General features: G+C 36.8%; 1 protein-coding gene across 1 annotated transcript; it reads right to left on the reverse strand.

The window, feature by feature from the left end:
* Nucleotides 1-39,537: 39,537 nt before the first annotated feature.
* LOC141674442 (uncharacterized) lies at nucleotides 39,538-40,581 on the reverse strand. Its single transcript, XM_074481150.1, has one exon. It carries the CDS (start codon nucleotides 40,579-40,581, stop codon nucleotides 39,538-39,540), a length of 1,044 nt encoding a protein of 347 aa, XP_074337251.1.
* Between the last annotated feature and the right edge of the window lie 31,508 nt (nucleotides 40,582-72,089).

Genomic DNA, 72,089 nt, shown 5'->3' on the forward strand with positions numbered 1-72,089 from the left:
CTATGTGGATGTTAACTGAAGTAGTGGCTGCTAAAAGGAACAATAGAACTTGAGTAAAAATGTAACTAGAAAGTGTACTATTTCCAAGGACGCGCCCAAGTAATATTGGTTGATGCTCTTAATTTAAAAATAAAAGCAAGTCCCTACCATAAAATATTTCTAAGAGAACATTAAGGCATGACAAACAGTTAGGACGCGCCCCATCGTGCCTTGTGCATTGGTTAAACACACAAGTACAATGTATTGTCGTTCCCATGCACTTTACAAAACAAACAAAGACGCGTCCAACTAGAGAGGACGCGCCCACAATGGATATTTGCTTGACAGGAGTAAAAATGATAACAAATTAGTCAAAGGCGACGCGCCCTAAACACCAGGTGCGCCCATGTAAATGATTGAAAAAAAAGTGCAAGTGAATGTTCAAAAATAGTCTTTACAACTTGCAAGGCTTCAAGGGGCCCGCACCCTTAAATAGTTCAAATACATAAAAGATAAAGGACGCGTCCTAAGTAGGAGGCACGTCCTGTGTCTTGTCTTGGCCTTCTGCAGGGGGAGGCTGAGTCTGAAGTGGGGCAGGATCAGGGGACGCGTCCTCTGCTTCTAAGCCCAGAAAAATCCTCTTGTTCTTGATGGATTCTGCGGCCCTGACCCTGAAATCATTTACCCATATCTGGGTATCTGCATCAAACTTTGAGAATGTATACTCTGGATCGTTGGCAATGAACCCAGAGCACCATTCTTCAAATCCAGCCTGGAAGCCGTGCTGATAAACCAGTTTTTTCTCCTCCGTCCATCCATGCAGCCTATCATCATTCAGGGTGTCAAGCTCCAGTTGCATGATGGAATTCAGGGCGATGACGCTGTCCATTTGCTTCTCCATTGCGGAGACATTGCCTTCTAACACAGCTTTTTCCATCTCCAGGCGCGTCCTCTCCCCCTCCAGGCGTCTGATTTCAGCATCTTTTTCTTGGGTAAGCAGGGCAATGTGTTTTTCCAGAGATTTGATCTTGTCTTCGGCCTGGCTCTTTGCAGTGTCCGTAACAGCAAGACGCGCCCTAAGCCTGGCAGCCATGTTAGCGCTCTGCCTGGCATGCAGGTGAAGCTCGACTGCAGCCTTGACCATGGCCTCCTCCGTTTGCTGCTCCGTTCTGAAAGTCCAACCTCTGACTTCATCCTCTGTGAAATTTCCAACAGAGGACGCGCCTAGGTATCTGAGAACGAAAGACTGGTCATCAGGGACAGTCTTTTGACGCTTTGAGGGCGCGTCCTCCATGCTTTCAAGAATGTCTAGCACAGTGGTGTCGATTATCTTGGGAGGAGGAGAAGGAGTTGCAATAGGAGTTGGGCTTTTTGCCTTTGGATCGACCTTTGTAGGAGTCTGTTTCCTTGTCCTTAGTTTTTTGGAGGCCCCAATTGCGAATCCTTTGGGGAGTGAGGCCATATCTGTAATAGAAACATGAAAAGATATTAGTTAAAGGCTTTAAGATGCGTCCAGAGAGCAAGACGCGCCTATGTTGTAATATAGAATTCTACATGCATGGCAGATTAAAAGTAAGAAGGTACATAAAAAGATGGTAACCAAAATGAGTAAATGCATAAAGGTATAATCAGGAAAATGAAAGACATGAGTAATACATATATGCAAAGAATGACGCGCCCTACATATATGGCGCGCCCTTCCTAGAGACATGTTGGTTGTGACAGGTTATGGAAAAACTTGAGCTGTAGGAATATAAAACAAGAAGGACGCGTCCTGTGGAAAAACGCGCCCTTAGCAGATGTATGTGCATAAAACACCTTCGATTCTTATGTAAGTTAACATTTTTTGAATGGGGAGCTAATTTTTGTAGCTGTGGACGCGTCCAAAATTTATGACGCGTCCTCCCTCACTTAAACTTACCTTGTTCTAAGTTGAATTGCTTACTAATGTCAATCTTGACCACTTCTGCGGCACTGAGGCCCCTGGTTTTTTCTGAAGTTGTGAGAACAGGTTTGTCGTTATGAAATTCACGGAACTTGCAAATAGAGCCAACCCGGGGTGATAACGCGCCCACTAGCTTGAGGTTGTTTTCTGTACTCATGTCTTTGAGGTTAAAATGCTTCTCTGCATACTGGAGAACCTTGTCTGCCCTCTTTTTCTTTTTCCCTGATAGTTCTTTCTGGACTCTTTTGTCTAGAGATAAAGGATGGTAAGAATTTGTTAAAGAAAGAAGGGAGGACGCGCCATACCAAGAGGGCGCGACCTGTATATGAAAACATGTTTTTGAGTTACTTACTTGGTTCTAGGTTGAAACGAACACGAGATCTCTTGATGTCATAGATATAAAAGAAGGGTTCTTTCCAATCCCTTTCATGGCTGATCTTGCCTTCATTAAATCCCTTGTTGTTCAGCCACTTATTGACAACGAAGAAGTGATAACCAGGAATTGATTTTCTTATGCTGAAAAAGAAGCTGAATTTCTTCATAGAGGGTGCGCCCAGCCTGAGGTTGTGATACATCATGTACAAAACCCAAGCCAGTTTGTATGAGTTTGGAGATAACTGGATCGGAGCGATGTCATACCACTTCAGGATCTTCTTAATGTATGGGTGCAAGGGCGCGCCCACGCCTAAGGAAATCAGTTTTGGAGTAAGCACCATTCGGGGAATCCTTTGATTTCCAATGTTAAAAACATGTGGCCTCATGGTTCGAAGAGGGCGCGCCCAGATGCCTTCCATGTCGTAGTATTTCATGTGCCACTGGATTTCCAGGTCAGATGCAGTAGAATCAAGAGCTACACATGCCAGCTTACCCTCTCTTTTCCTTCTGGAATTCTTTTCTGCTTCAGTAAGGGTACCGAACCTTGCCCAGTCACAATCTATTTCTATGTCTAAAGGTTCCCAATGCTCTAGGGGAGGATCAGACTTTTGAGGAGATACGGGATACGTCTCAGGGTCAGGAATCCTTCTTTCGAATTCACTTACAATGTGTGGGGACGCGTCCTCAGAAGGAGCCGCGCCCTGGGAAGATGACGCGTCCTGCGTATTTGACGCGTCCATATCAGAAATGGCCATTCCTTGAGGTTTTTGGCTTGTAGAAGGGATAATTTCGTCGTCCGTCCAATCTTCGATGGCGGCCCTTGTATGGAGAGTTGGAGTTCTTTGCCTTTTGACTCCCTTCTTTTCCATTCTTGAAATTATGGGAACATGGTCCATGGAGTCGAAGCTGGAATCAGACATTATAGAGTTTTTTGATTTAAGGGAACGAAAGACGCGTCTTTCTGCTCTAAGGAAGGAGTTTGTCCTATGGATGTTGGGAAAGTCGGGTTTAAAAGCTATCAGATGTGGGGAGTAGATTCCGAGGCGTTTGTTGAGGGCTTTGAATGGATGAAATGGTGAGAAGGAGGACGCGTCCTCCAACTGCAAAAGAATGAGTAAAAATTTGAGGACGCGTCCATTTATGAAAAAAAAGAGAAAAGAAAAAGAAAGATGGAAAAAAGGATATTGGAAGGGCGCGTCCTGAAAATCTACCGCAGGGGGTGTGCTACAATGACGCGTCCTAATAAACCTTTGGCCCTATATTACCTTTGTTTGGGACAGCTTAAACATGTCTTAAATTAGGAGATACAGGACGCGCCCTATCGGGAAGACACGTCCAACATGATTACAATCGTGGAAGGTTAATCGACTGTTAACAATTTGGGGGAAATATGATGAATCCTAGAAACATGTAGTTGGGAGATCAGGGAAGCAAAACATGTTATAGTTACAGATATATACACATATACATACAAGGAGAGCTAAGAATTGTGCATGGAAACTCGAAGCATATGAACGGGTTTTTGCTCATTAAACTCGATTTACTTAATTAAATAAGAAAGTAAAGGAAGATTTGTATACCTTATGAGTTGGCAGTTGGATTGAGCTAAAGAAATAGGGAAATGGCTGGATAGATCACCGGAATTTGGACCTCGAAACTCCTGCTATAAAAGGCGGCAATGGCGGTTGTGTGAGAGAGAAAAAGAGATGGTGGTGGTGGTATGGTGCAACTAGGGTATTTATAGAAGAAGGACGACTCTAAGGACGACAGCTGTACACCACATGCAGAAGTTGAAAGTAAGACGGGTCTTCCTGTCATGACGCGTCCACATATTTTGAGCTAAATTTCGCTTGGAAAGAAATTCCAATTTTGTTTTTAACTGCAAATGGAATTTGGGGGGTAGTTGTTATATCCAAAATTTGGCATTAAATTGACTCGGGTAAAACACGGTCTAGTTACAGTCACACTCGGCATTGCGTTGTGGGAGTTAGGACGCGTCCAAGCCTACAGGACGCGCCTACTTGAGAAGGGATATGTTACGAGGTAGGGATAGTGCATGGTCAAGGAAGGACGCGTCCAGGCGTTATGGACGCGTCAATGTTTATGAAAGTGCTTGGCAGATGAAATCTATGGTGATGGACGCTCTAGGACGCGCCTTATGTTCTAGGACGTGTCCTGTGACTTTACATATTATAAGAAACGATTAAAGCAGAGTTGGATTTATGGAGGTTAGGACGCGCCCACTTGGTTAGGACGCATCCTGTGTTTGATCTATATACTTTTGATGTTGAATTCAGGGCAAAGCTTGTATGGAGAGGAGCAATGGAGGTTATTTTTACTAATGTATTTGTTGCAGGTACTCTTTGAAGAATTCCCTCCTTGAGACGGTCAAGGAGGGGGATGTCCGTGAAAAGCTTGAAGGCCTCCACGGGTATGCCTGATGATTGAAGGCCTCCTCCTGTATTCAACGGGTGTCCTCGTTGGGGATGTGGGGTTTACTTTGGTGTGTGCTTTGGGAGCTCTGTTCTTGTATTCAACGGGTGTCCTCGTTGGAGAACTTTGGAGTCATCCTGCACTTTGCACCCAAGAGCTTGGGATCACCTGTCCTGTTATCTGGTGGGTTATCCTCATTCGGGGGACAGGGACGCGTCTGGCACTTGGGGTGAACCGTGGCTATACCTGCGTTCGTAAATCAAGGGAGATAGTTGTAGCGGAGTGTTATCCTTACGCAGGGAGATGCACTATCCGTGAAGTCCTGCGATTACGGACGAGCCTTGGGCCTTCACGGTTGGGCCTCATAGTTGGACATTCCTAAAGCTAGCGGAAGATGGATATCGGATGGGCTTCTACTGGGCTTAGGAGTAAGAAGTCTAAATTCATTAGACTTCCTGTCCTACGAGAACTACGTCAGGCTTGATCCCTATATAAAGGGTACGTAGGCACATTGAGAGGGTAAAAAGTTGAGAGCTGATAAGAGAGCCACCACTTACTCTGATCAATCTCAGCCTAAAACAACCACAATCAATTACACACCGCTTAAGTTTCCGGCAAAGAACCATCGTCACAGATCTTAGTTCCAGCGAGAAACCTCAATCTTTGTTGTTACCAGATTCCTCCGTCAACAGTAGGGTAGAAGGAGTTTATTGTACGGTAACTATTCACTGAATAGGTTCTTGGTATTCTAAGCAGTGAATTCGTATTATCCGATAGTCGCAATATGCTGAGAAGTATCCCTCACGATGTAGAATAAATGTGATTAATTAATTAATCATATTTAATAAATTAGAGAATTTATATAAATAATGATAAAATAGTTTTATTATTATTTATTTCTACTACCGGCTTAATATTGAACCTACAGGGTCAAACCATAAAAAGAGAATGATTTAATGGTGGAGGAATTAATTAATAATGCCTAATAATTATTTATTTATGAAATAAATAATTAATTGATAAATTTTATAATTGATTAAATGAGATTTAATTGATTATAAATTAATTAAGAAAAGTTCTTAATATTATTAATTAAAGGATTTAATTTTTGGAAATTAAATCAAGAGAGAGAATTATTTCTAAAGTATTTAGAAAAAGGATTAATAATTAAAAGGTGTTTTAATTATTAATGAGAATAATAAATGGGATAATAATAATAATATTTATGGGAAAATTTCAGCTGAAAATTTTGCCTATAAATATACTATTATAAACCCTATTTTTATGCTAACCCCAAAATTTTATAAAACCTAATTCTCTCCACCTCCTCCTCCTTAACGTCGTTTTCTTGGTGGATACCGGTGGAGTGCTTCACGTTTGAGGAGCAGCTACTAAGGATCTCCGATCGTTGCTTTTGGATCGCATATTAAAGGTTAGTAATCGATCCTTATGTTTTTACCACGATTTATATGCTTTTATTTGGATTTTATATGTGTAAAAGTCTTTTACCATGCCTCCGCTGCGATTAAAATCCAACAGGTTTCCCATTTCCGTGCAAGTCCGAAAGTCAATGGTCACAGAGACCATATAACTGTATACTGCGCCACTCCGCGCTTGGTCACTACCCGATACCTCTCCGTGCCGGGCAGGCCACATTCCAGTCCCAAAACAATTATATTATTTATACAAAATCCTTTATCGAAGGAATAGATCGTTCTGAGTTGACCTTTAAATATGATGATTTATTCATCACTTTTAATTCAATTGATCCTTGGGAGTTGTCGGAGTTTTGAATTTAAAATCATTTTCAAACCCTTAACTGTAGTAAAGTTTTACATATATTGTTCACTTGTTTTTCATTGAGCAAGGAAGCAAAACCCTTATTCTCCTAGACTAAGTTCCCTAAGGTTTTGATAAGTTTCAGATGATTGATCTCTTCCGAGAAATTTTGAATAATTTAGAAAGTATCATTGGGAACTATGTCTATTTTTAAATGATTTTTAGAGGTACGGAATATTAAATATTTACGGTCTCATAATATTTTTAAGAAGGGTTCAATGAATTGATAAAACCTTAAGTACAAAATGTTTCTCAATAAGGTTCAATGAATTGATAAAAATCTTTATTAAATACTTAAGACAGGTTTTGACATCTTATAATTATCATTCGAATGGTTACATGCGTTTTAGACAGAGTGAATTGATTTAAAAACTTTTCAATATCTCTTTAAGTATTTTACGGATATTTTAGTAACTCTTTAGGTATTACTTATAAATAAATAATCAAATAGGATATCCCTTGAGTGAATATTCGATTATCTCTTATAGTTATAAATCAAATCTCAATCGTTCACTTAATATGTATGTTACGTGAAAGTACTTTGTTTATTGAAATAGAAATCTTCCGCGTCCGGCTCTTTCCGGAATTAAATCGATTTAAAATATCTCTGAATCCCACTATCTTGTATTATAATAAAATTACGTTTCAATTTCTCATACTCGAATAAAATGAAGTTTGTTTTCGTAAACAATCGCATAGTTTGAATGTATTGATATCACAGACTAGCATATATTTTCAAACTATAAATCATGGCATCAATATCACAACAGTATATATAGCATGGATAATTTGTGATAGGGTTTCGTAAACTTGCCTGATGTCCAAGATCTACCTTGATGTATCCCTCTCGGTCCTGGAACCTCTACCAAGACATAATATAACCTCGGTTGGCCGGGTTAACCAATGATCGACTTATTCTAAGTAGACTCACTCTACCCGATCTTCACTCTCTCGGGTTCATTTAACTTACGACATCTCACACCTCGTTACTGTCCATTTAAAATCTCGTTCGACACACATATTTGTTCTTCTTACAATCCTTAACAACTCTCGTGTTTTGATTATCTCCAAATTATATTATTAACTTGGCCAAAACGGGCGGTCAAAGTAGTACTTCTATAGTTGACTTTTCATTGAATTACTATTACGCGACTTGCACGCTAGCATTTTTAATAAATCGAAAAAAATTAAGATCTAAATGTGAAACCACCTCAAGGACTTCTTGAGTGTTTTTTGATAATTATCATAAAAGTTTTGATTTGAAAATATGAATTTAAATAGGTAAAAATATCTCCAAAGTTCGATCGACTATGGAGTTCTACTATTCGCGCTAGTTTTACTAAAACGCTCATAACACACAAACTATTAAATCAATCGACACGCCGTCTTCACATGTATGATCTAGATAACTTCTAATTTTTAATCAAATACAAACTCTGTCCTTTTTAGAAAGCAAATTTCTCAGATTTAATCAAAACAGGGCAGTAGCTAGGCAGTGGCTACGCGTCGTGTAGCATTACCGCGCGACTTTGGTTCCAACATTTTTATAAAATTGGAAAATTAATATTTTAATGAAATTATTTTTTGGTCTTCTTCCTTACTGTAATATCCAGTTACCATGATTTTTCCATAGTCAAATTATAATTTGTAGGGTTCCAAAATCATTACAAAACTCCACAATTCGTAACTGTGTTCTCACAGAAATGCTTTTCACTAAATCGGCCATAACTCCTAAACCGTAAATTGCCTCGCGACGTTGTTTATATGTACCGAAACTAAAAAACAATATCTAGATTTGAATGTCTAGTGGTTCACACTTTACAGATTATTTCATGGCCGAATTCTCTGCACAAAGCAGAACATGTGCAACAAGTCCACTACTTAACAACCACAACAAGATCTTGCCATTTCCACTACTTGTAACCAACATTAACACATATAATCTTCAAGATTCACTCATCTACTCATTCTTTACATCATCTAGTGTAACATCCAAGAAACACATCTCATAATCTTTAAAACTTAACAAGATTTAAACATATAAATCTTAAGCATTCACAATCTCTTAAATCTTGAAACCATATAACAATAATCCTTAAAATCCAACCATAAAATCTTTAAGGGTGAAGATTTATACCTTCTTGGATCCTTAGAACACCTAGGAGGAGTGTATTAACCTTGTAGAAGATTGATCTATCCCTAACAAGCCTTAGACTAACAAGAGAAATCAAGAAAACGAGTTAGTAAAATTCGGAGTTACTATCCAGCATCTCCTTCAAACATTTTTATAAAATTGAAAAACAATTATTTGAGTCTGAAATTTGGTATGAAGCTTACCTATGATATGGAGCAGCTACGGTTAAAATTTCATGATATTTGAGTGGGTAGATCTTAAGTTATGAATTTTTATTTCTTGGGGATTCTTGGAAATTCGGAAATGGAGAAGGATGGAGAGAATGGCTTTCTTTTGCTTGGCTCTTGAAAGTGTGTTAGGTTATAAGTATACATATGTGGATATATGTATAAGAGCTAAACTTGGACCAGAAATAATAGAAGTATGGCTTGTGATTGTGTGTTGAATGAGAGAAATATGGAGGTATGGTGCATGTACTCCTTGTCTCCCCCTTTACTATTCACAACATTATTCTAGTTTGATTGACTAACTACTAGTTACACTTCTAACTACTAGTTGGGTGTAGTATTGTACAGGGCCAACTTGCATGGCTTCCAATTACTTCCTCATTTAATTATCGTTCATGCACTTGTCGTTTTATTCGGATAATTTTCCCATAGAACGTTTCATTTCGCAAGGATTTCGTTTATCGTCTATAATCCTTTAATCACTTCCATTCCTTTCTCTTAAACTTAATAACATTTTGATGAGATGTTTATTTAACGTAGTATTTCCGGTTCTACACCATTCTTTATGGATTATAAAACACGTAGTATGGGTGGGAATCTTCGAATTTCGACGGCTTTTGCATCCACTTATTTCACTCGTTAAACCAGAATTCGTTATCGGATTCTCAAGATTCCATTATTCATTTATGGTGAACTCAAAATTTTTGCATAATCACATCCAATTATTATTCACTGAAGTTTTAAAATATTACAAAATTTAGGGTTCTTACAACTATGACCTTACTGAAACTACTCTTGATGAAATTTATGGTATGTTCAAGACTTATGAACTTAAGATGGATCAAAGGAGCAAGAGGCATGGAAGAAAGTCAAGGACAATTGCTCTTAAGGCTGAGGAGGAATCTCCTAAAGTGGCTGCCTCAAAAAGGGGCAAAGGAAAGGCTCTCATCATAAAGTCTGATTCAGAGTCATCATATTCTGATAATGATGATTCAGAAACTGAAAGCTTATCTGAAATGGATGTTGATGAAGAGATGATGAAATTGTGTGCTCTTATGGTGAAGGGTATCACAAAGATAGCCTACAGGAAATTCAGAAAGGGAAAGAAGTTTTCCAGGAAATGTGTAAGTTCTGATAAGAAAGGGTTCAGAAAGTCTGAAGGCAATGGAGGAAAGTCTGACAGAGGAGACAACTCAAATGTCAAATACTACAATTGTGGTGAAAGAGGCCACATATCTCCTGACTGCAAGAAAGGAAAAAGTGACAAAGGCAAGGAACTTGTCAAAAAGAAAAGCTGTGCAGACTGCTTGTTTTATACAGAATGCAACACTCATCAACAAGCATGGAAAAACACCACATGAGATGGTGAAGAAAAAGAAGCCAAATCTGAAATACTTTCATGTATTTGGTTGTAAGTGTTTTGTTCTTAAGACTCATCCCGAACAGCTGTCGAAATTTGATCTAAAAGCTGATGAAGGAATTTTTATTGGATATCCACTTTCCACAAAAGCCTTCAGAGTCTACAATTTAAGAACAAGGGTTGTCATGGAATCTATCAATGTATCTTTTGATGATAAGATGATTACTGAACTTGAAGATTTCAATGATCATGATCAACTGAGATTTGAAAATGAAGATTTAAATTCTGATTCTGTAAATTCTGATAACTTAAACTCTGATCCTGTAAGTTCTGACGAGTTAAGTTCTGATGTCATTGAAACTGTGGTAACAACTCCAAAGGAAAATGCACATGTCCAGGGGGAGCAAGCTGAAGATCCTGCCACAACTCAAGACTCTCAAGAAGCATCAGAACCTGTCACTGGCTCTTCAATTTCTGATTCATCAAGTTCTGATGAGCCAAATTCTGATAATTCTGGAAACTCTGATTCTTCAAATCCTGAAGGAACCAATTCAAATTCTGAAGTTTCAGAGAGCATAACTACAGGGGGAGCATTAGAAAATGCTGATGGAGATAGCATGGATCATGGGGGAGGATCCAGTTCTAGAAATCAACTTCCATCTGCAAGAAAGTGGACCAAATCACATACACCTGACTTAATAATTGGAGATCCCGAAGCTGGTGTCAGAACTAGAACTGCAATATCAAATGAATGTCTCTATCATTCTTTTCTATCTCAGACTGAACCAAAGAAAGTGGAAGAAGCTCTTCAAGATGCTGATTGGGTGCAAGCAATGCAGGAAGAGTTACATGAATTTGAAAGAAATAAAGTCTGGACCTTAGTGCCAAGACCAAAGAACAGATCAGTTGTTGGCACAAAATGGGTGTTCAGAAATAAAACTGACAGTGATGGCATAATTACAAGAAATAAAGCAAGGCTGGTTGCTAAGGGCTACTCTTAACAGGAGGGTATTGATTATAATAAAAAATTTACACCAGTTGCTAGATTGGAAGCTGCCAATTTCTTGGAGGCAGATTGGTTTCTTAGTTTAGCAAGAAACAGAAATCAATTTCTACATCAACTGCAGAAGCAGAATATATTGCTGCAGGAAGCTGTTGTGCACGGATTCTTTGGATGAAGAATCAGTTACTGGACTGTGGGTTAGAATTTTCTAAAATACCTATTTACTGTGATAATCAAAGTGCTATTGCTATGACAGATAATCCAGTTCAACACTCAATGACAAAGCACATCAGCATTAGGTACCATTTCATAAGGGAACATGTGATGGAAGGTACAGTGGAATTGCATTTTGTTCCAATAGATCAACAACTAGCAGATATCTTCACAAAACCACTATGTGAAGCTACTTTTACAAGACTGGTAAATAAACATGGAATGGTTTCAGGTTCTTTCTCTAAATCTGCTTAGGTTTTGTTTTTATGCATCAGACTTTATGATCACTATTTACAGATTGTCTTATCTTAATGTAATATGTGTTTAAATTAAAATACATTAAATGTCGATTGTTATCTGATATGGATCTATATACTCTGATAGTGATTTGAATGTTTTGTGACTATTCAATCCAATAAGGATTACTGTGCTAGATGTTGACCTAGTAGTCTTTAACATACTAAAAATCCCATGTTTGAATTAGTTGTTTATGTGAAAATTCATTAACACAAGCAAATTCTGATTTTGAGGTTAGTCAAATTTACTTTGTATCTTATTACTAAGTCACAAACTAGATTCTTGCTTCTTATCTGTCAGATTCTGAAGTCAGTAAATCTTAAGGATGAACCACATGCTTGATAAGCCTCACTTATCTGAAGAAAAGAAAAGAAAAGAAAATTAAAGTCAGGTACTCCTTTGAGATCTAGAGTAAATATGTGGAAGGAAAGACCCAAGTGCATTGCTGGAATTTTTCTTGGTGACTTTTCACATTCTATGATTACTGGAAAAATACTCTGATAATAGCATAAATTCTGATAGCAGTTGTGACTCATTTACACTGAGAAGCCACTGTGAAAAAGAATTCTAAAAGATGCATAAAATGAGCACAAACATTTGAGGTGGACTTATGCACAAATTTATTCTATAGTAGACTTCATTATTAATGACAGCTTTTAAGCACTTTTCTTAGTTATGCCTTATTTCTAAGATGTACTGAAGTTTATCGGACTTTAATCTTTATATGATATTTTGCTAATGCACACACTATCACTTCATATGAATGATGAAAATTACTGTGGTGATCAAGTTGTTTCAGATAAACAGTTAAGTGTTATTTGCATAAATTCTGAGGACAAGTTCTGATGGAAGTTCTGCTGATTAAACTCTGAAGAAACAAATCAGTATTTCTATGAAGAATCACAGTAACAAACATTCACTTTTTGAGTACAGAAGCCATGTTCTGATGACTGTTAAAATCTGATAATAGTCAAGTTCTAATATTAAATCGTGATGGACACTCTGATGTTTACGTGGCATTATTCTTTACTTGACTTATTTGTGGTAAATACTGAAATGGTCATATTAAATCAGAATATAATTAGGTGAGATAAAAACAGTCATAATCATTTGGGTTAGTGGTAAACGTGTTTGTCTTGAAAAGCTGCATGTGCACGTTAATTATTGCTTATTTCTCGTGCCCACTAACTCTACTTTAACTATTTACTGGCTGACAGGTGTACAAGTGTCAGTTTTACTTCTAAAAAGGATTGTTGAGTGGAGAGAGTATATATGTGGGAGTTAAAAGATTTTCTAATCTTTTACCTATTTTTCTATTCTTAATCTATCTTATTCTCTCTCTCTCTAATATTCTCTGAAGCTTTTTCATACAGGACTTTTATCAAACACCTTGTGCACAATATATTTTCTCACTTATTTCTTACAGAAATGGCACCAAAAGACATTATTTTCAATGGAACAAAGTTTGTCCCCAACAATTACTTGGCTATTTTTAGCAAGAGTGAAACCCCATCAGATCTTCACTTCGTTCAGGACTTTCTCGCTAACTCTGAGATAGGTTATGCACTGACACAAGCAGACACATTCTCAGGAACTCAAGTGCTGGAGTTCTGGAGGTCAGGAATGTATGATGATGGTGGTGCCAATGTTAAACAAATCACTGAAAGAACTTCAATTCTTTCATTACCTTTTAGGTAAAGTCCGATATTAACTGGAGATGGTCAAACTTCATATTGATGACCATCAGAGATAAAGCTAGAATTTCTGGTTCATGAGTTACAGAATTCATTCCTAGTATTGTTGAAAATGATGGAAGTGAAACTCCAATGAAAAAGAATTCTGCTAAGCTTGAAGTGATTCTGAAAGGGAAATGTCTATGCTACAATGAAGATTCTTCTCATTCTAGTGTAATAAGACTGAATGATGGTTTAGAAAGAAACCATATCTCTGCTTTAAGGACTGCAATCTATCAGATTGGAAGTCAGAATGAAGAGATGAAGCAAGTCAAGACTACACTCTCTCAAGTCCTGAGGATTAAGGAAGAAAAGCTGATATAAAGCTTTGTCAAGAATCATTATGGATTCATATTGACTTAGTGAGATTGGTAAAAGCTACAAGGACTGTAAGTTGTAGTTAGTTATCTAGTTAAACTCTTATTTGCATTTGTACTTAAATGTTTTTGACATCATCAAATCTATTAACTTGTATATTTTGCATAATTTACAAGTTATGGGAGATTGTTAGATATATTTCACGTCTAATATGATTCATGTTTAGTTTTCAGATCTAACAAATAGGACATATCAGAACTTACTGGAATCAGGACTTACTGGAAGTCAGAACATAATATCAGAACTTAAGGTCATATCAGAACTTAAGTGCGGGAAGACTTACAGTTAAGGAAGGAATTTGATTTACAGTAGAAGATCGAGACTAAAGTAAAAGAAGATATGCATGGAAAGAGTTAGAAGACTGGAAGACTTATAGAAGATATCCGATTGATATATTTTAGGAGACAGAATTATATTCCATATCAATTAGAAGTTATCTTGTAACTGTGTACTATATAAACACAGACTTAGGGTTTACACTATATGTGTTATCATTATCGAGAAGATTATACATTATAACCTAGCAGCTCTTAGTGATATTTGTTCATCACTGAGAGATAATAACAGTTCTTATTGTAACAGAGTTTATTCAATATACTTGATCTTTGTTACATACTTGTGTTAAATCGATTTGATTATATTAACATTGTATTCAAACCCCTTCTACAGTGTTGTGTGACCTAACATATATCCTTTCTATTTTTCTGATTTATTTTGCACTTTGTTTTACAGATTAAAGAATATGGAAGCTTCAAATGTAAGAGATAGTCTCTATTTGATTTATTGTTCCATTTTATTAAGAATCCAGTTTAATAGTACTACATTCTGGTCCATTTTCTTGCAGTAACACTTACTCTTTTTATTAAGTGCATAATGCATAGTCCATATTTTCGTGGTGCAACTACTTGCTGTCACAGTTTAGTCTTCTGCTTTTCTGGTTACTGAAAATTTAATCAATTGCTAACAATTTTCAACTGCAGCTCCTTAGTACCTTGTATCGTTCATTCCAAGACATAGACACGTATACAATAGGGTTTTTCTGTTGAGGTGGTCAAGTACTATTATACATTTTCCAAGATATAAAACAATGCTTGCCTGGCCCTGTAAGTTCAATAAAAGTCATGATGTTTAGGGTAGTCAAGAAAATCTAAATGAACTTTTTTATTTTGATAATGAAATAGCATGTTGCCTCTGAGAATATCTTGAGAAAGTGCTCGGTGCCTTCTGGCATTAATCAAAAACTGCCAGTGAAGCCACGTCGCTGAAATATTAGCTTATAAAATGGCGAGATAGTACTATAGGCTAATCTGAGTCTGTTAGTTTTTATGTGTAGATAGGAATTTTTTCTAATAGAAGTTATATTTTAATCTAAGAAAGTGGATGTTTGATTGCTTGAAAATTTTGGGAATCAACGGAGAGTCATTAGAATGTTTGTGTAAGATTAACCATTCAACTAACTTTGTTGTTTTTAGTTCTATATCGTCAAAGAAAACTAGCCATATGTTTATCTATTTCCAGTAGGCTCTAAGGAAAAATAAAATATAAGCAGAAATGTTTGTTATTAAAAGAGAACAAGATTTATTTGCACAAGTCATGGTAAAAATGTTTGTTCACGCTTATTGAAGTATAAATTTAAATTATCATAGAGCTGATTTTTCAGAATATGTGGATTTACTTCTATTTTTTGGAAATATGCAGGAGGATCAAGAGAGAGTTAAGCTGGAGATGGATATTGAAGAGTTGAGTATGCAATAGCTAAACAACGGTGGATTGACATCTTATATTTTCTATTATAACACACAAAAAAATGTTAACTCATATCAAATTTTAGTAATGTAAGGCAACATTTTTGCTTGTATCACCAAAAAAAGTGTTGCTACAGGCCAGATATAGTGTAGTGCAAGCCCAAACCTACAGTTAACAAAGGAGATCAACTATTCATTAGTGATATTAAGGAGTTCTCAGACATCAATCTTTATCTGGGTGAGCTGGATGAAGTGAGAGCTATTGATGCCCACAAGAGACTCCCAGAGAGATCGGTGTTCAGGTACAAGGGTGGAAACGAGTTAACCTGGCCTCTTCATATGATTCTTGATGAAGGATTCTCTGTCTTAGTGAAGATTTTCTCCTCAATCAAGAAAAACTTTGGCTTTAATATTGATGCCAAAAAGCAGATACTCAACGAGATTGAAAGAATAAGACAAAGCTGGAGAGACCCAAATGCACTCCAAAGAGTCTCAACTATTCCTTACACTGGGGATAGAGTGCATTTGAGGCCATATTGGCTAATGAAATGCAAGGATGAAAAGAACATAAGAAGATTCTTTAAATTAGATGATCAGCTAAAGATATCAAGAAATGAAACTCTCAAGAAAATGCAGGAGATGCTGAATCAATCAAATGAAGATGAATCTGAGTTCTACAGACAACTCCAACACCATATTGAAGAGAATAATGAAAGGCTGGGAAAGAATACTAGACATTCGAGGATAAAAGATTAATTTGCTCAGATTAGAGGAGCACCTTGAAAAATGGCTTGTGAGATTTCTATGAACTTTCTTTTGTACAATTTTCAATAAATTGCAGCACTTATCAGTTTTATCTACCGTTGAATAATCTCTATGTAAAAAGGTGTTTTGTTAGCATCAAGTCCCTCTAAATTTATGCCTAAAATTCTAGTAGACATAAATTGCGGGAGATTGTTAGGAATATGTTGTAGACTTGATGATATGCTACAAAAATACCTTAGTAGATTTGATTAAGTGTAATTATAGCTTTCAACGGATAATATACTATGTCATCCATTGAAAGAGTAGCTTATGTTTAAATAAGTTTTAGTAGCACATTTCTACATATTGTAATGCCTTAGAGAACTAGAAGTTGAAAGATATTTTTAAGTCTTGTTGACTACTAGATTGATATGCAAGATAGGTTGTCTAATTGTAAATATTAGATGCCTTGTAATCTTGTATAAGTGAAATAGAGTTAACTTCCATGAATATACTCTCAACGGATGTTCCACAAGGTTTCAACGAATGATCAACTAAAGTCTCAACGGATGATCAACCAGACTCTCAACGGATGATCCAACAGAGTTTCTACGGATGATCCAACAAAGTCTCAACGGATGATCAAATTCAAAAAGCAGTTGATAGTGATTTGACAGTCCTATGGGTTGATTGTAGGCAAATGGAATGTGCCAGCCTATTAACAGGTTTTAGAGAACAAAGAAGCATTTCCACTTCCATGCTAATTTGAAGATATTCAAATATGATGGATGGAGAAATGGAGCAGCATGTAATTAGACTAAGATACTTTTGTCTAATTAGTTTGTCTTTTTATCATGTAACTTGATGATATATAAACCAAGAGTAACAAGTTGAAAAAAAAAGAGCAAGAACTGAGATATAGAAAAAGATGTATTTGTTAAAAATTTCTCTGTTCTAAGTGTTTCATACTTGTAAGCAGCTATGTGCATTCTTGCATCACAGAGTTCTCATCAATATATATCTCTGGTGGGTAAGTTCAATCCACCAGAAAGTTTTTAATCCTTGTGTTTAATTACTTTTTATTTGAATACTTCTATATTTTCATTCCGCACTGTTGCATATTCAAACATTGATATAATTATATTTGTGAGAAGTCCTTAAAATCAAAAAGTGTTGGGTAATGAATACAACACAGGGGGTGAATGTATTTTGGACAATTTTAATGGCTTTTTGACCTTTTAAGAATGGTGAACAAAGTAATATGTGTTGTAGAGAAAATATGCTTAAACAGAATAATTAAAACATGCACATGAACACACTTATCTTTCAAAACTCACTTAATTTTATGATAAAATCAAGCTAATGTTTTGCTACAAATTTATGGGTTCTTAGTGTGTTAAGAACTCAGCTTCTCTCTTGAGAGTTATAAGATTTTTCAGATATGTTTTGTTACATCTAAAATAAAGCATCTGGTGTTTACTTTATAGAATAGTAAACACTAGTTTTTACACAGCATGCAACAGCATGTACTAAACCCTACTTTTGAATAACCAAATCTTTCTATTTCTGGCTTAGTGTATTTTTTCTAATCTTTCCTGACTGTGATTGTACTTTGCCAGTTAATCTTGACCTTTGATTTTGTACTCTTCAAGCTGCTTTTGTAAACTTTTCAAATCAGTGATTGATTTTTTTGTTGATTGATAATCTTGGATATTAAATTGATCTGCATTCTGTACTTGAGCTTTACATCGAGATCTCCAGTTAGTTATATAGAGAACTCGACATCTTGATAAGTATAATGACTTATCGAGATAACTAATTAATCTATAGTTGTTTGACTTATCGAAATCTCTGAGTTCTCTATAAGAGAATTTGACTTGTCGAGATCTCTCATCTTCATGTCTTCACTTTGGCTTATCGATATCTCTGAGTTCTCTAGTGATAAATTGACTTATCGGTATCTCAGAGATCTCTAGTGATATTTTGACTTATCGATACCTCAGAGATCTCTAGTGATATTTTGACTTGTCGATATTTCAGAGTTCTCTAGTGATGAGATGACTTGTTGATATCTTCAATCTTCATTTCTTCAATTTGGCTTGTCGATATATCTGAGTTCTCTAGTAGCTTTTCTTGACTTCTCGATAAGTCATTCTGGAGTTCTCGAATGACTTCTCTATAACACTTAGTATGTGACTTGTAGACTTCTTGACTTAGAATGTTTTTCACAAAACAGATTTATTCAACTCCAATCTTCTTCACACTTTCTCTGGGGCATGATCTTCTTCCAGAGCTTATTCTTAGGATTGAAACTATTTACAGAAAAATACTCTAGTCTAGTCTATTTACATTTTTACAGACTTAAGTGATACAATACACAATGTAAACTCATATTACAATACAACTTACTTAGATTTGTCAATTTGACTTAGACTTGTTATAGTACAGGCTTGTCTTGCACAACAAAAAGAAACCAAGAATTACATTCAAACCCCCCCTAATTCTAGTTTTTAGATTGTTTGGGAATAACATATTTGACTAAAAATTATATAATGAACTGGTAATTTGTTGATCAGAATAATAATATCCGGCTAAAATAAAATAACATTTACTATTAATCCAGGATAAAATTTTATAAAACTTGTTCATAATAAAATATAATAAAATTCGACAAGCCAAAACAAATAATATGTATTATTCATGTGAGGCAAACAAAATTATATATTTATCTAGATTTAAATAAAATTAAAATAAAACTAAATATAATTAGTTGGATTTGATCAATATAGCTCATAATAAAAAAATAAAACTAAATGTGATTTTTATATATTCCAATTTAATATTTTTAATTTAAATATCTCTAAATAGAAAAATTAAATTATATCTTTATTATATAATATGCATAACGGGGATTTAATCTAAATTTTTGATAGTTAAAGTTCATGTCATGTCAATTTAATATGGATCGTTAGGTCTTTTTACAAATATATGTGTATATATATAATTATTGTCAAATTACATCATATAAAACATTTTAAATAAATTCCGCAATTTAAAATTTTCAATTCAACCTATATATAAAAATATATAATATTAAAAAAAAGTGCATCGCACGAGTTCTAAATTAATACATATAAAATTTGTGATATAGCTCTAAGTTTTTTAATCAACTCAGAAACTAATTCCGAATTTTTTTGAAAATTAATTTTCATTCGATCCAAATCCAGCCTTATACACTAAAACTCACGAATTTTATCGATGTTTCAGGTCATCTATACTATACTATTATAAGCGAAACATTGTTTTGTTTGATTGATTGGTTAACATTTTTCTAAAAAATTTATTAACACCTTCCAAAACAAGTTTAAATAAATATGATTTAATTAAAAAAATTAAATCATGTATTTAATATAACTACAGAATCTATAAATTATTATCCAACTTGATTTATAATCGCACTCAACTTCTTACTTATCTTTTTTTAGGGAACCAAACACTTCCAAAATTAATTTTATTAATTTCAATTAATATAACAAAATAATTCAAAAATTCAAAAAAATACACAAATTAAAAAAGAACAAATAAGAAATAATAAAAACGGAGAACAAGACGTACTATTAAACCATTACTAAGACTTATACACCTACTCAAATACCCCACAACACGATGACTTCTCTGGACACTTATTTAAATATGAGTTTCCTAGGCTTTACTCGTAATCATAAAATAAATGACCTAAAATGTAAGTATTGCAATAAGAATAGTCTACTATCAAATTTTAATATTTTGATTTTAATAATGCTAGCTTATAACCGTATGACGCATAAATTTATAATAATATTAAATTATTTTAATTTAAATTAAATTTTAAATTTAATATAATGTCAATAATTTAAAATAAATTGATGATATGCTTTAGCTGAAAATGGTAATTATTTAAATATTAATAATTATAAAATTATAATTGTATATTATTACATAAATCTTTTTTTGAACAAGGGGGTTTTGTTAGAAAAAATGGAAATCAAATATACTTTAGCTGAAAAAGGTAATTTGTTAAGTATTAATAATTATAATATTATTATACTATCTTAATAAATAAAATTGCCCATTATATATTTGGAAAATTAGGTATTTTAGTTTTATAAAATTAAAAAGATAATATCTTTTAGTTAAAAAAGTAATTTGTATTTTAGTTGGAAAGGGTAATTTGGTTACTTATTAGTCATAATAAAAAATTTAGGTTGTTTGAATAGTTCATTTTTTTTTGCAAAAACATATATTTTTCAAATTTTTATTTGCAAAAATGCAATTTTTCAATTTTTGTTTTTACAAAAATACGATTTTTATAACATGATACAACCTCAAATGCAACCCCGTGAATCCTCAAATGCAACAAAAAATCAGTCATATTTGCAGAAAATGTAGTATTTTCAAAAAATAGTAAAATAATTTGTGACAGTATTTTTCAAACCGTTATTTTACAAAAATTTCAAAATATAGTAAAATCGTAAACAAAATTAGAAAAAATAGTATGTTTGGTAAATTTCTTAATATTTTTAAATAAGTGACTGAAAATCTTTAAACCAAATTTTTTAATATTTCGGCTATTTATATGTATTATATATGGATAGTATAGATGTATGATACGTTATTTAAATTTTGAAAACAAATAAATGAAAATCGTTAGATTTAATAAAAATGATATAATGATATTTTGAAATTTAATATTTTAACTATCTAAAATTTGTATATGTCAATAACGTAATATATATCTTATTTATATCAATAATTTCAATCATAGATATTTAATATAATATATTATATTTTATAATAATATCTTTTATAAAACAGTTATTAAATTTTATGCATATTATTTAATTATAATATAAATAATTATATTAAAAATATAATAATCAGGCTGGGTATCATACGGATTACATGCTATATCAAATTAATCGTCCGTAGGCCATCGGTGCCAATTTTATATCGCATGTTGGCCATATGGGTAAATTGGTACCAAATAGCAATTATTAATTTACTCAAAAAAAATAGCAATTATTAAAGATGTCACTGTGTTGTGTGCCTGGACCTGAAAATGGATTAAAGAGTGCTCTAGTGGATGAATGGGTTTTATAAATGTCAAGAGTTTTTTATTAGTGGCTGAAATCTTGTTGGCGTTGGTGTATAGTGACTCACACATCAAAGCCTATAATTAGTGTTAAATCCAATATATAATGGGCCTTCAGCTACAACGAGAGAGACGTCGTGACAAAGGCCACGGAACGGAATTACGGAAAGAACCTAAAATGATATTCTTAACCAGAAAAAGTTACCGTTTGATAGAGATACAAGCTCTATTTTTTAAGTCGGCTATTAAACTCTGGCGATTAAACGAGATTAATTATCGAATAAATAGTGTTAAAAATAAATTTTAAGGAGATAGAGGAAACTCCGATATAATTTTATATTTTTAACATTCTCATTCAATTTTACGATATGTTTTGTTCCAATAACAAATATACCTGTTACGCCCAGATCTTTTCAGTCGCGTGAACAGGCTTCGGCTGGATTGAAGATGGCTTTGGCCGTACCTAAAAGTGAAGAGAATGCGAGGGTTTGTACCCCCAATTCATCTCCGGTGTGAGAATCAGAATTTGGCTGTAAAAGTAGGGTAGTAATACAAGAGAAGTAGAGTGTTGAGAATGTGTGTATATTTTGTCTTACTTCACAAGGGTTTTTATACCCAATCCTGCCATGAATGCTCATCCGTTACAAATCATTAAGGAGGGAGGGAAAAGGGGGCGTTATGTCCCTTGTTCTGTCCAACGGTCCGCGAGTAGTGGGCATCGGCCTGGGCTTCCGTGGGCCTTCGTCACACGGGTCTGGAGGTCCTTCGGCCCAGTAGCTTAACCGCTTAATGGGCCTTCGTTCAATGGGCCTTATTGGGCCTATAACCAACATGTCCCTGTCCTTTAGCTGGGCCTTCGGGCCGGCCGACGGACACCGGTCTCGGCCCATATTGGGGTGAAGGAACCCTAGGGCGATCGCTTCAGTCCCGCCTCGATCTTCGGTCGTACACGTGGCAAGCTTATGGGGACTTGCAGTGCATTGATGACAGCTGTTGGCACGTCGCTCCATGACTCAATCTCAGCCGTTGAATGCCAACCATTTTGATCTGGGACGTCCATTTCAAAAACCCCCAAACGTCGCTCTTCTAAATTTATTTTAGGCGCCTATATAAGCCCATTTGTATGTTTCATTTTCTTTTTATCACTTTAGTTTCTCCATACACAGTGACAAATTGCGGTGAATCTCTCAATCACGGGCAACAGCAACTCCATCTTCCCAAATCATCCTATTTCAATCCAAGAACATCTCCAAATAAGTAAGTCTTTTTTCTTGTTTCCCAATTTTGAATTTGCATGCTAGTTTTCTGTGTTTTAGGGAGTTTGCATGTGGACTGTGGGTTTATTCTGGGTTCATGGAGTTTTTCCAGAGTCTTATGCGTGTGCCATTGCGTTTTTATGGGGTTTTTGGGTATATCTGGGTAGGTAATATAGGTTTCTGGGTTTTACCAATTCTGAGGAGGCCCCAAGGGTTTAAAGATGGCATGCGAGGCATTTTCTGACCAAGAACGTTCTTCGGGATTTCTTGGTTTTAGAACGCCCTTCAGAAGCCGACACAGGGCTTAAACAGTTGGTCTGGAGTGATGTTTGCGAAAGGCTCTGTAGGCAAGAACATCCTTCGGGTGGGCTTGGTTCAGGAGCAGCCTTCGGAAACAGCCTCCGGGGTTCTGGTTCGTTCGGTCCTGGGACGTGTACTCGGGTTTTTTAGTTATTCTTTTATCTGCTAATCCGAGTACATGGACTAATGTCTCTCTATTTCTGATACAGGGACATGGACCGAGCAGACCATCCCCCAGATTCTTGGGACCCCTTATTCAACAGCTTGGTGGGAATGTATTCCATTCGCCCCGAGCGGACGGGATGGGCCCTATATGGTTCGGCTGCCGACTATCCCGCGGCCAATAACAGATCTGAACTGACGAAAGGGCGCGTAGTTCAGATGTATGATGATTACTCTGTCCCTCGAGGGCTTTGTTGGTTGTACGCGCCGAGGGAAGGCGAGAGGATCTTCGACACTCCCGGGGTGCCGGATGGATATGGAGGCTGCACCGTAGGGATTTCGGAGGCGGCCTTCAAATGTGGCTTGAGGGTGCCACCGTTGAAGCTGATCAAGCACCTCTTCTTCCAGATGGGTATCGCCCTCGGACAGATGGACCCCAAACGGGTTCATCCATATTAACTGTTTTCAGAATCGGGCAGGGCGACCTGATTGGACGGCGACCAATTCGAACAATAAATCCACTCACACTCATTGGTGCTATGTGAGCGGTCCAAGTTTGGCGGCCATGTCGGTTTGGCGGGATGTAAACACCGCACTGCTTCTCATGCCGAGCTTGACCTTGGAGGAGAAGGAGAATTACACGGCGTTGGTGGACGTCAATGTGAAGAAGCTGGGTCCCGGAGAGTTTCGGGACAAGGACTGGCTCTTCAGCTTGTGGGGTGGGGGTAACAAAACTTCTTCCTTGGTCTTTTTTTTTAGTTTTGTCCCAGCACCTGTATTTGCTTTTTCTTGTTATGCATTTGATTATATATATGCTTGGACTGACTTGTTTTCCCTTCTTATTTCAGTGTCTTCAAGGGAGGCTCTGATCGAGAGAAAGAAGGCCAGGGCGGCCGAGAAGAGGGCGGCCGAAGAGGCGGCGAAGAAGGCTGCCGATAAGGGGGCTACGCCCGATCCTTCGGAGGGCACAGGCGAGAGGGCCCAGACCGAGAAGCCTTCGTCGCCCCTTCAATCTCGAGCGGCTTCTGAGGCCGAGGAGGGGGATGATCTGGAGTACATGGGAGAGGGGAACCCTTCCAAGAGGACCCGGAGCAAGGAGGGGATTGTGCGCTATTATCTCCCGGGGTGGGGCGTGCTCACGTCTGACCATACTGTGTACCCAGCCCGACAATCCACGAAGGAGGTGGCTTCGGACTTATGCCACGGCCTTCAGCTCCCGGTCGATCTTCCGACCTTTGCTTCGGCCTCTGCTACCGAAGCCTGCACAGAGCTTCTGTCCTTCTTGTCCTTGGTATATTTTTAATCTTTCTATTTTTCTTCCATCTTTTTCCTTTCGGCACCTTTTAGTAATATTTTTGTTATCCTTTTGCAGGCTGTCCCTTGGGCTGCAGCCGTGGAGGATAAGGTTAAGGATATGGAGACTCGCATGACCGAGGTGAAGGAGTTGGAGAGGAGGGCTACGGTGGCCGAGGAGGAACTTGTAAGGGTGAAAGCCCAGAATGAGGTCGAAGCCGCTGAGCTGAAGAAGGATAGATCTCGGCTGGAGACTGAGCTGGAGAGGGCGAACCGGAGGATCTCCTATCGGAACGTCCAGCTGAAGAGGTCCCGAAAGGAGCTTCGGAAGAAGCAGAAGCAGCTGGACCGGATGGAGGAACGCTGTTTCCAGTTCGGCACAGATTATGTCCTGGAGAAGGCCCATGGCCTGAACTGGGACTATAAGCAGTTGCTGGACGACAGCCTGGAGGATCCTATCGGCCGTCCAGCAGTCGAAGTCCCTCATGTCTCCTCCGGAGAAGATGAAGAGCTCTCGGATGAAGACCCTCAAGCCTAAACCTTCAGCACTGAGGTGCTTGATATGACGGAAGATGATCTTGTTGCGAAGTTTGCCGTTGGTGTTTCCATGGTTGTACCCAACTCTTGCAGCGGCATTCTTCGTTCGTCTTCCTGTATTTCTATTTTTTGTAATCGGTACTCTTTGTAATTGGTACTCCTTGTAATTGGTACTCCTTGTAGTTGGTACTCTTTGTAGTTGGTACTCTTTGTAATTTAACTAGCCTTCGGGGTTTTATATTTTAATGCATCTTTTGTTTTTCATCAGCATTGTCCGACTCCATTTAATTGTTCGCCTTAAAAATGAACCGTCTCTTCGGCATTATGTGCCTTAACGAAAAATGAATTGTATCTTTGGCTTCATTCGCCTTAACAATCTTACAAAATGAATTGTATCTTTGGCTTCTTTCGCCTAAACAATTTTAATAATTTGAATAAAATGAATCGTATATTCGGCTTTATATGCCTTAACAACAATAATAAAATGAATCGTATCTTCGGCTTTATTCGCCTCAATGACCTTGTTGAATTAACAATAATAAAATGAATCGTATCTTCGACTTTATTCGCCTCAACGATCTTGTTGAATTAACAATAATAAAATGAATCGTATCTTCGGCGTTATTCGCCTCAACGATCTTATCGAAGTGTTCTTACCCCCTACGGCGTCAAGGGTTAGGGGTCGAAGGTGAGTTCGGCGGTTAATCCTTTTACTTAATTCAGGAGAGAACATGGGTGCTGATCTTTTGGCGATTTCCCCTAGATCAGCAGGTCATCTTAGGAATCGCCCCTAAACCTGGTTGGATTAAAGTTTTTTATTATCGAGATTGAAGGACCATGTTCTTCCTTTGATCGCCCCGGGACAGGGGTTCATTGGGCCTCATTAATAATAAATGATTAAGACGAATGATAGGGCGTTATTCTAGGATTGCCCCTTAAGGCTCTTAATTCGTATTTACCAATTTCAAGTTGTCATAATAGCGTAGTGATGTTCGATTTTTGGGCGATTGCCCCTTGTGTCTTTTAATTAAGAAATTAGACAAGGGCGGCGGCCGAATGGTTTATCTTCTTCGGGATCGCCCTCAGTTAATACTCGGTCGGCCGCAGCATGTATAAATGAAGAAATTTTGACAGGAAATGCATTTTTATTTAGTCAAATTGTTTACATTCTTCAAATTCAAATACAAACTTTTAGGAAATTTCTTACTGATAAAATTTTCGAAGGCGACTGGCGTGCCAAGTGTTTTTGATTGCTTCGCCTGACAACGTTTCAAGCTTATAAGTTCCAGGACGAACGACCTCGATCATCTTATAGGGTCCTTCCCAGTTAGGCTGGAGCTTTCCTTGTTTGGCCGCCATGGATGCGGCCAACTCCCTTAGTACTAGGTCTCCTACTCCGAAGGCCCTTTTCTTCACATTGGAGTCATAGTGTTGTGCCGCTTACAGTAAATACCTCGTATTCCTTTGATGCGCGGCTTCTCTTTCTTCCTCCAGCAAGTCTACGTTCGCCTTCAACCCGAAGCTATTACTTTCCACATTGTAGGTCTCGGTTCGGTATGATTCCAAGCCCACTTCAACAGGAACTAGGGCCTCGGTGCCATAAGCCATTCTAAAAGGAGTTTCTCCGGTCGATGTCCGGGGGGTGGTTCGGTAGGCCCATAAGATCCAGGGGAGTTCTTCCGCCCATCTTCCTTTGGCCTCGCCCAGCCTCTTCTTGATTCCCTGGAATATCACCTTGTTCACCGCCTCGATTGCCCCATTTCCTTGCGGGTGGGCGACTGAGCTAAATTTCTGTTCAATTCCGAAGTGGTGCAGAAACTTGCGGAATTTGTTTCCGATGAATTGAGTTCCATTATCTGAGATGCAGGTTTTCGGAATGCCAAACCGGAGAATGACCTGTTCCAGGAAGAACTTTTTAGCGGCTTCTTCGGTTATGGTTGACAGAGGACGGGCTTCGACCCATTTGGTCATGTAGTCGATGGCGATTATACAGTATTTTGCTTGCTTCGTGCTAGTGGGCAGTATGCCAACTATATCCACGACCCATACGGCGAATGGAATTAGGCTTAGTACAGAGGTCATTTCTTCTGGAGGCTGATTCGGGACATTGGAGAACAGCTGGTATTGTACACATCTTTTTGCATAGTCGATGGCGTCTGCCTTCAGAGTGGGCCAGAAGAATCCCTGCCGCAGAATTTTAAAGGCGAGCGACCGACCAGCCAGGTGCTCGCCGCAAGTTCCTTCGTGTACTGCCTCCAAAGCCTGTTGCTGTTCTTCGTTGTTCAAACAGCGCAGAAGGGGTTGACTGACTGATCGGCGATACATCCACCCCTTGATTATAGTGTAGCTCGATGTTCTGTATTTTAATTTTCAGCGCATCCTTTCGACCGGGTGGTAGAATGCCTTTCTCCAAAAAGTTCCTGAGGGGGGTCATCCAGTCGCTCCCCTGGTGAATCTCTAGACATTCTTTCTTCTTGATCAAAGGCGTCTTGGCTTCGGTGAGGTAAATAAAAACAGTTCAGTTCTGTGTCTCGGCCGAAGCTAGCCTGGAAAGGGCATCTGCCCTAGAATTGTTCTCTCTTCCAATTTGACTTAGTTCAAAGGTCTCAAATGATAAAGAAGCATCACGTACCTTGGCAGCATAGGCTTTCGTTCGGGGATCCCTTTATTCATACTCCCCCGTGAAGTGTTTCACAACCAACATGGAGTCGTTGAAGGCCCTTAGGTGCTTCGCCTCGAGGCTTCGTGCAAGCTTCATTCTTGCGAGGAGGGCCTCATATTCGGCCTCATTATTTGTCAAGGGGAAATTGAACCTTATGGCTTGGCATATTTCAAATCCTTCGGGGCTGGAGAGGATCAAGCCGGCCCCACACTTTTTTCCGGCGACCCACCCATCTACAAAAAGCTTCCACTTTCCCGGGATCCGGATTAGTTGTTCATCAGGCGAGAGATCCTTCGGACCCGAGAATGTGCATTCAACCATGAAGTCGACCAAAGCCTGGGCCTTAATTTCCGTTCGGGGAACGTATTCGAGATCAAATTCCCCGAGTTCGATGGACCACGCTATGATTCTCCCAGAGGCTTCGGGCCTAGTCAAAATCTTCTTCAGAGGTTGGTCGGTGACAACTTGGACCGTCCGGCCTTGAAAATAATGTCGCAATTTTCGGGAGGCCATAACCAATCCATATGCGAATTTTTCGGCGTTGGGGTACCTTGTCTCTGCGTCCTTGAGGACATGGGACACGTAGAACACAGGATGTTGATTACCTTCATAATTTTTCACAAGAACGGCTCCTAGAGTTTTGTCGGACACAGCTAAATAAAGCTGAAGAGTTTCCTTCGGATCGGGCCTCATCAAGAGCGGTGCCTTCGTCAAATATTCTTTTACTTCTTCGAACGCCTTTTGGCATTCGGGCCCCCACTCAAAATTCTTTGACCCTTTAAGCACGGCGAAGAAGGGAAGTGCTTTCTCGGCTGACCGGGAAATGAAACGCCGAAGGGCGGCGAGCCGGCCTGTCAGTTTTTGTATATCTCTGATGCATTTGGGAGGCTCCATATTGATAACTACTTTGATCTTCTCCGGGTTCGCCTCTATTCCCCGGGCGCTGACCATGTACCCGAGAAACTTTCCACTAGATACTCCGAAGGTACATTTGTTCGGGTTGATCCTCATGTTGTTCTTTCGGAGAGTTTCGAAGCATTCTTTTAAGTCTTCGGCATGATCTCGGAATAGTGATTTTACTATCATATCATCCACGTACGCTTCCATGTTCCTCCCAATCTGCTCTTTAAAGACCTTGTTCACCATTCGCTGAAATGTGGCTCCAGCGTTCTTTAGTCCGAAGGGCATTTTAATATAAGCATAAGTCCCCTTCGGATTTATGAACGCTGTCTTGGGCACATCCCTATCATTCATAGCAATTTGATGATAACCAGAAAAAGCGTCCAAAAAACTAAGTACCTCATATCCTGTCGTTGCATCTATCAGTTGGTCAATGTTAGGCAAAGGGTAGTGATCCTTCGGACACGCCTTATTGAGATCCGTGTAATCCACGCACATCCTCCATTTCCCATTTGACTTCTTTACGACCACCATATTGGCTAGCCAGTCAGGATACTCGATCTCCTCGATAAATTTGGCTTCTAAAAGTTTTTCCACTTCGGCTTCTATTACCTTCTGTCGTTCGACTACAAATGTCCTCTTCTTCTGTTTCACTGGATTGGCCTCGGGCTGCACATTCAAGCAATGCGTTGCCGTCTTGGGATCCAATACGGGCATATCTTTGGGCCCCCAGGAGAACACATCATGGTATTTCCGGATGACAGCTATTACCTTCGCCTTCAGATCCGCCCCCATATTTTTTCCGATTCGGACCATCTTTCCTGGATGGCCCGCGTACAACTCCACTTCTTCGGTCTCGGCTGCGGGTTCGGCAATAGGGCTCAAGAGATCGGCCCTAAATTTCTCCAACTCAATGTTTAATATTTCCCGGCTTCCGCTGGGTTCGGATTCTGCCCGCTTCCTCTTCCCGGTTCCGTCCGGTCCTTCATATTCCTGATCATTCTCAAGGTCTTCGAGCATTATGATTCGGGCAGTTTTCTGATCGCCCCTCATTTCTCCTACCCCTTTTTCAGTTGGGAACTTGAGTTTGAGGTGGGGTATAGACTCCACTGCTTCGAAAGTTGATAAAAAGGGTCTGCCAAATATTGCATTGTACGGGCTTTCGATCCGAACCACATAGAACTTCACCAGTTTCTCGGCGGTATACGGCAACTTGCCCAGGAGGACCGGAAGAGTAATCGTTCCTTCGAACTAAATAGGATGTCCTGCGATGGCATAAAGCGGAGCCTCGTTATAGGGCTGTAGTTGCTCTCCCGCCAAGTTCATCTTACAGTAGGTTTTGTGGAATAGTATATTGGTCGAGCTGCCGGTATCCACCATCACTTTCCATATCTTGTTCTGCCCGATGATAGGATTGATGATCAGAGGGTCCTCGTGCGGGTGAATGACATCCTCATAGTCTTCAGTGCTGAAGATCATGGGCATGTGGGGCTTTGCCTGTCCGAATTGATACAGATTGTACACCTGTCGTGCATACTTCTTCTTTGCTGTCTTGCTATCCTTATCCAGGATGCTTCCCCCAGATATAGTTTTCACTTCACCCTGTATCCTGTCCCTTCGCTCTGGCTCATCGGCCTCCACTTCCTCCTCTGGGTTCTCCTTCGGCCCCAATCTATCTCTCAGATCTCGGACGAACTGATTAAGCTCGCCGTCTTTGATCATGCGCTCAATGAGCTTCTTGAGGTGATAGCATTCATCAGTGTTATGCCCCTTGTCCCTGTGATAGTCACAATACTTATCGGGATTTTTCTTGTGGTTCGGGACCTTCATCTTGGAGGGGCGAACGAATCCTGGTTTGCCCTTTATCTCATGGAGAATCTTGGAGATCGGCGCATTCAAAGGAGTGAACACGGCCGAATCTCTATCTCGTCGTCGTTCGGCCCCACGACCTGTTTCCTTCCTTCCTTCCTTTCTGTTATCCCTCCGGTCAGATCCTGATCTTGAGCCCTCATATCTGTCGGCTCGCTTTGATCGGTCGTCCCTTCTTGAGTCTTTATATCCCCCAATACTTTACATCTTTCAGCGAATATTCTCGCCTCTTACATATATATCATTTAGGGATTTTGGGGGAAAATCGTAAAGAGATGAGTGAAGCTTTTTACCTTTATAGGGGTCTATCCCCGCCGTTAGGAAGCCGATTGCTTTGATTTTATCCAGATTGGTGACAATCCCCGCCTCTTCCTTGAACCTAGCGAGATAATCCCCCAGCTCTTCATTCGCCCTCTGCCGACAATGGACCAAGGCTTCGGTTTCCTTCGCCTTTCGGCACAGGTGCGAGTAGTACTTTAAGAATTTCCTCTTCAACTGCTCGTAAGACCCGATGGACCGAGGCTTCAGGGATTTGTACCACATCGAGGGGGACCCTTTGAGATAAGTCTTGAACATTTTGCACAACATGATATCGTTGTGGCCCATCCCAACCATCAGGAGTTCATACTTTTCACAGTAGTCCTCGGGGTCCCCTTTCCCGTTGAACTCGCTCATCTTGGGGAATTGTCTCTCTTCGCCCGGAGGGGGTCGGTACAGTTCAATCTCTTGTGTTAAAACAGGTTCTCGATCAGGCCTCCTATCACCGAACAGGGCCTTCTCTAAGCGATTGAGCCTGAGGCGGGATCCATCGGGCTCCTCATCTGAATCGGAAGAGTAGGATCGCTTTGCCCTCTTTCTTCGGGGATGCGAATCAGAGTCAGACTCATCTTCTTCGTCATACGCCCTACGTTCCCTTCTATCTTTATGTGCTCCGCCGGTCTATTCGGCCCGCATCGCTTCCCTCAAGGCTTATTCTTGCAGTTCAATTTCCTCCCTCTACATTTGCAGGGTTTTCAGCCGGAGCGCATCGGCTTCTCTTTTCTTGGCTCGCGCTTCCGCTTCTTTGTCAATCTGATCAACTTTGGTCTTACCCTTCTCCGTGGCCTTTTCCGCCCGGATCTTTAGGAGTAAGGCCTCTTCTTCAGGGGTTAGCGTGATAACCCCGTCCTCGTCGACTAGGGAGGATGGTTGTCCCTTGTCGGTGAAACCAGGTGGCGGTGAGTGCTCATGAATTTTTGTCATAGTCTTCTCAACTTGTAACTCTCGTATTTCCCACAGACGGCGCCAAATGTTATGCCCAGATCCTTTCGGTCGCGTGAACATGCTTCGGCTGGATTGAAGATGGCTTCGTCCGTACCTGAAAGTGAAGAGAATGCGAGGGTTTGTACCCCCGATTCACCTCCGGTGTGAGAATCAGAATCTGGCTGTAAAAGTAGGGTAGTAATACAAGAGAGTAGAGTGTTGAGAATGTGTGTATATTTTGTCTTACTTCACAAGGGTTTTTATACCCAATCCTGCCATGAATGCTCATCCGTTACAAATCATTAAGGAGGGAGGGAAAAGGGGGCGTTATGTCCCTTGTTCTGTCCAACGGTCCGCGAGTAGTGGGCCTCGGACTGGGCTTCCGTGGGCCTTCGTCACGCGGGCCTGGAGGTCCTTCGGCCCAGTAGCTTAACCGCTTAATGGGCCTTCGTTCAATGGGCCTTATTGGGCCTATAACCAACAATACCAATTATCGATATTAATACCAACAATAAATACCATGTTAAGTAAAAACTCTAAATTATTAAGATGATAGAGAAAATTCTTAACATAACCTTATAATGTTCGACAAATATTACACGTTGACTAACTGATTTGATTCTGCAAAATTTGGGTCAAGATTTATTTTTTAAAATCAATAAAGAATCAAGAAAATTTACACCCTGTTAGGAAAAAAAATCACCGTAAATCTATATTACACAATAATAACCGAAATGGGGTATAATTTGGTATACCTTTTTTTGGTTGATTTGGTTATCCCCATTTATGACCTTCGAATATTTTTAATCAAGTGATCATGATCGTTAGATTCAAATACTAAAAAAATATACACTACTCAAACACACATGTTCGAACTCCACCAACAGCAAATATCTATATTATTATTTATACACTATTAAAACTCCATGTTCGAGCCCCCAACAACAAATATTTATATTATTATTTATATTCAAGATTCTACTTCGAATCTCGGTAACAAAAAATATTTATATTATTATTTATAAATATATTAATAGGATAATGATTAAAAGAAAATTAATATAATTTTAAATAATATAAAAATATTATTGAAGAGCTGAACGGTAAATACTGTTGGCATTTGAGCTAGCGTCATCACATTATATTGTCAGCCCTCCACCTGGATTTACGGCGCTTGAGACATGGTGCGCTAAGCAGTTACTTCATCCAGTTACTTCATGCTTAGTGTTTGTACCAGAATTTGTTAGGCAATCGCTAAATCTAATATGATTTCTTTTTATTTAGTAAAATGGAATGCAATAATGATAATAAAACAGACACGAGATTATTGACAGGAAACCCCAAACGAGTGAAAAACCGCGGGAGGATTTGTAATCCTATCAAATAAGCTTCACTATGTATTTTCTTGATACAAGATTGAATGATTGTCCAAGTGATTTGTTTTGTGTGTGTTATTTTCTACAGCTGGGTCTCTATATATATTATATAAATTCTCATTCAAAACTTACATTATCTCCTACTTTCTCTCAATGATCTTATTACTGGCTTGGACTTGGTTATTCACTTATCCCTTGTTGGTAGCTTCAACTGTTGACTCCTTCTTCCCATGTCACTTGCTTCAATCTCGTCCTGACATGTTCTCTTCATGTCCTGTCATCTCGTCATGATCCCGTTTAGCCTCATGTCCATGTGTATGTGAAGCTGACACCTAACATTAGTCCTTGATTTTATCTTTTTATGTGATAAATTGATAAAATCAATCATATTTATCTCCCAACTGACAAGTCATAGTTACAACAAAGAGTCTCCTCGTATGCTGTGCCACATATCCCTTAATTGTTCCACTTCTTCACGCCACTTTATTAGTACTCCTTATCAACTCCCCATAAAACTCTTCACACCAATCAAACCCTCATTCCTTTCTCTCTCAAAAACCCTAATAGAATGGCTAAAAAGACCTCCAAAACCACTTCTTCTATTAACACTGAATGACTTGAACAAATGGGTTCCTACTAATCTCTTAGACTTTCGTGACAATAATGCTAGTTCAATGAAAAAGGAGAAACTTGAAGAGGCGAAGCTGCTATTTAGTGAAACCATTGAAGCTGTGATTCCTGATGTTTCTGAATGTGCTGACTAGTACCGGAAGGGCTGGGTCTGCTTCTACTACTATCCCTTTAATGTCGGTATGATCTTTCCTTTTTCTAATTTGGTTAAAGATGTTTTAACTAACATACATGTTGCTCCTGGCCAACTAATGTCTCTCTCCTGGAGAACATTAGCGTGTCTTGATGCTATAGAGGCTAAGTATGACTTGAAAATTGACGACAATGTTGTGAAGTACTTGTATACCCTTAAGAAATTTAGTGGGTGTCAATTCAGTTTCGTGAATAAGAATAAGGATGATCCTCTCATTCTTAACTGTAATGTCGTGAATGATAGAAAGTGGAAGCTTGATTATTTCTTTGCCAATAAAGATACTATGGGAGATGATGCCTCTTACCTACTTGACCATTGGTCTTCCGACGGTAATTCTTATGGCCTCCAAATCTAGTTTATCAAAGACTTTCTTGTTTAATCAGTCACACCTCCTTGCTTTGATCGTATTTTTTTTTTTAATTTTTATGCCGCTCTTTCTTGTCTTCACATGCATTAATCCTTGATTTACAGAACCGAATTTTGAGTTTGATGACAACGACACTACTTCAAAGGAGATTGTTGACAAGATCATGACACGTCCTGTCGGGGACAGGTTGTGGCCCAACTATCTTAATCGTCCTATTAGAAATTCTGGGACCATCGATGTTGAAGATTTTGTGAATAAAATGAAGAAAGCTAAGGCCACTGGAGTTGTTGAGAGGCCCTTACTTAAAACTATTGCTAACAGGACTATGAGTAAACTCGTCATCCATGCTCCAATGTCAAAGTCCTCTCATTCTGTGCAAAACTTATCATCCGAGACACTTGAAAGCCCCAAAGATGATAAATGTGTCGAGATGAGTTCCATCCGGATTTATGCTAAAGGTATTCGACATCTGTGCTCTCTTGTCATATTTCTTTTTCTTAGCATGTGTCTTTCACTCGTTTTACTAACTAGTATTGAGCCATTCTATTTAATTGTAGAGCTTAAGCCTCATTTCATCAAACCTTTGATTATATCTAGTAAGGAATTGTTTGCTAAGAGGGCTCATGATGAAAAACCAACGGAAACCGAGTCCTCTAGGAACCCTTTTCTTCTTTCACCAAACTTTAGCCTTGATGTCAAGAAGTTGAAGACCACTGTTCCTAGCTCTAGCAAGGATGAGACCTATACCCCCTTTGTGACTCACGGGTACACCACCCATTCCAAACTTGCTGAATTTGCATTCTTGATGGGAGTTTTACTGTTGCCTCAAACTGTTGAAGCTCACTCTTCTAAGACTCTGGACGTCATACTGGATGATGTTGCTGGCCACACTTTTCATGTAAGCCATGTTTCTTGTCGTCATTTTTGTAATAAAATGTTGATTGTGTTATTTGAACATGCGACACTTTACATGTTATTTGGTTTATTGTAGGCTCTTCGAGCTAGTCTCATGGCTCGTGAGGTGTTAAGAACGAATATAAGAAACTTAAAGCTTTGGAGGCTGCTCATAATGGTTGCGCCCAAAAGTTACGAGCTGCTCAAGATCTTGCCACCTCCAACTTGAAGGCTAGCATGGATGTGCCGAAAGAGTTTGATGAATTTGCTTCTAAGGTGCAATCTCTGGAAGCTAGGATGCACGAAGAGGCTCAGAAAGCTATCACCCAACATGTTATGCATTCCAGAGTGGAGGTGATGTTGGAGCATCAATGTGGTGAATGGATGTCATAGGACGTGAATTAGACTATTCACATATATAATGAAGCTTATCCTGAATACGCCTTTCCTCTCTACATTACTCAGGGCGAAGATGATGAACATATTTCAACCAAGGACCCCATTTCTGAAGACAAATGAACTTTTTTATTTTTAGTTATTTCGAACTTGCTTATGAAATTTCCATTTCAAATTTTCTTTATCGTACTTTGATGATTCAGCCTTTTTGGCTTTTAAGACTAAGTCCCTATTTCAATTTGTAAGTGGGGGATTGTTTAATATTTCCTTTTATTTGCGATGACGTTCATGTGATTTCTTTTTAATCATTCGTGTTATTGGTAATCTCGTAGTTTATATGCTTGTGATTACATGTGTTCATATATTTTATCTTTTGGATGTATGTTATCATGTCAAATTCTCCTTCTCATGTACTCATCACATGTTGATGTCGTATAGTTTTCGTCATTTCTTAATTGTTTGTAGGTGCGTGCACTTGTTATGCGGTTAAAAGGCCCTTCCCTCTTGGAACACGCCACTTTATGTACTTTTCATTTGTCAAAATACACTTGAGTGTAAAGTCGTATTTGACTTATGGCATTCAAAGTAGTTGGGTGATCAGCCCTTCGTCATTTTCTTGTTGTAATTAGTTATTTCGTGATGAATTTATAATTAGTGAATTTTACTTTAACTTTAAAAGCACAACCTATTCTGCATTGAATCTAAGCTTACAAGTAGCATGTGTATGCAAACGGGAATCATAATACACTTATTTTCAAGTAGGACAATCATTTCAAGTAACTTTTATATTGAAATTAAACCACACTGGAAAGTCAAATTGTAAAATATGACTAAACAAAATCTATTACACGTGCAACTATGTAATATTGACTTATTTCATGCAATGTAAAAGGAAACAACACATCTAGATAGGGCTAGTGGACTTTACATGTGATAGAGCTTCAGGTGGAGAGCATTCCAACTCTTGGGGATTTAGACACCATCCATAGTTGACAATTGATATGCACCACATCCTACCACAGTCATTATCAAGTAGGGTCCTTCCCATGTGTCTGTGAATTTTTCTGCAGACATGTCCATCGTGTTTTGAAATACTTTTCTCAATACCGTATAACCTACTTGGAATGTCCTGGCATGAACATTTTTTTTGTAACTTTTGGCTACTTTCTGCTAATATATAGCCATTCGTATTTTTGCCATTTCTCTTAATTCATCAATGGTGTCCATGTTATAGATCATCTCATGTTTATTAGCATCATATGTCGACAGTCCATATCTGATTGTTGGCATCATGACCTCAATTGAAAGCACTTCTTCTGTGTTATAAACCAAGCTATATGGAGTCTATCATGTGGATGTTTTGGGTGTTGTTCTATCTGCCCATAACACCCAAGGCAACTCCTCAGCCCATTTTCCCTTATGCAAAGCTAACCTCTTCTTCAAGCTGTTAATGATAATCTTGTTGCTGAACTCGGCTTGGCCATTTTCTTATGGATAACTTAGTGTCGACTTCACCAAGTTTATGTTGTATTTCCTACAGAAAGCTTCTATTTTGTCACCAATAAACTGAGAGCCATTTTCACACACGATTTCAGATGGAATGCCGAATTTACAAATGACATTTCATTTTATAAAGGATATCACTTCCTTACTTGTCACCTGTATAAATGCTTCGGCTTCAATCCATTTGGAGAAGTAGTCCTTCATTGCTAGCATGAACACTTTTTGTCCTGGTGTTGGGGGCATTTTCCCAATAATATCCATCCCACATGTCATAAATGGCCATGAAGGCATTGTGGCATGGAGTAGTTTAGAGGGTTGATGTATGATAGGGGCATGTCATTGGCAGGCATCACATTTCTTGACGTATTCCATGGCGTCATGTCTAAGAGTAGGCCAATAGTAACCTATTTGTAATATTTTCAAAGAGTAGTCCAGTGCTTGACTTTTTGAATAATACACCATTAACAATAGTATAACGTGAATCTTTTATTCGCAATATTCTTGCCTCATTGCGGCCTTCTGGTTATGTGTCGTGTGATAGATAATCCTTGACTCATTCATCCAATTGATTGACTATCCACTTTCATGTGAGAGCAGCACACTCGTATTCTCTTTCATCCTTTCACTTGTTGGCTTTAATATGTGAATGATTGGTATGTTAGCCAAGTTGGTGTCCTTTATAATAGCTCATATCCCTGCCAAAGCATCAGCTTGCACATTTTTTTCTCTTGGTAGTTGGATGTTGAATTTGTCGAATGACTTCTGCAAGTTCTTGACGATGTCCAGATACACAATTATTTTATGATTCTTTGCTTCATATGTTCCAGTAATGTGGTTGACAATCAAAAGTGAATCACATTTTATATTGATGTTCTTGATCTTCGTGTCTTTTGTTGTCACGAGTCCCATGATCAAAGCTTCATATTCGGCCTCGTTGTTAGTTATCTTGAAGTTGCAACATATAGAATATGCCACTATATCCCCCTGTGGCAATTTTAGTGCAAGTATTAACCCTGATCCATTCACATTTGAGGCACCGTCTGTATATAAAGTCCAAGGGAGTGAGTTTGTAGTTGAGAATATTTGTTTTAACTCTTTCTCAGCTTGTGTCATCTGGTTTGGACTAAAATCATCCACAAAGTCCGTCAATGCTTATGACTTGATTGCCGTCCTTGAGTCGTTAACATGTCGTATGTACTTAACCGTATGGACCATTTTGCTAACCTTCATGTCAACTCCTGCTTACTCAGGACCATTCGGAAGGGGAGGTTAGTCACAACATGTATTTTATGTGACTCAAAATAATGTCTTAATTTCGTGGACGTAATGGCTAATGTAAGTACGAGTTTTTCCAAGGACGTGTATCTGGATTTAGCATCTATCAGACTCTGGATGACATAATAAACTGGTGATTGCACTCCTCCATCTTCCTTCACTAGCACCCCACTTACATCATGCTCTGTGATTGACAGATATACATAGAGATCATCTTCTTGATTTGGTTTCATCAGCAATTGAGGATTTGTTAGGTATTTCTTCAATTCATTCAGGGCAGTTTCATGTTGTTCTATCCATCTGAAGTCTTTATTTCTCTGTAGGATGTCATAGAATAATCTGTATCTGTCTGAGGAACGTGATATGAACCTGTTTAGGTCTGCTACGCGTTCAGTCAGCTTCTGCACATCTTTGAAGTTTTTTGGACTCGTTAGTTCCTATACAACCTTGATTTGTTCTGGACTTGCTTCTATTCCATTTCTTGTCACCATGTGACCTAAGAACGTTCCTGAAGAGACAACAAAATTGCATTTTTCTGGGTTAGCATCATGTTAAAAGCTTTCAATATGTCGAATGCTTCTTGTAGATCTCGAACATGATTTTCTGCCTTCTCCGATTTTACCACCATGGCATCAATGTACACTTCCATTGTTTTGCCAAATTGGTTTTTGAACATCTTATTGATTAGACGTTGAAATATTGCACTCGCATTTCTTAACCCGAAGGGCATGGCTATGTAACAATATATTACCCTCTCTGTGATGAATGTTGTTTTCTCTGCATCAGAAGGTTCCATTTGAATTTGATTGAAGCCACTGGATGCGTCAAAAAATGTCAGCAGCTCATGTTCAGCTGTCGCGTCCACCATCGTGTCTATATGCGGCAAGGGGTATGGATCTTTTGGGCAGGCTTTATTTAAATCTGTGTAGTCCACACAGACTCTCCACTTTCCATTCTTCTTCTGTACTATCACTATATTAGCTAGCCATTCCGGATAGTCGACTTCCTTTATCATGCCTGCCTTCAGGAGCCTGTTTACTTCCTCGTTTATGATTTTGTTCCTCTCCATCATTAACTTTCTGCGTTTTTGTTGAACAGGAGTACATGTTGGGTCTACATTCAACTTGTGTGTGATGACTTCTGGACTTATTTCCGTTCGTGTTCCCAAGCAAAATCATCTAGTCGTGATGTCAGGAAGTCCACTAAGTTGGATTCGATGGTTGGTGAAAGATCTTCCCCCATTAAGACTCTTTTATCTCCTGTTGACAAGTCCACCTCTACTAGCTTCTCTGGTCCTGATACTGCAATCACGGGCTTTTTTGATTCTTCTCTTATGATACTCGACTTTAAACAAGTCTTGTAACATTCTCTAGCTGTCGCTTGGTCCCCATGGATCTCTTGCACCCCCCATGGTGTCGAGAATTTTATCACTTGATGATATGTTGATGGTATAACTTTTAAATCATGGATCCATGGTCTGCCATGAATGATGTTGTATGTTGAATCGTAGTCAATTATCACAAATTTCTGTAGCAGATTCACGCCTTGGGCATATATTGGTAAGGCAATTTCTCCCATAGTTCTTTTTGTTTCTCCACTGAACCCGACAAGAGTGGTAGTTCTTTTTAACATGTCACTTTCAGCTAGTCCCATTTGCTTTAGTGTCGTGAGCATCATGATATTTTCCGCACTCCCGTTGTCAACCAAAACTCTTTTGATCAGACAATTTTCTATGGGTATGGATATAACCAAACTGTCATATTGAGGTTCTCTTTTAGTACCCTTGTCTTGCTCATCAAAATACACTCTGGTTATGTTGTTAACTTGGACATTAGCTTGTGTCACGTGTAAGTTCGCATCTCGTGCAATCCTCTTTGCCTGTGAGTACGTAGCTCCACAGACATCTGACCATCCTGCTATGAAGCTGATTACCTTGTGATGAGGAGGCGGGGGTGGTTGACGTGCTGGTGTTTGTTCCCTTCTGTCATGCGTGGAGTGTTTCGTGAATTCTGACAGGTTCCCTTTCTTGATGAGGGTTTGAATTTCCCTTCGTAATGCCACACAATCATGAGCTCTATGTCCGTAGTATCCATGGAAGTCACACCATAACTTCGAATCAGGATTCGCCTTGGGTTTGTTAGACTTGACGGGCCATTTCACCACATTCCCCAGCTTGTGGAATTCTCTCATCATTGCAGATGGTGTTATATTGAACCCATAGCTATCATACGTAGGGGCAAACTTAGACCTTTCCTCCAATCAGCACGTTCATTTGTTGAATAGATGTGTGGCTCCTCTCATCCATTCCTTTAGTAAGGCTTGTAATCTCTTGACCTTGTTGTTGCTATCTTGCGGCTAGGACGGTAATACTTGTCGTCTTCTTATCTCCTGTCTTCCTCCAATCTTACCTGGGCCATGGCTTTGGCCTGTACATTTTTTATTGTAATGCATGGGTATTTAGTGAGTTCTTCATAGAGTGGAGAATCTCTTTCTAATCCCCTTCTAAAAGCCTCAATAATTGTTTGTATATCACAATTCATGATCGTGACTTTTCCCTATTGAAACGCGTCATGTAGTCCCTCAATTGCTCTCTATGTCGTTGAACTATCTTGTACAGATCGCTCGTTGTTTTCTCAAATATCCTACTGCTTGCAAATTTCGTGTTGAAAGCATATACCAGATTTGCAAAGGTGCCTATACTTCCATTTGGCAGCCCAACAAACCATCGTAAGGCCGGCCCAGTGAGCGTGAAACCAAAACCCTTGCATATGCACAACTCTTTTAGATCCATCGTGATTGGTACTAAGAACATTCGTTATTTGTATTGAGCAATATGCTCTAATGGGTCACTGGATCCATCATAAGGTTTCATGTAAGGGACAGTAAACCTTTTCTGGGATCACTACCTTTGCAATGTCATCCGTGAACGGTGAGTCCGCGTAGCTAGTTGGGGTTGCTTTCTCCAAAGGTTTCGGAACTCCTGGAATGCGTTGAATCATATCCCTTACTTCTTGAAACTCCTTCTTTACTGATTCTGGGACGTAGCTCTTTGACCTAGATCTATGTCTAGATCTTCTCCTCTCGCTGTCCGTATTTCTTTTGTCATAATCATCATCATGATGCGCCTCATGTAAACCTTCTTCGGCATTTTTGTCCTGAATTGAGCCATCCTCATTTTCTTCAACCACGATTATATCTTCACCCTCTTCTTCTATATTTCCCCATCCTATGTCTTTATCCATATCTAGACGTCGTATTACACTCGGAATGTGCTTCTTTCCTGTTGCTTTCGTCTTGGACTTTGCTGTAGTGATTTCTCTTTTTAACGTTGCATTTTCTGATTTCAACACCTCCATTTCTACCTGTAGTTTCTTCATAGCTGCTGCCATGCCTGAGTTGACAGCCGATTCTTCTCCTTGGTTTGTTGCTTCTGCCTCTTTCGTCATTGTGTGAAATCAATTAGATTATTAGAAGTTTTCACAGACGGCGCCAATTATTTGTACAAGAATTTGTTGGGCAATAGCTAAATCTAATATGGTTTCTTTTTATTTAGTAAAATGGAATGCAATAATGATAATAAAATAGACACAAGATTGTTGACGCGGAAAACCCAAACGGGTGAAAAACCGCAGGAGTATTTGTAACCCTATCAAATAAGCTTCATAATGTATTTTCTTGATACAAGATTGAATGATTGTCTAAGTGATGTGTATTGTGATTTGTTTTGTGTGTGTTATTTTCTACAACTGGGTGTATATATATTATATAAATTTTCATTCAAAACTAACATTATCTCGTACTTTATCTCCATGATCTTGTTAATAGTTTGGACTTGGTTATTCACTTATCCCTTATTTGTAATTTCAACTGTTGACTCCTTCTTCCCGTGTCACTTGATTCAATCTCGTCATGACATGTTCTCTTCCTGTCCTGTCATCTCGTCATGATCCTGTTTAGCCTCATGTCCATGCGCCTGTGAAGTTGACACCTAACACTTAGTATGGGCGGTTTTGCATACCTTAAACTCCTTGTGCCATTAGGCCAACTCCAAGAGTGGCCTAAAGGTCCAAATTCACCCAATAATGGCCTAAATCTCAGTCCAAATTTGGACCGAGATTACAATAATAGTTTTTAATGTATTTTTTTTAGTTTATTACATATGGTTTTGATTTCGGGTATTTATAAATGCAATTAACCGATATTAGGATATTATTATTATTTATTTAAATAATAATTTAAATTAAAAAATATTTAACGTAATTAAATAAATATGACTGCGTGCATTATTTTACATTATATGATAGTTGAAGATGAATGTGATTTAAGTGCACCAATTCAAGAGCAGTTTGAAGTGCCAAATCAAGAAGTTGAAAGAGATCAAATTGATGATGATGCATGTTTTCAACAATTCCTTGGTCGTTACAGAAAAATTAGAAATAAGGAGGCTCATATTGCGCTTCGAGATGCACTAATTGAGCATTTGTGGGAAAAATATACTAACCCTGAGAATTAGTATTAGTTAACGATGTTTTAAGATTTAATTAATATTTGTACTTTTCTTATTTGAAAGTAATGTTTTATTAACGGTTTTATTATAAAAATTATAATTAAATGTGTTTACTATTTTTCATATATATTTGAAGTTTAATTAGAATTCTATTATTCATTTATTAACAATTTTAAAATAAAATTAGTAATTAATATTAATAATAAAATATAAATATAATATTTTATATCATATAAAAATGATATATTTATTATTATAAAATCTTAAAATAATTAAATAAATATTTTAAAATTTGAACCGAAATTTAGATCAAAATTTTAGAATTGGAGAGGGGTTTAGTCCAAATTTGGACCGTGGACTTTGACCTCCAAAGACGATGAAAACTTTGGATCGTATTACTCTTGTAGTACCCCACATGAACACGTTTCGTTTAATAATTTTATTACCGTGCCCTGTAGTTTTTCTCTAATTTTATCTGCTAGTCAACTTGCACATGCATTATTGCAGTGAATAAAAATAAATTAATTAAAGAAGCTACAAGCCTACAATCAACATTTACAAGAAGCTCCGAGCCTCAATAATCCTCTGCAGTACTTGTTCAGTTGTTCGTCTTGTTTTTCGACGAACCTGACATGCATGAATCATTGTAAATAATACTCCCTCCTTCTCTATATACGTTTCATATTTTAACTTTTGACACTAGCGATTAATTATTAATTTACGTTTAATTTATAAAATCAAATATAATGATGAATGATCTTGTTAAATTCGTATTTATGAGTACTTTAATACAATGAAGTTTTTATATTTAATACTAATACGAAATTAAAAATATTAACAATAAAAAATGTGCATTAACAAACGTGCCCAACAAAAATTAAAAATGTTTTTAGGGACGGAGAGAGTAATTTATCAATTTTTATTTTTATTTTATTTATAAAGGAGGATCAGCTGGCCAAACCCGACCAACAACAGAGAGAGTTAGATGATTACGTAAATGATCAATTCCGTCACCCTTTGCACTCTAATGACGACCTTCGTTACGTCTGCAACGGGATGATGCATCAATAATGGTAAATTTTGATGGCGCCGCCGACGTTTATTATGAGGTTTCCACTTAATTAAAACTGTAAAATGTAACGTAATGAAACGGTTATTATTAAAGTTATTTAAATTTTGACAAGTAGATCTATACTATAATATAATAATAGGAGGTATATTTTGTTTAAATATTATTTCATTATTATTTTTGTTAAAAATAAAATATATAGATTTATACATATTAAACTATTAAATTGTTAAATTACTAAATATATCTCATTATCGGCTAAACTACGACAAAAACCTATCCTCCTAAATTACGATCACAGCTTCTTCCTAATATTTTTATTATTTATATTATAATCTATAATTATTATATATTTAAATAGATATATTAAAATTAATAATAGATTGGATAAATTTTATTTTTTAAAAAATATTAATATAATCACTGCATCACATATTTAATATAGTAAGATTAAGGTTCTGTTTGGGAATATTGCTGTTAAAAATTGATGTACCGTTAGAAAAAATGCTGCTGAAAAAAATGTTGTAAAAATCAAATGACTGTTTGGTAATTTTTTTGATACGTATATGTTTTGATGCAAAAAATTAAAAATGATTATGTTTTTAATAAGTTTTGATAGTGAAATTAGCATTTGCATGCTTCCCGCAACCGCTGAAAAACAGTTTTTTATAAAAGTATGGGAACTTGATTTCTCTAACATTAGTTTTTAGGCCAAAAGCTACGGTAAACAAGTTTTTAAATTTTACGAAACAGTTTTTTAACTATTTTTCAGCAAAAAATAGTTTATAACAACAATACCAAACGATCCTTAAATTTTAAAATGTTGTTAATAAACCGCTGACCCCATGTAACTCAGGAGAAGGGAAAATATTTGGCCATAATATTATGCCGATTCATGAATTTTAACGTATTATTATTTTAGATTATTTTACATTGAGTTGCATACATGGTTAAACTTATATATATTATTAATATATAACTAACACTCTTCATAATTTTAGCATTTAGCAATATTTTAGAAAAATACTTATCATATATATAGTGTTCGGAGCTATTAAGATATTTGGTTCCAAAAATAATATCATTTAAATCTAATTACTTAACACTTTAGGAAAATTTTTGATTTAATATTGTATCATACATCTTGTGTAAAGTTGGTGAAAATTTTGAACCCCTAATATTCTAAACATTTAACTAGAATATTGTAATTGGACTGTACTTTGATGATCTTAAAAATATAAAAAAAATTCTACGGGATAATTGATTTCAATTAAAATTTTTACGGGAGCAAGACATAAAATTAGTATAAAAAAAATAGCCCGCAAGGGTTGACTCAGTTGGTTAAAGAGGGGATAAGTATCCTCTTGGTCACAGATTCGAATCCCACGGGAGGAGAATTTATAATTATGCCTCCTGAGTCCGAGCATGTCGCTTAAATGCGGTTCACCTTGGTTCACGTGGTTTGCGGCTGCGGGTTACCTACGATAAAAAAAATTAGGATAAAATCAAATAAAAAAGTTTTTGAGTAATGAAAATTGTAAAAAAATGATATAATTCAAGTAGTTACGTTTTAAAAACTAGTCATGGTGTGCTCAATTAAAAATTTTATAAAAAGAAAATGACATCAAGAGAGTTTACTGTTTTAAATTTAATGAAATGAGGAGTTTATAAAAAAAATATGATCATCAACAATATTCGTCTGACTAAGACAACTCACATTTGTCAAAAGTTCTTCACGGTTATATATTTATAATAAAGAAACTAAAGAAACATTAAAAACGTATATTTCTCATTTTTTAATGTAAAGTAATCTATCATCTTTCTGGTGATGAATGGAAATCATATATACTGTACATGCATTATGTGTCGGTATATATATAATAATATAATTAAAATAAAGTACTATATTCATTTAAATATTAATTACAAATTTTTTTATATTATACATGTATACTTGTTGATAAATAAATAATATAAATAATATTTAATATTAAAATATTTCCAATTTTTATACCGATTAATATTTCTGTTAACACTGATCAATTTCGTCATATTCAATCATAATGATTTGCAGAGTAAAAGTAGAGAACAATATTTTAGCTTTTACAAGTGTTTGATTAAGGAGCAAATATGACATTCTAACTACTAATTACAGAATCCAATGTGTGGGTTTATAAGTAACTCAACGATGATGAGATAAAATCAGTGGATGAGAAGTTTGCTGCCGGGATGTACGCGGTTCGGATCAGATCGGTTTTGGGGTAAAAGTCAAACCAAATCGCGAAGAGCGTTTTTAGAAAATTGTCATCCGCAACCGCAAATGCCGGTTGTGGTTAACTGCGTCAATTACGGTTGCGAATTTGCGGTTATTGCGGATCGATTTGTGGTTCAACCACTTATTTTAAAATAATTAATAATTAGCAAAAAAATAAATTCAAAATATTAATAAATTCAAGTTTAAGTTACGTGATAAATTTATATTCAAAAATAAAATACAAACTAATGCTCCATGTGGAGCAAAGATATTAAAAATATACAAAAATATGGGGGCGAGAGAAAAAAAAAGGATAAAAAAATTACATGTTGATTACATTTTCCATTTGTTTGGTTATATATCTTATAATGATCGTGAATCTTATGAACAAGTCTTAACATTAACCTATGATTAGTTAATAAATGTGTAAACTTATTAATTTATATGATATCAACTACTTTTTTGGAAATATATTTTATTACAAATATATGTTGCAAGTTGCGGTTGCGATTTTGCGATTTTCAAGAATTTAAAACCGCATCCAAACCGCGAATGAGCGGTTTTTAAAATTTAAATTCACAACCAACCTGCGTTCGCGATTATCCGCAAAATGCGGTTCGGTTGCGAGCGGTTGAGCGGTTCGTCTGTACACCCCTAGTTTGATGCGCTATCATACGAAATGGTGAGCTGGCTAGTACAAGATAGAATGGTGACCGTGTGAACTTGCAGGACGTGGACTTGCAGAATATTCAACAGCCCCCCTCAAGATGAGAGGTGGAAACACGCCGAGCTTGGACAATAACGAATTGAAGAGAGTAGCGGGAGCAAATTTGGTAAATATATCACCAAGCTGTGAACGAGTAGGCAAATAAGTGAGTTGGAGTAAGCCGTCTAACATATTATCTCGAGTGAAATTGCAGTCTAATTCTATGTGTTTGGTACGTTCATGAAACACTGGGTTATTGACAATATGGAGTATTGATTGGTTGTCACAATGAAGAGCAACATGCTTTAAACCTGTGACACTAAGTTCAGACAACAGGCGAACCACCCATGTGACCTCTGCAACAACTGAAGTCATGACACGGCTTTCGGCTTCTGCAGAGGACTTAGAAACCGTATTCTCTTTCTTGAATTTCCAAGTCACTGGAGAATTTTCAAACAAAAGAACATAACATGGGACAAACTTTCGAGTATCAAGACAGGACGCCCAGTCTGCATCTGAGAACGCCTATAAGGTTAATTGATCTGTAGCTTTTAACAGATTGCATTGAGTGACATTATCAGCTAGGTATCAAAAAGTATGTTGTAAGGCCAATAGATGGGGAGTTCTTGGAGTATGCATGTATTGACTCAAGACTTGCACGGTGTAAGACAAATCAGGATGAGTATTAGTAAGGTAATTGAGTTTACCAACCAAAGAAAGATAAACTTTTGGTTGCCTGATTAAATCACCATCCTCGTGAGATAATTTTAAATGTACTGGTAAAGGAGTCATAGTGTGCTGAGAATTATCAAAACTAAACTTAATTAACAATTACTTTGGAAATTTTTTGCTGGCAAAGAACAATATATCATAATCACTTCGACTAACCTCGATACCTAAGAAATAGTGAAGTGCACCTAAGTTTTTGATGCCAAATTTATCATCCAAATTATATCTAAAAGCATGTATAGCAGAGGTATCATCTCCTGTGAGTATAACATCATCGACATATACTGTAACTATATAAATGATTGTCCCATGATGTTTAATGAACAAACTATAATCATTTTTTGATTGGGAGAAACCTTGACAAAGTAACTCTTCAACCAATTTAGCATGCCATTCTCGTTAGGATTAGGGAACCCATCTGGAACTTGGATATACACCTCTTCCTTCAAAGTTCCATGTAAAAATGTATTATTTACATCAATTTGATGCAAACCCCAGTTTCTATTTGCAGCCAAAGCTAAAAGAATCTGAACTGTACTCATCTTAACTATCGGAGAACACGTTTCTTCATAATCAATTTCATTTTTTTGATAACCCTTTAGCTACGAGACGAACTTTACAACGTTCTAAAGAACCATCAGATTTCAACTTTATTTTATAAACCCATTTTGAACCAATTGATTTTTTATTGGCAGGTAAGGAAACAAGATCCCATGTGTGAATTGCAATGCTTGAAGTTCAGTTTGCGTTGCTGCTATTAAAGTGGATCAGTCGCAGTTACTTGATATGACAATGGTTCTTTGATTGTGCAAGAAGAAGAAAGAGAAGGTGTCTTGACAGAATTCCTCCAATGTGAAGTTGTCATGGAACTAGTAGTCACAGTATTGCACTTGTAAGAGGACAAATAAGAAGGAGGTCTATGCTCTCGGGTAGACTTGCGATATCAGTAGGTGATAGAGGTGGATTATCACATGATTCACGTTAGGTCACACAACACTGTAGAAGGGGGTTGAATATAGTATTTATACAATCAAGTCGATTTGAACACAAGTATGTAACAAAGATCAAGTATATTCAATAAACTCTGTTACAATATGAACTATTGTTCTCTCTCAGTAATGAACAAATATCACTAAGAGCTGCTAGGTTACAATGAATAATGTTCTCGATAATGATAACACATATAGTGTAAATCCTAAGTTGTGTTTATATAGTACACAGTTACAAGATATATTCTAATTGATATGGAATATAATTATGTCTCCTAAAATATATCAATTAGATATCTTCTACAAGTCTTCTAGTCCTCTAACTCTTCATGCATATCTTCTTTTGTTTTAGTCCATATCTTCTCCTATAAATCAGCCGTATTCCTTATCTGAAAGTCTTCCCGCACTTAAGTAGTGATATGTATCTTCTGACACCTTAAGTTCTGATATTGAGTTCTGACTTCAGTAAGTCCTGATTTCAGTAAGTCCTGATATGTCTTGTTGTTAAGTTCTGAAAACTAAACACAAATCATATTAGACATGACATCTCAAATATATCTAACAATCTCCCCCAACTTGTAAATTATGTAAAATATACAAGTTAATAGATTTGATGATGTAAAAAACTTTTTAAGTACAAATGCAATGAGAGTTTAATAAGACAACTAACTACAACTTACAGTCCTTGTAGTTTTTACCAATCTCACTGAGTCAATATGAATCCAAAGTTGTAATAACCCCAATTTTTGGAATTTTTGAAACACGGATGAATAGTAACTTTTGCTGATGATGCTGATTAAGGAAAATTATTAGACCACGCTATATAGGAGTACTGTTATGGAAATTCTAAGATCGTATTACTATTTCCTTAAAGTAAATAAGTGTATGTAAAGATCGTCGGAATCCAAATTCGAACACTTTGATTTTTCCCGAAAATCCACCAGATACCGAAAGAATTGAGTATAAGGTAACATGATTAAAAGGATTTAATTCAAGAATTATAAGAGAGGATCATAAAAGGAATATAAAATATTGAGAAAGGTTTAGGGGAACCCAAGTAATAAGATCCCGGGTATGATCCCTCAAACAATAAACGAGAACGAAAGTTAAGCGAACCGTATAACAGATCAGCGGTCATTAACCAAGTAATTAGGGGTTAATCAAAGAGGTTAATGGACGATGATGTCATCACACCAATAAGAGGAAGACAAGTGTAACAAGATGACATAAGCAGATGACATAAGCATGACCAAAAAGGGAAGGAAGTGTTGGTTGATTATAAACCACACAAAATTTACCATGGTTAAAAGGTTAATTAATCAAAACAAAACAACCAATCCAAGGCAAAACAAATCACAAAACACAAATTAGAAGTTGACCTTTGCTTTTCAAGAACAAGAGCTCTCGGCCTCTTCCTTAAGAAATGGGAAGTCCAAGCTCCTCCACTTGCTAATTTACAAGGTAATTATCCTAGCTTCTCCTAGTTAAGTTACATACTTCCTAGGAATCTTAGCTTCAAAATCCTTTCCTAGCATTTCCTATAAATCATTCAAGAAGATGGTGAATAGTACTTTCTTGAAATTAATTTTTGTGTTCTTGATTTCTTTGAAAGATCAAGCTTGTAGGAGGTTAGATTAAGGCTTCCATGGGCATTCCAAGGATCTTTCATGGATTAAAAGCTTCAAGGAAGGTATAACTCTTCATGATCTTAGTCTTAAGTTTTGTTGTTTGGATTTTCTAATGTTTAGATGATGGGTTAGTGTAATGGGTGTGTAATCATGTTTAGAGCTTTGTTTAGTAAGTGGTTTTGTTGATTTTGGAGTTAGGAGTGATGCTTGTTGGATTTAAAGTTCTTGGCCACATTTTTGACTTGGTTTAGATGAATAAGTTGAGATATTGAGTTATGGTTGAATGATATTGTATTGTGGTTGAATGATGGTGGTACGCTGATGATTGTGGGTTGTTTGTGAATTGAATTGGAGTTGTACGAAATTGGTAATCGCGTAAATATAGCCGTCGTAATGTCCGATTACCCTAGACTGTTTCTGTTCTTAACATTAGGACCCGTGAACTCACTGTTAGGTTTTGACCATTGCCATGATTAGATATTTCATGTTACGAGCTTCGTTTTGATATGTGGTTCGTTTGAATCCGATGTACGGTTTAGGAGAAACGACCGTTTTAAGTAACGTCGTTTCGCGAATGAACCATTACCCCTCGCCTTACTTTGAAACCTTGGTTAAGGCCCTTAAATGACTAATTGGAGTATGAAACAATTATGTAAAATGGATTAGCCAGTTGGTAGGGTACTCGCGAAAGAATCACCTTAAATTCTTAATGGTTAATTTATTAAAAATGGTGGAGCCAAGGGTACTCGAACGACTTATGTGATTCGTTAAGCGTAGAAGTGACCATAAGCAAACGTTAGGGTTCAATTGGTTAAAGTCTAGTTTCTTAAGCGACCGTGGTTTAATTCCGACTTATGTTGTTGTTCATAGGTTATCGGACCCGCTCTAAGCTTAAGTCTAACCGGGAACACTTAGGCAAGTTTTCTACCCGTTATACTGTTGTTGTGATGTAAATATATGTATATGCATTATCTTGTGATAAGTGCATAATTTTTATTAGCAAATCTTGCGATATATTGGAGCATGTGATATGCTATATATGTATGTCTGTTTCGTAATCTTGATATCTAATTGTTGATTCAGTTGCTTATAAGTTGCATAATACCTATGCTAGAGATAAGCAGTAGTTACGTATACCCTTAGTATAGGGGACCCAAAGGTGAACACTTTTCTAAATCGGGAGTCGATGTTCCCGAGTATGATATATGTATATATATATATAATGATATAGTTTTCAAAACTATTAATCGAATAAGGTTTATTCGATAACTTTATTTTATTTAATGAATATTATTCTGAATATTCATTCGAGGACTTATGACTCCGCTTACTTTATTTAATGAATATTATTGTGAATATTCATTCGAGGACTTAAGACTCCGTTTATTTTATTTAATGAATATTATTTTGAATATTCATTTGAGGACTTATGACTCCGTTTATTTATTAAATAATATTCTTTATTTTATTAAAGAATAATATTTCGATAATCAAACTTATTTTCGATTATTCAAATAAAGATCGTACTTTCGTATAAGTATATCTTTGGTTCTTTATTATTCGTTTCAAGTATAAGTTTTAAAACTTTTACTTCAATTATTTTTATAAGGATTATCCTTATGGGAATATTATTTAAATAATAATATTAAGATATTTTCTAATATATCGGGACTGATTTATTTCATTAAATCAGCATTACTCCAAACATTCTTAAAAATGTTTTCGAGTCTTCAAAATGATTTTAAAAGTTAGAGCGGATCCCAAAACTCGTTTTCAGATTTAAGATCTTCCTTTCGAAGGAGACTTGAATATTCGCTCAAAAATCTTAGGGATCCGGCTTTGTGGTGTATTTTATATTCGCAATGAGGTTGCTGTTTTGAGAAAACAATTTGATTACTTGCCCAACGTTCGGGAAGTAAGTCCATCTAATTGAGTCGACATAAGCGACAGGCCGGGGTACGGTCTATGAAGGTGTAAGAGGCTGGGTGACAGTCCATCCACGCGTGAGTGGCCGGGTAACGGTCTAGCGCGAGGTCCTAATGCGGCCTGGGTGATGACCGGCGAGGAATTCATCCATCTACAGTAGAAAAGGTTACTTATTGGTATCTTTGCCTGATCAACAAGATATCGGGTTTATGCCAAAATTCTTTTCTTTCTAAATTCATTGGATATTACAACTATGTTCATACTTTATATGATAGAGGTTTTCAGAAAATGTATGAGAGATATATATGGATATATATATCGGGACTTAATGAAGTATCTCGTAACTTCATTTCTTTTCAATGATATTTCAAAGATTGAATCTATTCAAATCTTATCTTGTACTCTCATCTATGTGATGAACTTTTGAAACTGATTATACCTTGAACGGTGGTAGTTCAAGTAGTATTCAGAAAATATATAAGTATATTGGAGTATCTTGTAACTTCATCTTTTCAACTTATATCTGGTTAATGATTATCTTATGCATGACAAAGATTTTCACAAAAACGTTGAGACAAGGTTAGATATATGAGATCACCTTGCAACAATATTTTTATACAGTTATAAACAGGAACTCTATGTATATTATGCATGGAAGAGGACTTCCAAAATTTTGAAAAGTATATATATACATATATACTGAATATTTTGCGACTTGGTCACGTTAAGATATCAAACTTGGTTCATATCTGCTTAACCAAGACTTTCATGAATACTATGAGAATGCTCATATATTGTTAATTATAATACATATTATTTCGGTGGGTTTGTTGCTCACCCTTGCTTTCTTCTTTCATCACACAACAACAGATAGACAAGATGAACATGATCAAGCTCCCAATTCGCCAGCAGATAGGAAACGTTCCGCAGTTTCCTGTAGGCGTTGATGCCGTTGTAGTTGAAGTAGGGTCTACCAATAGGATAGGCTTTCAACTTTTGTTGTACCAGACTTATGTATATTTATAAATTGTAATAATGGCAAAGAATGTGTAAATTTATTCAGAAACCCTTTTGAGGTGTAATGACTTATAATTGTGGAATAAAATGACTTGTGTTATTTTTGGTATTCATCTCTGAGACTATAACTTGTGGTGTGTGTGTATATTGTGGGGTCACAGTACACAGTAGTTGGTTGATTATTAAGATTAAGTATTATTAAGGGAAATGGAACTCGTGACAACCCGGATCCCCGACCCCGGATTTGGGGGTGCTACAGAAATGGTATCAGAGCTAAGCGTTATAAACCTCATAGATGATATGACGTTAAAATAATAAGTTCACTAAGATAATAAGAACTCTTGCCAAGTTCATAGTCGGACTACCTAACATAGTAATGACAGTTAAAACCCCTATGGGAACCCTTATAAATATCGTGATAGAAGCGTAGTTCATTATCGTATATGGTAGTGGGACTCCAAACCCTGAGGTTGAGGAGCAACAACGCGATGATGTTTTATTACTTATTGGAGATCAGATTATGGATCCGATAGAGCGTCCTAACGCGGGACTGGATGATGTTCATATTGAGGATGTAGCGATTGAGGATGTTGTCCTAGAAGGGATTGTTGCTGAGAAGAATCCCGTGGAGGATCCTGACAAGAATGAATAAAGGACCACTGAGGAATTGATGGCCATGGTTAGGGAAACTACCAGAGGTAGGATTGGCCGATCACTACCGGAGGTTCGTTCAAGTTTGTAAAGATAGTAGCCCCTTTAACGCGGCTTACTCGTAAGACTGAGAAGTTTGAATGGACAAAGAAATGCGAGAACAACTTTCAAGAACTGAAGCAAAGATTGGTGACAGCCCCTATGTTGGCATTGCCGGATGGAAAAAGGAGATTTTGTCAATTGTATTGATACTTCGCATAAGGAATTAGGGTGCTCTTATACAGCACAACAAGGTAAGCACGTACGCGTCAAGACAATTAAGGGAATATAAAATTCGATATCCCCAGCCATGAGCTTGGGCTCGTGGCAATAGCTTTGCCCTAAAGATTGGAGGCACTACTTGTATGGAAAGAAGTGCGAGATTTACACAAGCCATAAGTGCTCTAGTGCATTTTCACGCAGAAAGAGCTCAACATGCGCTAGAGAAGGTGGTTAGAGCTAATCAAGAATTATGATTGGAAGATTCTTTATCATTCGGGGAAAGCCAATGTGGTGGCTGATGCCCTTAGTAAAAATGAGAGACTCAAGATGATAATGTCTTTGGGAGAGTTTATAAGAGATTTTGAGAAAATTGAAATAGAAGTGAAGGTAACCGGAGCCGGTATCGAAAAGCTGTTTGAGATTGCAATACAACCTGAATTATTGGAAAAGAACATATTGTGCCAGAAAAAGTGATGAATGAAGGCAGAGAGCCAACAAATAGATAAGAGATTAATACCGAGAAAGATGATAAGGGAATAATAAGGTATTCCTACAGAATTTGGGTTCCAAATCTTCAAGAGCTTAAAGATGAGATCTTAGATGAAAGCTAGTTTGAGGAATAAGATTTATAGCAAACCCTGAACGTGATAGTCAGGGAGGTCGCCATCAAGAAAGAAAGAACCCATAACATAATGAAATGGAAAACAAGGATTTTAACGTAAAAAATAACCCTGATTATGGGAGAAGGATGAAACATTTCATACTGAGAAAACAGAAGTCAAGCAAGATAGGGAGAACCGGGATGGTACTCCTATGGGGAAATTCATGGACCTGCCTAAACAAAAATTATACTTTTATTCCCAAACACCACCCTGAGGAAACAATGCGGTGGGAAATTCTTTCAGGACCTTTAAGTCGCTAAGCTCTCAGAGTTCCAAGGAACAAGCTGACCCAGTCGAGGCAAGAGCCTGGCTAAAGGAAATATAGGAATCATTTGAGATTCTAAATGATTGACGAATCACAAAAGACTGTTTTTGTCACTAACCCTCCTAAGAGAGAGGCCACCCGCTGGTGAAAGGCCAAGGAAGGCACGGAGCAAGAGATTATAATAAATTGATTTAAGTTCAGTCAATTGTTTTCAGGAAAGTACTTCCCAAGGTTATGGAGATAGTGTAAAAGCTTTAGAGCCAGAACAAAGGCAGAAGAGTATGATGAATTATGAATCTAAGTTGTAAAAGTTGTCAAGATTCGTTTTGAGGACACGAATCCAGAATGACGGGATGTTTGAAATCAATGCTTATGTTGGGTTGGTTCATGAAATAACGATAAGAGAAAGGAAAATAAAAAGAAACTGAAGTGGAAAGGAAAATAAAGGCAATAGAGTTTGAGGAATGATAAGGAAGTTGGGTATGAGGAAACCCTATAGACTCGTAGCAATAGAAATAGAAAAGTATGTAATAGTCAGGATGAGGGTGATTCACCATGAGTTAAAGTTGATGGTTGAAGGCATAAGAGATGTACATATTGTACCCCTTTAAGTTGGGAAAATTCGAGGAAACCTTGAGATAGTTCGAAGGATAAATAATGAGACGCGGATAGACCGAGGAGACAAGAAAGTAGGAAATTAGGAAAATTGGATGAAGGAAGTGACCTTCAAGAATGTGAAGTGTAAGACCGGTGGCATGATACCCAGAAAGGGAGACGCCATGTATGAAAGACATCCCAACATTGAGATGACTGTTGAGATAAACAACAAAAGTAAATGAGGAATTATTAAGAAGAAGTTCACGTCGAACACGACCAATATCTTCCAGAACATCCTTGTTATCGTTACCAAATTAGGCAAAAAAAGCGGATAACCGTTGTTATCTTTTGGAGGCCATATTGATTAACCTCATTTTGAATACAGATGTTATTGTGAAATTAGGCATAATATTATCGAGGTGGGAATGATTGAATAAGACACCCTTATCAGGGATATATGACTTGATTTATCCATGGAAAGATGCATGTACCTTTTTAAAGGTGAAATTAAGGATAGAACATCTGTAACTTAGAATGAATCCTAGGGGAATACATAAAGGTTGGCATTTCACCCTTAATAGGGATAGTATGAGTTTTGACAGTATAAATTGGAAAGGATTAAGGTAACAACAACCTTTAAAGATCAGTAGAGAAATTTTTCAGAAGTAAATAGACAATGGTTCTAGTATTAGTAAATGGTATTTTGATATGCCCTGTATCTAGGGAATACAGGAGGAACGATTCAAGGATAACCTTAGAGGTTTTATAAGGAGAAAGGTATTATTCGAAGTTCTCAAGAATAGAAATTTGATAAAGGAAAAATGGCGTAATTATAATAATGCCAGGTGGGCACGTGTTAAACCATAAGAAGTATAGATCAACCCAATGAAGGTTGAGATTGGTGAAAACGAGAAGGACCCAAGATAAGAGACGTCCTAAGTACGATCGAGAGTCAGTCGTGACAATGTTCACATCTAAAGACTAAGGCAATGACTTATGGAAAAATGGTGATTTTTTTTTCTTTTCTCACCAGGACTTAAGAAAAACATTTTCACATAAGCAGTGATTGAAATGAGGTAGAAAATTTAGTTGGAGGTGGTTAAAATGACATTATTTGTAAGGAAATTTTACTATCAGGAAAGGCCAAAGAGGTGGCCGACACTTTAAATGTAAGAGGATAATTATACGCGCTCATGCCAGAGGAATACAGTGATGATGGTTGAAGCCGTGAAGGTTGTATTATGGTTTGGAAGATTGACATTCCTTCTGATGACTTTGCAATACCCAACCGTAATAGTAGTTTGGTAAAGGTTTAATTCGTGTAATCGCCATAAGCGGGCTATCTATCTTAGAAGGTACTATCTTGAGATAAGCCAGGACCATGTTACGAAATGACTAAATGAACCTTTGAGATGCATGTCTCCCAATAAAGATATATGGTTAATAATGGTACTAACTTGCTATCATTGCTTTGATTGAAACTCTTCTGTAATTTTATCTGCTTCATGTCATGAAAGTACGTCAGGTGCTGGAGTGTTCTTCATGAATTATGAATGGTGATTATGTTAACTCCTTAGAAGAATTCGATACGACAGGTATGGACTCCGTATGGTTAGCTATTAAGATTCCAAGGAAAACAAATGACTATCATAGGTCCGTGGTGGACTATAGTAATGCATCAACGATTCTTTGAATAATGAGCCGATTACAACCGCGAGAGTTGTATGGTAATGAATTAAGATTAAGTACCACTAATCGAGTCGTGGTGGTGTATAAGTTATCATTGATAGGCTAATTAAGTCGATTATCTACCTATTGAATACGTATTCCTTCTTATCAATAGAGAGTAGTATTACTATACGAGGAAGGTTGCGGTGCAAGCATAAAATTCTAATAATGATGATATCTAGAATGAAATTCCAGATTCGATTTCGATGTCGAGGGAGTTTGTGATTGTGTATAAGCTCGAGCAAGAGCATGGGTCCATAGAATGATGGACAGAATAGCCAAAAAAAATTAGGCATGTGAAATGCGATGCTATTATACTTGATGTTGATTTATATACATATATGTTTTGATTCTCCTATGATAAACCTCTATAGTTCAGAGGCAGATTCCAAGCCAGATATTTTGTGGCAGTATATTTTTTTTATATATATATACAATTCTCTTCAATTCGTTCTTTTCTCTCCTTTTCATTTCATGTAAGCTGAGAAGAACAACCCTTCCAGAAGGGGAGGTATTGACGAATGACTATCTATCTATGTGATAGAAGCCTAGTAGGATACCACATGTTGTTTAATTGCCTGTCAAGTACTAAAGGCTGGCCACCTTCTGTACTAACTATGCGATATAACAAGTGTTCATGATCATAGTGATCTCTCAATAAATTCTTTTACTTCTATACGATGGATCAAGCTTTCAAAGATAGAAGCAGCTAGGAAGGAGTAGTATCAGTGCGGTGGTATTCCGAATCTAACGCGTTCGTGATACTAAGGTTGACGCAATTATTAAAAGGTTATAGAATGCTAACGAGCAAAAGTGTAACCAGTATATTATTATGTACGGAAGATAGTAATGACTACGAACTGGAAAAGAATGGGTATTAAGAAGCAAAAGCTATAATGCTAGAAGCTATGATGAGAGTCTGTGCAATATACTTGAGAGAAATTGGAACGATCACTTAACACGGATTGAGTTTCCTTACGATAATAGATCATATGTCAGTATTGAGATATCGCCTTATGAGATCCTTGAGGGAAGACAATGTCGATCTCCCTTATGTTAGGATGAAGTTGTAGAGCGCAAGATGCTCGGACCCGCAGTAGTCCAAATGACCAAGGATATAATAGATCTAATCAGAGGACGGCTGGTAATAGCCCAAGATGGACATAACAAGTATATTGATTTGACACGAAATAAAAAAGAGTAGGAAGTAGGGGACCTAGTGCTGTTATAGGTATTCCCTTGGAAAGGAGGGATGTGGTCCGAAAAGAAAGGAAAGCTAGGCTCACGAATTGTTGGACCCTTGGACATATTAAGTCATATTGGGAAGTTAACATATGAGCGCATAGGCATGCAACCAAACGTAACCTATATGGAGCAACCGGGAAAGGTTATAGATTGAAAAGGAACAAGTGCTTAGGAGAAGGGTTATCAAACTAGTCAGAGTTTGATGGTAAAACCACAATGTGGGAAAATTGACTTAAGAGTTAGAAAGTGCAATGCTAAGAAAGTATCCCTATTCATTTTTATCTGATTCCGGGACGGAATCCTTTTAAGGAGGAGAGACTGTAATAACCCCAATTTTTGGAATTTTTGAAACACGGATGAATAGTAATATTTGTTGATGATGCTGATTAAGGAAAATTATCAGACCACGCTATATAGGAGTACTGTTATGGAAATTCTAAGATCGTATTAGTGTTCCATAAAGTAAATAAGTGTATGTAAAGATCGTCAGAATCCAAATTCGAACACTTTGATTTTTCCCGAAAATCCACCAGATACTGAAAGAATTGAGTATAAGGTAACATGATTAAAATGATTTAATTCAAGGATTATAAGAGAGGATCATAAAAGGAATATAAAATATTAAGAAAGGTTTAGGGGAACCCAAGTAATAAGATCCCGGGTATGATCCCTCAAACAATAAACGAGAACGAAAGTTAAGCGAACCGTATAACAGATCAGCGGTCATTAGCCAAGTAATTAGGGATTAATCAAAGAGGTTAATGGACGATGATGTCATCACACCAACAAGAGGAAGACAAGTGTAACAAGATGACATAAGCAGATGACATAAGCATGACCAAAAAGGGAAGGAAGTGTTGGTTGATTATAAACCACACAAAATTTACCATGGTTAAAAGGTTAATTAATCAAAACAAAACAAAACAACCAATCCAAGGCAAAACAAATCACAAAACACAAATTAGAAGTTGACTTTTGCTTTCCAAGAACAAGAGCTCTCGGCCTCTTCCTTAAGAAATGGGAAGTCCAAGCTCCTCCACTTGCTAATTTACAAGGTAATTATCCTAGCTTCTTCTAGTTAAGTTACATACTTCCTAGGAATCTTAGCTTCAAAATCCTTTCCTAGCATTTCCTATAAATCATTCAAGAAGATGGTGAATAGTACTTTCTTGAAATTAATTTTTGTGTTCTTGATTTCTTTGAAAGATCAAGCTTGTAGGAGGTTAGATTAAGGCTTCCATGGGCATTCCAAGGATCTTTCATGGATTAAAAGCTTCAAGGAAGGTATAACTCTTCATGATCTTAGTCTTAAGTTTTGTTGTTTGGATTTCCTAATGTTTAGATGATGGGTTAGTGTAATGGGTGTGTAATCATGTTTAGAGCTTTGTTTAGTAAGTGGTTTTGTTGATTTTGGAGTTAGGAGTGATACTTGTTGGATTTAAAGTTCTTGGCCACATTTTTGACTTGGTTTAGATGAATAAGTTGAGATATTGAGTTATGGTTGAATGATATTGTATTGTGGTTGAATGATGGTGGAATGGTGATGATTGTGGGTTGTTTGTGAATTGAATTGGAGTTGTATGAAATTGGTAATCGCGTAAACATAGTCGTAGTAATGTCTGATTACCTTAGACTATTTTTGTTCTTAACATTAGGACCCGTGAACTCACTGTTAGGTTTGACCATTGCCATGATTAGATAGTTCATGTTACGAGCTTCGTTTTGATATGTGGTTCGTTTGAATCCGATGTACGGTTTAGGAGAAACGACCGTTTTAAGTAACGTCGTTTCGCGAACGAACCATTACCCCTCGCCTTACTTTGAAACCTTGGTTAAGGCCCTTAAATGACTAATTGGAGTATGAAACAATTATGTAAAGTGGATTAGGCAGTTGGTAGGGTACTCGCAAAAGAATCACCTTAAAATTCTTAATGGTTAATTTATTAAAAATGGTGGAGCCAAGGGTACTCGAACGACTTATGTGATTCGTTAAGCGTAGAAGTGATCATAAGCAAACGTTAGGGTTCAATTGGTTAAAATCGATGTTCCCGGGTATAATATATATATATATATATATATATATTGATATATTTTTCAAAACTATTAATTGAATAAGGTTTATTCGATAACTTTATTTTATTTAATGAATATTATTCTGAATATTCATTCGAGGACTTATGACTCCGCTTACTTTATTTAATGAATATTATTTTGAATATTCATTCGAGTACTTAAGACTCCGTTTATTTTATTTAATGAATATTATTTTGAATATTCATTTGAGAACTTATGACTCCGCTTATTTATTAAATAATATTCTTTATTTTATTAAAGAATAATGTTTCGATAATCAAATTATTTTCGATTATTCAAATAAAGATCATACTTTCGTATAAGTATATCTTTGGTTATTTATTATTCATTTCAAGTATAAGTTTTAAAACTTTTACTTCAATTATTTTTATAAGGATTATCCTTATGGGAATATTATTTAAATAATAATATTCAGATATTTTCTAATATATCGGGACTGATTTATTTCATTAAATCAACATTACTCCAAACATTCTTAAAAATGTTTTCGAGTCTTCAAAATGATTTTAAAAGTTAGAGCGGATCCCAAAACTCGTTTTCAGATTTAAGATCTTCCTTTCGAAGGAGACTTGAATATTCGCTCAAAAATCTTAGGGATCCGGCTCTGTGGTGTATTTTATATTCGCAACGAGGTTGCTGTTTTGAGAAAATAATTTGATTACTTGCCCAACGTTCGGGAAGTAAGTCCATCTAATTGAGTCGGCATAAGCGACAGGCCGGGGTACAGTCTATCTAGGTGTAAGAGGCTGGGTGACAGTCCATCCACGCGTGAGTGGCCGGGTAACGGTCTAGCGCGAGGTCCTAATGCGGCCTGGATGATGACCGGCGAGGAATTCATCCATCTACAGTAGAAAAGGTTACTTATTGGTATCTTTGCCTGATCAGCAAGATATCGGGTTTATGCGAAAATTCTTTTCTTTCCAAATTCATTGGATATTACAACTATGTTCATACTTTATATGACAGAGGTTTTCAGGAAATGTATGAGAGATATATATGGATATGTATATCGGGACTTAATGAAGTATCTCGTAACTTCATTTCTTTTGAATGATATTTCAAAGATTGAATCTATTCAAATCTTATCTTGTAGTCTCATCTATGTGATGAACTTTTGAAACTGATTATACCTTGAACGGTGGTAGTTCAAGTAGTATTCGGAAAAGATATAAGTATATTGGAGTATCTTATAACTTCATCTTTTCAACTTATATCTGGTTAATGATTATCTTATGCATGACAAAGATTTTCACAAAAACGTTGAGACAAGGTTAGATATATGAGATCACCTTGCAACGATATTTTTATACAGTTATAAACTGGAACTCTGTGCATATTATGCATGGAAGAGGACTTCCAAGATTTTGAAAAGTATATATATACATATATACTGAATATTTTACGACTTGGTCGCGTTAAGATATCAAACTTGGTTCATATCTGCTTAACCAAGACTTTCATGAGTACTATGAGAATGTTCATATATTGTTAATTATAATACATATTATTTCGGTGGGCTTGTTGCTCACCCTTGCTTTCTTCTTTCATCACACAACAACAGATAGAGAAGATGAACAGGATCAAGCTCCCAATTTGCGAGCGGATAGGAAACGTTCCGCAGTTTCCTGTAGGCGTTGATGTCGTTGTAGCTGAGGTAGGGTCTACCAATAGGCTAGGCTTTCAACTTTTGTTGTACCAGACTTATGTATATTTATGAATTGTAATAATGGCAAAGAATGTGTAAATTTATTCAGAAACCCTTTTGAGGTGTAATGACTTATAATTATGGAATAAATGACTTGTGTTATTTTTGGTATTCATCTCTGAGACTATAACTTGTGGTGTGTGTGTGTATATTGTGGGGTCACGGTACGCAGTAGTTGGTTGATTTTTAAGATTAAGTATTATTAAGGGAAATGGAACTCGTGACAACCCGGATCCCCGACCCCGGATTTGGGGGTGTTACAAAACTGATTCTTGACAAAGTTTGATATCAGCTTTTCTTCTTTATTCCTCAAGACTTGAGCTATTATAGTCTTGACTTGCTTCATCTCTTCATCTTGACTTCCAATATGGTAGATTGCAGTCCTTAGAGCAGAGATATGGTTTCTTTCTAAACCATCACCCGATCTTATTACCCTTGGATGAGAAGAATCTTCATTTTAGCACAGACATTTCTCTTTCAGAATCACTTCAAGTTTAGCAGAATCCTTCTTCATTAGAATTTCACTTCCATTATCTTCAACTATGTTAGGAATGAATTATGTAACCCTTGAACCAGAAATTCTTGCTTTATCTCTTATGGTCTTCATAATGAAATTTGACCATCTCCTGGTAATATCAGACTTTATCTCTAAAAGATAATGGAAGAATTAAAGTTCTTTCAGGGATTTGTTCAGCACATCTGATTCTGACATTTGATATGTCCTTCCATCTTCAAGAAATAGAATCAGATTTTCTTTGACATTATGCCTATCATGAGCATCCAGTACCACTTAAACAGAGATAACCTTATCAAGGTGTTTCTGTGTAGCATCTTCAAGAGGTTTGTCAGTTAAGAAAAATGGATCTCTTGTAAGCACTTCAACTCCTGTCTTGATCTTAGCTTCATCAGAACCTAGTCCAGCTCTGTCTCTTGCTTCTCTGGATTTTAATCCAACAGTCATGAAATCAGATAACAATTGGCTTTTCTTTGGATCTGATGGTTTGACATTCTTCCATAGGAGTTTCATTTTGTTAGCAACTTTCATCTTGTCTAAATCAACTTGAGCTATGTCAGAGGTTGATGTCTTGATGACTTTATCAGAACTTGTTATTTCTTCTGTAGCTTGTTATCCTTCACTCAGAACAACTTGAGCTTTGTCAGAGATTGTCTTAGATTCTTCAGTAATCTTTCTTCTTTTCAAAGTTTGAATAGATTCATCTTCAGCAAGAGTATCATCATGAACTTAAACCATTTTGCACACTGGTTTCATCAGGATTTGAGGAATTTTCATCTCCTGTGGCTTTATTGTTTCATCAACTTTTCCTTTCCCTTTATCTTTGGGATCAATCTCAGTTTGTGATCTAGTCTTGGGCTTTGATGCCTCAGTATTTGATTTCTCCTTGATCACAATGCCTTTTTCCTTAGGCCTTGGAGGTTTCTTTGCAACAGAAGCTTTTGACTTTAGATTTGTTTTCTCAGCTTTAAATCTAGCTTCTTCCTCCTTGAGAGTTTCCAAATCCATTCCAGGATTATGTTTGAGAAATAATCTTCTAGCAATCTCTTCATTAAGTGTCTGAATCTTGGGATCCTTGTAGTAGACAATAGTCTCCTTTCCCTTGAGCTTCAGAGTTTGCAAAAACTTCTGAGAGTCTTTACTTCCTCCTTGAATCAGAACATCAGAACTTGATATCAGATTTTGATTATCAGCACTTGCTATCAGATTTTGAGTTTGAGCAGCTTCAGAACTTGTCTTCTTTTGAGTAGAAGATTTGCTTGCATCAGAGATTAGTTTCCTAGAAGAAACCTTGCTGCTTAAAATGAATCCTAGGGGAATGCATAAGGGTTGGTATTTAACCCTTAATAGGGATAGTATGAGTTTTGACAGTATGAATTGGAAAGGATTAAGGTAACAACAACCTTTAAAGATCAGTGGAGAAATTTTTCAGAAGTATATAGACAATGATTCTGGTATTAGTAAATGGTATCTTGATATGCCCTGTGCCTAGGGTGTACCTGATGAAGGATTTAAGGATAACCTTAGAGGTTTTACAAAGAGAAAGGTAATATTCAAAGTTCTCAAGAATAGAAATTTTGATGAAGGAAATATGGCGTAATTATAATAATGCCAGGTGGGCATGTGTTAAACCATAAGAAGTATAGATTGAACCAATGAAGGTCAGAATTGTTAAAGCAAGAAGGGCCCAAGATAAAAGATGTCCTAAGTATGATCAAGAGTTAGCCATGATAATGTTTACATTTAAAGACTAAGGTAATGACTTATGGAAAACAATGGTGATTTTTTTTTATCACAAGGACTTAAGAAAAGCATTTTCACATAAGCAATGATTTGAAATGAGGTAGAAAATTTAGTGAAGGTGGTTAAAATGATATTGATTGTAAGGAAATTTTACTATCAGGAAAGGCCAAAGAGATGGCTGACACTTTAAGTGTAAGAGGACAATTATAGGCGCTCGTGCCAGAGAAATACAGTGATAATGATTAAAGCTGTGAAGATTGTATTATGGTTTGAAAATTGACATTCCTTCTGATGATTGTGCGATACTCAACCGTGATAGTAGTTTGGTAAAGATTTAAATTATGTAATCGCCGTGAGTGGGCTATCGATCTTATAAGGTCATATCTTGAGATAAGCCAGGACCATGTTACGAAAGGACTAAATGAACCTTTGAGCTTCATTTCTCCTAATAAAGACATATGGTTAATAATGGTATTAACATGCTATCGTTGCTTTTATTGAAACTCTTCTGCAATTTTATCTGCTTCATGTCATATGTACGCCAAGTTTAGGAGTGTTCTTCATGAATAATGGAAGGGTGATTATGTTGCCTCCTTAGAAGAATTCGATACGACATGTATGGACTCCGTATGGTTAGCTATTAAGATTTCATAGAAAATGAATGACTACAGTAGGTCAGTGGTGGACCATAGTAATGCAACAATGATTCTGCGAGTAATGAGCCGTGAGAGTTGTATTGGAATGGATGTTGAGATTGAGTACCCCTAATCAGGTCGTGGTGATGTAAAAGTTATCATTGATAGACTAATTAAGTAGATTATCTATCTATTGAATACTTATTCCTTCTTATCAATAGAGAGTCGTATTACTATACGAGGAAGGTTGCGATGCAAGCATATAATTCTAGTAACGATGATGTCTAGAATGAGGTCCCAGATTCGATTTTCGATGTCGAGGGAGTTTTAAAGGTGATTGTGTATAAGCTCGAGGAAGAGCATGGGTCCATAGAATGATGGACGGAATAGCAAAAATATTTAAGCATGTGAAATGCGATACCATAATACTGGATATTGATATAGATACATATATTTTGTTCTCCTATGACAAACCTCTATAGTTCAGAGGTAGATTTCAAGCCAGATATTTGTGGCAGTATTTTTTTTCATATACAATTCTCTTCAATTCGTTCTTTTCTCTCCATTTCATTTTGTATAAGCTGAGAAGAACAACCCTTCTAGAAGGGGAGGTATTGCCGAATGACTATCTATCTGTGTGATAGAAGCCTAGTAGGATACCACATGTTGTTTAATTGCTTGTCAAGTACTAAAGGCTGGCCACCTTCTGTACTAACTATGCGATATAACAAGTGTTCATGATCATAGTGATCTCTCAATAAATTCTTTTACTTCTATACGATGGATCAAGCTTTCAAAGATAGAAACAGCTATAAATGATTCGTGATACTAAGGTTGACGCAGTTATTAAAAGGTTATAGAACGCTAGCGAGTAAAAGTATAGCCAGAATAGTATTATGTACGGAAGATAGTAACGCTTACGAACAAGAAAAGAAGGAGTATTGAGAAGCCAAAGCTATAATGCTAGAAGCTATGATGAGAGTCTGTACAATAGACTTGAAAGAATTTGGAATGGTCACTTAGCACAGATTGAGTTTTCTTACGACAATAGATGGTATGTCAGTATCGAGATATCACCTTATGAGATCCTTGAGGGAAGACAATGTCGATCTCCCTTATGTTAGGATGAAGTTGTAGAGCACAAGATGCTCGGACCCAAAATGGTCCAATGGACCAAAGACATAGTGGATCTAATCAGAAGACGGATGACATCAACCCCAGGATGGATAAAAGAGGTATGCTGATTTGACTCGAAAGGACAAAGAGTATGAAATAGGGGACCTAGTAATATTAAAGGTATCCCTTGGAAAGGATTGATAAGGTTCGGAAAGAAAGGAAAGCTAAGTCCACAATTTGTTGGACACTTGGATATATTAAGACGTATTGGGAAGTTAGCATATCAGCTAGCCCTACCCCCCCCCCCCCCGAACATGTAGCAAGTTCATAATGTGTTCCATGTGTCAATTCTAAGGAAGTATCACCGGGATGCCAGACACATAGTGGAGTACGAGCAAGTGGATATGCAACCAGATCTGACTTATGTGGAGAAACCAGTAAAGATTATGGATAAGAAGAAGCAGGTGCTTCGGAACAAAGTGATCAAGCTAGTCAGAGTGCTATGGCAGAATCATAATGTGGAAGAATCAACTTGGGAACTAGAGAGCGCGATGCTAGAAAAGTACCCCCATTTGTTTTCTATTTTATTCCGGGACGGAATCCTTTTAAGGAGGGGAACTGTAATAACCCCAAAATTTTGGACTTTTTGTAACCCTTATGAATATTGATGTTGCTGATTATGCTGAATAATAAAACTTTTCATGCCACACTTTGTAGAGGTTTTTTTATTGTTATTCTGAGATCTTATTAGTACTCTATATGGTATATAAGTGTATGTGAAGATAAAGATCGTCAGAATCCAAATTCGAACACTTTGATTTTTCCCGAAAACCCACCAGATACAAAAAGAATTAAGTATAAGGTAACATGATTAAAATGATTTTAATTCAAGGATTATAAGGGAGGATCATAAAAGGAATATAAAATATTGAGAAAGGTTTAAGAGAACCTAAGTAATGAGATCCCGCGTGTGATCCCTCAAACGATAAACGAGAACGAAAGTTAAGCGAACCGTATAACAGATCAGCGATCATTAGCCAAGTAATTAGGAGTTAATCAAAGAGGTTAATGTATGATAATGTCATCACACCAACAAGAAGAAGACAAGTGTGGGAAGATGACATAAGTGGATGACATAAGCATGACCAAATGGGAAGGATTTGTTGGTTGATTATAAGCCACACAATTTTTACCATGGTAACAATTTAATTAAACAAACAAAAAGGAAGCACCCAAGCTAAAAACAATTCATAACACAAAAAACACAAGTTGACTTTCATTTCCAAGCAAAGAAGCTCTCTGCCCTTCTTCTTTTTCAAAGAAAAGAAAATCCAAATTCAAGTTCCAAGCTTTGATAATTAGTGAGGTAATTATCCAAGGTTCCTTGTACATAGATATAGATATCCTATGAATCTAAGCTTCCATTTCCTTCACAATCTCTTCCAATAATTCATGGAAGAAGAGAGTGAATAGTGTTTTCAAGAACTTGAAATTTTGATCTTGTGTTTTTGTTTAGATAAAGCTTTAGTAAGGATTTCCAAGGGTTGTTTCAAGCTCCTTAGTTACTTTTACTCACCAAGGAAGGTATAATCTCATACCCTAGCCCTACTTTTGTATATTTAGAGTTTTTATGTTTGGTATGGTTCATGAGAAGCATGATTCTTGTATACTTAGAGTGTGGTTGGATTTGTAATGAGTTTGAAGTTGTAAATCTTGATTATTGGTTAATGAACTTAAGTATAGCTTTTAGTTCATGTTTGAGGGTAGTATAAATTGGAAATCTTGAGATGTTGGGGCTGTTGTAGTAAAGTATGGATGGATTTTGGTTGTAGTAATAGTTGTGGGTTGATTTTGGATTGATTTGGAGTGGTACAAATTTGGTTATCGCGTAAACATAGCCGTCGTAATGCCCGATTTACCTTAGACTGTTTTTGTTCTTAACTTCAGGACCCATGAACTCACTGTTAGGTTTCTACCATTGCCATTATTAGATAGTTCATGTTATGAGCTTCGTTTTGATATGTGGTTTGCTTGAATCCGATGTACGGTTTAGGAGAAACGACCGTTTTAAGTAACGGCGTTTCGCGAACGAACCATTACCCCTCGCCTTACTTTAAAACCATAGTTAAGGCCCTTAAATGACTAATTGGGGTATGAAAAAATTCTGTAAAGTGGATTAGGCAATTGGTAGGGTATTCGCGAAAGAATCGCCTTAAAATTCTTAATGGTTAATTTATTAAAAATGGTGGAGCCGAGGGTACTCGAGCGACTTAAGTGAATCGTTAAGCGCAAAAGCAAACGTTATGGTCTAATTGGTTAAAGTATAGATTCTTAAGCGACTTTGGTTTAATTCCAACTTATATGTTGTTTATAGGTTACCAGACTCGTCCCAAGCCTTTTACCACCCCCAGTCGCTCAGGCAAGTTTTCTACCTGTTATACTGTTGTTGTGATGTATATATGTATATGCATTATCTTATGATAAGTGCATGATTGTTATTAGCAAATCTTGTGATATATTGGAGCATGTGATATGCTATATATGCATGCCTGTTTCATAATCTTGATATCTAATTGTTGATTCAAATGCTTATAAGTTGCATAATACCTATGCTAGAGATAAGCAGTAGTTGCGTATACCCTTAGTATAGGGGACCCAAAGGTGAACATTTTTCTAAACCGGGAGTCGATGTTCCCGAGTATAATATATATATATATATTTATATATATATAGATATAGTTTTCAAAAAAATTAATCGAATAAGGTTTATTCGATAACTTTATTTTATTTAAGGAATATTGTTTTGAATATATATTCGAGAACTTATGACTCCGATTATTTTATTAATGAGTATTATTTTGAATATTCATTCGAGTACTTATGACTCCGCTTATTTTATTTAATAAATATTATTTTGAATATTCATTCGAGGACTTATGACTCCGCCTATGTTATTAAATAATATTCTTCATTTTATTAAAGAATAATATTTCGATAATCAAACTTATTTTCTATTATTCAAATAAAGATCGTACTTTCGTATAAGTATATCTTTGGTTATTTATTATTCATTTCAAGTATGAGTTGTAAAACTTCTACTTCAATTATTTTTATAAATATTATCCTTATGGGAATATTATTTAAATAATAATATTCAGATATTTTCTAATATATCGGGACTGATTTATTTCATTAAATCAGCATTACTCCAAACATTCTTAAAAATATTTTCGAGTCTTCAAAATGATTTAAAAAGTTAGAGCGGATCCCAAAACTCGTTTTCAAATTTAAGATCTTCCTTTCGAAGGGGATTTAAATACTCGCTTAAAAATTGAGGGATCTGGCTCCGTGGTGTATTTTATATTCGCAACGAGGTTACTGTTTTGATAAATGAATTGATTACTTACCCAACGTTCCGGAAGTAAGTCCATCTAATTGAGTCGGCATAAGCGACAGGCCGGGGTACGGTCTATCAAAGTGTAAGTGGTTGGGTGGCAGTCCATCAACGCGTAAGAGGCCGGGTGGCGGTCCAGCACAAGGTCCTAATGCGGCCAGGGTGATGACCGGTAGGGGATTCATCTACTAGTAGAAAAGGTTTCTTATTGGTATCTTTGCCTGATCAGCAAGATATCAGGTTTATGCCAAGGTTTTCTCCTTTCCAAATTCACTGGATATTGCAACTCTGTTTATAAATTTTCATAACAGAGGTTTTCAAGGAGTGTATGAAATGTATATATATAGGTGTATATATATATCGGGACTTAATGAAGTATCTCGTAACTTCATTATTTATAATGATATTTCAAAGATTGAATCTATCCAAGTCTTTTCTTGTAGTCTCATCTATGTGATGAACTTTTGAAACTGATTATACCTTGAACGGTGGTAGTTCAAGTAGTATTCGGAAAAGATATAAGTATATTGGAGTATCTTGTAACTTCATCTTTTCAACTTATATCTGGTTAATGATTATCTTATGCATGACAAAGATTTTCACAAAAACGTTGAGACAAAGTTAGATATATGAGATCACCTTGCAACGATATTTTTATACAGTTATAAACTGGAACTCTATGTTTATTATGCATGGAAGAGGACTTCCAAGATTTTGAAAAGTATATGTACATATATACTGAATATTTTGCGACTTGGTCGCGTTCAGATGTCAAACTTGGTTCATTTCTTCTTGACCAAGACTTTCATGAGTACTATGAGAATGCTCATATATTGTTAATTATTATACATATTATTTCGGTGGGCTTGTTGCTCACCCTTGCTTTCTTCTTTCATCACACAACAACAGATAGAAAAGATGAACATGACCAAGCTCCCAATTCGCAAGCGGTTAGGAAACATTCCACAGTTTTCTGGAGGCGTTGATGCCGCAGTAGCTGAGGTAGGAATTACCAATAGGCTAGGCTTTCAACTTTTGATGCTCCAGACTTATGTATCCATATGAATTATAATAATGGCAAGGAAATGTAAATTTATTCAGAAATCCTTTCGAGGTATAACGACTTATAATTGTGGAATAAATTGACTTGTGTTATTTTTGGTATTCATCTCTGAGACTATAACTTGTGGTGTTTGTGTTTATTGTGGGGTCATAGTACGCAGTAGTTGGTTGTTTATTAAGATTGGGTGTTATTAAGGGAAATGGAACTCGTGACAACCCGGATCCCCGACCCCGGATTTTGGGGTGTTACAACTTTGCTTGTAGAATTACTTACAACTTCACATTGTTCTTCAAAGAAATCCACATGATAACCTCTGTTACAGATTTGACTCACACTTAGCAGATTGTATTTAAGTCCTGAGACAAGAGCTACTGTTTCAATGATGACATTTCCAAGATTGATATTTCCATATCCCAGAGTTTTTCCCATGTTGCCATCTCCATAAGAAACTCCTGGGCCAGCTTTCTCCATAAAGTCTGATAGCAGGGCTTTATTTCCAGTCATATGTCCTGAACATCCACTGTCAAGAACTAGGATGTTTTTCCTGTTGCTCTGCAATCACAAAGACCACTATTGGTTAGTTTTAAGGACCCAGACTTGCTTGGATCCTTTGGTCTTTTTAAGTTTGTTAGCATTTGCAACGGTTTTAATTTCAGAGTTTATGCTAACATGTTGTTTATCAGACTTTATATCAGACTTTGCATCAGAATTTACACTAGAAGGAAATACACTAACTTTCTTCAAAGAAGGTTTTATTTGATAGTAATCATAGTACAAACTATGATATTCCTTACAAGTATAAATGGAATGCCATAAACTACCACAATGAAAACAAGGATTTTGTGGTTTAAACCTAACAGAATGACTCTTAACTCCTGATTTAGGAGGTGAAGAGTTTATATCTTTATTTTTCCTGCAAAAAGAAGAAAGATGGTCAGAGTTTCCATAGTTGTAACATTTCTTTCTAGGAGCATTAGGAACAGGCATATAATTATTGCTTTTATTCACACCTTCATTTCCATTCCTATTTTTCCTAGCTTCCTTTACCTTGTTCACATTTCTAATCTCTTTCAGCTAATGCTTAAGCCGCTTCTTTGTCATTAAGCCTATGTTTACTTCAGCTGGTTTATCCTGTTTTAATTTGTCAGAAGTTGACTTTTCTTTGACTTCTGTCCTAGATTCTTTCATTTTTTCATAATC

The sequence above is a fragment of the Apium graveolens genome, chromosome 7 (genome assembly GCF_009905375.1).
Source record: "Apium graveolens cultivar Ventura chromosome 7, ASM990537v1, whole genome shotgun sequence".
Taxonomy (NCBI): domain Eukaryota; kingdom Viridiplantae; phylum Streptophyta; class Magnoliopsida; order Apiales; family Apiaceae; genus Apium; species Apium graveolens.

Coding starts and splice junctions, on each gene's coding strand:
- LOC141674442 (XM_074481150.1), bottom strand. CDS start 40,581: ATGAGAGAATTCCACAAGCTGGGGAATGTGGTGAAATGGCCCGTCAAG.